Genomic DNA, 69,400 nt, shown 5'->3' with positions numbered 1-69,400 from the left:
TCAGCTGATCTCGAAGTGACGACTATAAAACGCATTTTTCATTATGACAGTCACTTGAGTGTTCAGTGTCACTTGAGAGGCGTCTATAAATACGGAGTCAGACGCATGCAACAATCGCACAAGCGAACCCAGACCTTTAGGTAGGCCCTGCCTTAGACGCCGGAATACGATATCCATATTTGGAAGTGCTATTTGAACCGAAAGGCGTAGATTTTATTGGGTGAGATGTGAGATATATGCTGGCATTTGAGATGGTGCTGTCGTGCCGCCACCGGTGATTCGGTGAATGAAGGCTGTGATCAGTGATATTTGTTCTGTCATCTCGATATCATAGTTGTGATCATAGTATAGTTAACAGCAAACACCTATTTTTTAAATTGATTGATCTGAAGTACTAGTTTGATTTGTGTAAAACCAGAAACTCACAGAAAAATAATTGTACTAGATAAGCACAGAAATCAAATCGCTTAGGGAAATCTGAATTTATGCGATTCTAAAGCGGGTAGATTTGGGCGTGGAACGTTTATTTTGTTGGGCGGTTTATAACATGGAAATTGAATAACTTTGAAGCTCAATCTCAAATTGGTACTCTCACGACGAAGATATATATTTATCAGTTTTATATAAAAACATTATAGTATACAAAATAACTTGCCTATTTACTTATCGGCAAGATAACATTCAATTTTTTTAGTGAAGTAGTCGGCACCTGTTTCAATATACTCGACAACTTTACCTTTGGATATGTCGTCCCGAAAGTCAGCGAGACTTCCATCAAATGCCGCCTTTATCAATGTATTTTTAGAAGGCAAACAGATTGTCTGAAAATAAAGGAAATTAGAAAATCAGTTAATGCAATATCAAATAGAATTTTAATGGCAAGGAAATATTAAACTTGAACTTAGGCTGCTTCCCAGGCAAATGTAAAAAGGATCATTTTACTGATGCGTTTTACACGAGTTTTATCACGTTACTGATCAACTTCACTTTTCTCTGCTCATAAGAATGTTTAGATTGCATGTTCTTCTCGGCTTGATGTTAAGGAAATGGTTTGGTTGAAAAAAATTGATAGAGTGTGAGAAATGTATTGTTTCTTCTTCTTCTTCAAACGTTCAAAATCAAGGAAAATCTGCGATAAACTTTTCAATAGTCTTCCATGTCTTGTGATGATGCTTTTGCTTTTTCCGATCAATCAATTTGCTTAAATACCAGTTTACAGTTTCCTACTTAATATAAAACTCCAGGCCATACTTCAATGCATGGTTTTCCTATGGTTTCTAGCATTTGATAATGATTCTCCCAATCTCCAAGTTGTGTAAAATTCACTGAAATCTCATCTATTCAAAAATTACCTGACAACGTTCCCGAAGGTGGTCAGATATGTCGGTTTCATGTATGAGGCTCTCTACTACACTGGATATTGCGCAGGTTATGCAATCTATTTCAAAATCCCATACAATTATAAATGCGTCAAATGCTATAGTCAACACTTCTGATATAACGGTGCTCAATTCCGAGTTCCTCCAAAATCCAGATAAATCAAACTAAAAGCAAATTATGTTTTCAATTCGGAAGTTCAAGCGATCGGATTGAAATACCGGGTGTCAATTTGAAAACTTCCCACCCTTAATATCTTTCTTATAGTTTAAAATATGAAAAAATTAACTTTTAAGATCATCAATATCAGCAGGTTGTGTTTTATAAACGATAGACTTAAGATGTCCCCAAAGAAAGAAGTCTGAGGCTGTTCAATCCGGTGATCTTGGAGTCCATTCAATTGGTCCCCTACTGCCAATCGATCTCTCCGGGAATATCTTATCAATGTTAGAGAAAGTTCGAAAATATACTTTGTTATTGCTTACAGGAAAATAGACAACATTTTGAACAACTTATAAGATAATGCGTAAGTAGATCCCATGGGTTTTATCGTAAACTAATCAATAAATCTGAAATTAATTGTTTAAACTAGATTTTTTTCCTGTTATTCACCCATTTTAACGGTGTAACATAATATTCTAATCACTTGTATTATAAGGAGATCAAATGACATAATTTTTGTTTAAATACTAATCTTAAAACCAAAATCTCAATGCAGGCAAGTTTAATTGTTTCTACAACTTTGAAACACGATTATTCGGAAACCTCGGGACAAAAAGCAACAAAGCAGCAACTAATGTAAAGAGAATTCAACGCCCTTTAAAACGATGTGCCACTTGACCCCCTTTCCATTTAATATTCTCAGGGTGGCATCCACGCCTCCTAAGGGGTTGAAACAAGCAGGCTAAAAATATTAATTTAAAGTGTCCCTCTTTCAAAAAACAATGACGTGTTTCCGATTCTACATAGTTTTAACTGCAAGAAAGATATTAAGGGTGGGAGGTTTTCAAATTGATACCCGGTATAATAAAAATAACTAATAAATGAAACGAATAAAACCCAACATTCATTGCTACAAGTCCCTAGCAAAACCATTAATTTATTCAAATAATCTGAAGTATTTGCTTATGGTACAGCAAATGCTTTTCCTTCGGGTGTAAAGTAAGTATTCCAAGCTTTTTTTATCATATATTTCCAAGGTTTTTCTGCAACAATTTGAAGTAAAAGCATTTACGAAATTTTATTCATGAGGCCTTTTGACATATTTTGCATTTATATTCGGTTTGATCTTACATCTCCAATAAATGGGTTTTCCTTTCTAAAAAACGAGCCAAAGTTGCATTAGTGCAGTAGTTGTTTGTAAAAACTGTGCGTCCAGTAAGAAGGAGCCCTGTGATTGGACTGCCGTCTTTATTTTAAATCTTACACTACACAAAAACATTCCCGTCTTTCAGATACATACTGTTTTCTAAACCCTTTGGTCGTACTCAACGTGATAATAAGTGCAACTAATTGGTATTATTCCTTGAACCTTACCTTAGTACCGCTCAGAAATGGCCTCAGTTCAAAGTATGTTAAATTCGGCGAACCACTGAAAYTGATTTCTGAGTATATACCAATATTGACGGAATATCCGCCAACCCTAAAAATAAACTTAAACTTCAGATTATTTATTGACAATTTCACATACCTTCGACCGACGTCTTAASAAATCCTTSAAAATGCTTYCCTTAAAATTSCRGCAAAACTRTAACTGCTTTCTGCTATCAAATCAATCAAGAATCTAAGTGTTCAAGAATCTGTACATCTTCAGAAAYAGATCTRGTGCATGCCAKTYTGAATAAACATTCCTGAACATCGAGAGAGCTTAGCAGAATATCTCTTTCTAGTCATTAATAAAGAAAGTTAGACCTTGTGTAGGCTTGAAATATCCGGCTGAATTATAATATCGGGACGAATCCGGAAAAACACAACTCTCTCACACAACACAAAGCGCTAGAACAGCAGCTTTAGGTCAGTTCGATTCAAATACTGTGCACAGTTCAGTATAATGCGAATTCGTTCAGTACAATAGTAATTATGTTCAATTTTTAAGCAATTTGCAGAAATCCGTAAAATGAAAAATTGTCTGGCTGCAACTAAGTGCAATCCGATTTTGGGTTCCTAAAGTATTGGATTGCGCTGTTCGAGATGCTGTATTTAAATCGAGCAAAGAAGCTCAAACTAGGTCCACGTATGTATATACAATTAGATTGAAGCTGAAATTTCACGATACTTTTGTACATTGAGCTTCGGGTGAGAACTACTTTAGACATTAAGTCAGTTGTTTTATTCGGGATTGAAGTCACCTGCCCAAACCGCCGCTTTAAAAAACTGGTACCAGCTGCATTATATTCAACTGCAAATCCGCGCGAAATGTACTCATTTAGCACATCCATCTATGCAGGTAGTCAAAAAATGTAATAAATCACTAATATTTGTTTTGTTGTGATCTGATCGACCAGCAAGGCAGCAAGCCTTGTCAACTATTTCATATTGTTACTTACAAAAAGTTTCCAGCTCCGTAAAGGGGTATAATATTAATTAGTCCCAGATCAATATCATAGTCTTCAATTACAATGCCGACTTCATTGGGAACTGATATGTTTAGGCCAAGTATAAGCGTTTGAGAGCTGGAATTCCATTGAATATTTATGGTTTGAGTGTTTACTACCAAACCATCCAGTCCATATAAATAAATTCTGGTAAAATGGATGTCCCCTTCACTAAAAAAAAGCAAAGTGACCTCTGATAAGTTGTTATAGTTAAGATTATGGCAAACAAACCTACTAAATATTAAAGAGAAGCGAAAAAAAAGCAGAACAAACCGTTGTTGTTGTTATATATGTTGTCGTATGTTGTTCTTGAAAGAAATAATAAGCCAAAAACTAGCAAAAAAAATAAAAAAGCCCTAATATCCAAGAAATATTAAATTTCATTCAAGCTGCATATTCAGGAAATACTTGTGAACTACTAATGAATGTCAGTATTTATATCCCTGGTGTTTTGATAAAATAAAACATATTCTGAAGATACGAACGTTATCTTTCTCCATGCGTTTAAAATTTTTTAAATTAGAAAATTAAAAGTTACAGATTATAAAATAAATAAAAAATAAGAAATAAATTAAACCAGTAATGTGTTAATCAGATACTGATGGTAAAAACCTTGATGAAGAATGAAATGCCGAAGTGATACATCATTGTAATAATAAAGGTAATTAAGAGATTGATTAAATTAGGATAGAGTTGTAGGTATAGAAGAATTCCCGGTTTAAGTGAAAAAACAGAGGTCCACCGTGTTAGTTTTAGCTATATATACTTCCGTAGAAGCGGAAACATTATGGACAGTTCTTCCCTTCTTCCTTACTTAGACCTTCTTCCTTACTAAAACAGATTTTGCAGCAGAATAACATGTGAGAAAAATGCCAATCGAATGATGCAGTGTTTAAAATTACAGTAACTGTCTAATGRTATATGCATATGATTTATGATTAACTGTTAATTTGAATTAAAACAATCATACGAGTAGTACTGTCTTTGACTTGCTCCGAACTAGTACATTTTTGGGATTTCTACCAATATTACCTACTTCTTTTTCTTCACCCTAAAAACGGGGTTTGAAATGAAAAGCGGTTTCTTAAATATTGAAACAGATAACAGAAACAGTACCAGCAAACTAACAGAATCTACCTTAAAGGTTCACTAGGCTCTTTGCTCTATAGAAACTTCTACAGATAAAGTGTTTTAGTGACGTATAAAAGTGCTATTATTCACGAAGTTGGAAACCAGTAAGACCATTTAGGAAATCAGGTGGAAGAAGCTTCATTGTTCGTTAGCAAATTTTGAACTATTTATAAATTAATACATAAATTAAAATTAAAAAATGGTTTAATAAGTCGAGAATTTCTTCATCAAATGTAACGTTACAATGCAATCATAAAGCATTTTTGAAGAGCTTTAAAAACAGCTATCTCATGCAGTGGGCTTTTTAAAAGTTTAGAGTTAAGGCAGTTGGAGGTAAAGCGTTGGTGTGGGTTGTTTAAATGATGCATACATTTGGTTCCACCTACTTAATATAAACTTGCTGATTAGAAACGGTTCATTTGCAACTTTTAAAACTGTGATCCTATATATAAATGCAAGAAGTTAATTCTATATACAATATAATAAGTATTTATTTGCTACATTTAAATGTACGAGTTCGACACAGAAGACCATCATGAAACATTAGGTATGGTACTAAACGACTTTAATTGAAAATTATGACTTGAAACGTTTTGTGAAAGAAACATTTATTACATTGAAAATTTTTTCATTTAAACACGTCCTTCAAATATTTTTCCACCATTTTGAAACACCCCATAGTATATGTAATAATTAAAAAATGAATAATTTATGCTATTAAAATTAATATAATTTACCTTTATTATGAAGCATATTTAAATTTTTTTTATAGGTAGGTACTAATATGTAAAGTTTTAATCTGCACAGCATATGCATGTTTACTCTCAGAATAATGTTGTACAGCTATTGGCTTTTTTAAGTATTTCCAATTCTTACATTATGTTTGAGTAATTCAGACTCGTTCCGTTCGGTTTTCCCACTAGCAGCACGTATTCTTTCCCACCGGCTTTCAGTAGAGTTTCAATGTATGCGACAACGATTGTCGCTATTCCATCTAAAAGAAAACGCCGTAAAAAAACTAAATTTTCTTCAATTCCACATGAAATTAATCGATTATCATTGAATTTGTGAATGTTCATAAATTAATAGTTTTTTCGCATAAACGCATTTAAATATAACTGCTTATTAAAACACTCTACTTACTTATAACTTTATCCCAATCTGCCGTAGCACCAACGACACAAGAGAAACACAACAAAGCAATTATTAACCCGCCTTTCATCACTCAGTGTTTTCTTGTACGAGTAGGATAAATAAATTAAAGTTGTGCAGCAATCAAAATGAATGGACAAACGCATTAAACTGAAATATCCGTCCTTTAAATACAATATAATTTTTATGTTTTCGCAATCAGTTCTAAACTTAAACACATCATCATCTTAATAAGTAAGTAGGTACTTATTAATCAATCGATTCGCTGTCTTATCAGTTGTATTTTCACAATTTTACTCTGTAAAATAAAGGCCTATTTCCTAATCATACAGCAACTGCACAAAGATTAAGCAACCGTAATGCTTGACTCTGTAGTTGTTACTTAAAAACTGATTTCGGTGGATATTTTGCATAAAATAGATTAAGTCGAGAGCGTTCTATTTTCGACACTTTTCTAAAAATGGGTCTTTTTAGGTCAAACTTAAAATGGTAAAATAAAATTTTGAACATTTTTGCTCGCTTAGGAGATAAAGGGGCAAATTAAAACATAGTCAATTTGCAAATGAGCTATTTTTTAGTTACGAGTTACGTTAGTTTAGGATACGATAAATATTTTATGAAAAAGTGTGCTTACACAAAAGTAGAAGAAACAACTGGCACAAGAAAGCAAATAGATTAAGTATCTACTAATCAATATGATAATAGCTTTTTTGTGATAACGGATATAGTGTTAAGAGCTGAGAATATTTTTTGATCTTAAAAAAGTCATAAACTGACTATATTAAATAGGCTGTAACTGTAGCATAACTCCTAACTGAAGAAACTTTTTACTTAAACAAGAATGCCTAGCTCTCATATTTTCAGAATAACGGCAAAAATGAATACAAATTATATTCAAATGATTAAATAGTCATGTTTATTCTGTACTTCGGCGCATTTTTTAAAAAGTTTATGAATATTCAGCGTTTGTTAGCGACAGTGCACGAACTCGGTCAATAATCCTTTGTGTCATGTGAATCACGTTCTATAAATATAAAATCATTGTGGCCTTTATAGCAAGTGCAGTAGTTTGCTAAACTATAATGAACGTTTTGAGCATTTATGGGTAGAAAATGGAGGATGGGGCGCCAGCTTGCAGGCATAAACGATCTCTAATCTATAAATATTTTAGCTTCAACTGAGTTTTTCGATGAGCAACTGCATTTTGATGGATTCTTTATATTTTTCCCTTTTTGCTTTTGCTTTGCTGATTTCAAATAAGTTTGGATTTTAACAGATTTGCAGAATTTTTCGTTTCTATGAAATTTAGTTTGTAATTTGTTTGCTGTGTCCGTTGACTTCGAAATTTTGACGACAATTAGAACGCATTTTTCTTTACTGAACGGACAACTCTGAACTTGTAGAGTATTTTTCGTTCCAGAGTTTTTCGTTATATCGCGCCTCACTGTGCTGCATCTTAAATTACGTTTATAATTTAACCCAGGGGCGGATTAAAGCTTTACGAGCTCCCGGGCTGGCAGTTCAACCCCTAACAAAAAGTTGCACATTGTTTTGGCAAACACATTTTACCAAATGGATGCAACACGCAACTGAACCAGTGAGTTACTGAGCCGGTGTGTTGGGTTCGCGCTACAAGCCATTTGGATACTGTGCCTGCTCCTTAAAATTAACTGAGTTACCCATGCCTAAGACATACTGATCATCCCTGGAATTGTTCCTCAAAAAAGAGCAAGAGGTAGATTGCCAACCAGATAGGTTGATCAAGTTCAACAAAACACAACTGTTCATTTTGTCAAGACTTTCGAGATGCAGAGGGCAGACCGAACAGCTGGTCGAACATTGTTCTTTGAAGTTGAAATCTATAGTGACCGAAAAATTACGTCCTATCCATCTCATGTACGACATTGTTGCTTCCTGTTCTTGTCAGGAATCATCTGCGATTAGTTAATAGTATATCAGATAACCGCTTATGATATAACCATTCTATTAAACCAGTCACTTTCTTTTATTTAAATAAAATTGTTATATCTGGTGATAGCACCATAATCTGAAAATTATAGGAAATATACCTACGAAGCACAAGACTAGATATAGGGTATACCATATAAGCTCAAACTCAACATTCAATAAAAGGATTTGTGTTTAAATTAGAAAAATTATGACTTTGTCGTTCTAAGCATGAATTGCCACATTCCGTAATATTTTAATAGTGAGAAGATTGTTGTTTTAACAGTGGTGGAGCAATCCTGATCTGTGAAATACCACAATAATGAAGTAAAACTACCTGTATATGAACAACGAAAACATAAAGTATAATAAAATTCGTCGCGTTTCTTAATATTTAGTTCTATGTGCTTTCAAATCACTATAAACACCACAAATCTTTTAAATAAAAAGTAACAAAATGTTTAATTGTGTCGTTTTATTAGACGATTTTAACGATAGGCCACTGTAACCAACAATGATATTACGCCATCCTGTGTTTGCAAATCTGAGCGTTTTACAAATTTGCTTAGGGATTACACCAGACATGAGTAGGGTAAACAGTGTATCTCGCTTGAAACAATATCGGCGAGCGACATTCCATTCAGATTTCTGTTAGTGTTTTCGGAAGTGTGGAAGATCGTCTGAAACCATGGATGCCGCATTCAAGCTTAAAAAAGATAATCCGAAGAAGAAAGCTAATTTTCTTTCAAAACTATTTTTTGCGTAAGTTCGTTTTATCATGTATTGTGTGAACAACTTAAGTTTAACAAATGTGTACACTATCACCGAGGAAATTGCTCTAGAACTCTTTTAACGTCTTTTAGATGGACGGTACCGCTATTTCAAATAGGAAACAAAAGAAAAATTCAGCTTACTGATTTATACAAAACCTTACCTGCGGACAAATCAGAGTTTCTTGGAGACAAATTGGAGTACTATTGGAGAGAGCAAGTAGATAAAGCAGCACAGAAACCGAATGGAAAACCGAGTCTATTGATGGCAATGACAAAAGCCTTTTTTTGGGAGTATGCTATTTATGGATTAGTTTTCTTCATACAGTATGTTGTTTTAAGGTAAATCCTCTCTATTTCCCATAACAAACTGAACTTAACTAGCTACATAAGTAAATTGATGGGGATTTTGCTAAATATTGTACGCCCAGGCCGAGAAGATACGAATTTCTGACTTATAAGGGCAACTTCACGCATACACAACGAATATGACTCAAACACATACAAATACTGCCCGGCACAAGCAAAGCAAAAAACGGAAGCAAATAGAAAGCCAATTAGAAAAAATCGGAATGTTTGAAGGCAGACTCGTAGAGCAACAGAGAAAAGTGAAAAAGTGTAATCCGAAGTAGCAGCAATGCAGCCACTTCAAAAACTTTACCCACCTAACGCCGAATGTGATAATCACGTAAAAATGACATGGTATGCACTTAAAATTCACCAACACGTCACGTCATTTAGGCGTAATTATCACAGAAATAAGTAAACGACGTGCATGAACGTTTTAACGTATTTAATTTGTCAATTTTTGTGTTTCATCTTGCTTTCAAATGTATTTAGCAAACCTATATCATACGGAACAAATCATAAAGTTTCGTTCAACGTGAGGTTGCACATATTTGGATTATTTTGAATATTTTCGGTGTAGTTTATGAGTTACCCGTTTATGAAACAATTTCCGTGATCATAATTTGCGTCTGCTTCGTTTCTCTAAATTGGATCATTATATTGGTAAAAGGATGTAGAAAATTTAGTTGCCTTGAAGACATTTTTATTATTTATATATGATTTATTAGACATTATTTGTATTCAAGATCTTGTCGTTAGCTGTCAATTCTAACTTTTTCAAATCGGATAACTACGCTTGACGTTTGAATATATCCAGAGTTCAATATATTCGGGTTTGTGTCTCCATCGACGACTATCACATCTACGAGTATTTTGGGACATCCTGTATATTTAGATTTTGCCGGAACGAATTTAATATTTGTAGCACAAAATTTGATAATTTTTCAATAATTTGAAAATGGTTTTTTTACTTACGTTTAATACCTAAAAAATATAATTTTGCTATAACAAATCAAAATTTCACTGAAGTGAATACGATTATTTCTAGCTTGTTTTAGTTAACTTTTAAGAAGTCTTGAAATGAAGAATACCACTTGGTGGCATTAAAATTAACTAAAAAGTTGATTTCAGGGCGTTCAATGCGGTAGAACTTTTCAAAAGTTTCGTACCTGTAGGTTCATTTTGGAGTACACGAAATCCAGAATCGCTTTTGTTGTAGATCACCCCAACCAATGGTTTTAGCAATACTTGTAAAGCAATTTGAGCCCAGCAACGTAACTATTGACAAAGCAGCGATATACATATCCGCTTCACTCGTGGTTCTAATATCATTATTAATGATATTTTTCATGCATCATGGGAACTTTGGAGTGTCAGCAATTGGAATGAGAATCAGAATAGCAGTTTCTTCATTGATATACAGAAAAGTATGACTTTGCAAGATGCTCTAAAGCTGTGAAAAACTTCAGATTTACAGACGAATGAAAACTCATAACTTTTCATGCTAAACGTATTTTAGATTATGAAACTAAACAGAAGATCACAAGGTCAAACTGCAGCTGGTCAAGTAATCAACATACTTTCAAATGATGTCCAGAGATTTGATCAAGTAACTGTTTTTCTGCACTTCCTCTGGCTTATGCCAATTCAAGTCATTTTTGTGTCATATCTAATGTGGACTTCCATCGGAATATACTGTTTAGTTGGAATTGGAGCGATGATTATTATCACCATACCTTTACAAAGTAAGCAGCAAACTATCACTGGTTTATGTGTTTTATTGCCGATAACTTATTGAAATCGAGATATTTATGGATTATTTCAACCCAGAATTTTGTTTTTATCTTGAGCGATAGCATAAAGGGCGATTCAGAATTATGGAATCAACTTCTAGATTGTTCAGTGCAGCAATGGAATAAATTTGATTAAAAAAGGCATGTCCCGAAATGTTTCTCTAAGACGCTACCAATTTAAACGCCTTAATACCGCTATCTGCAAAAATGTGATTTTGACTTTTGAATACTTGCGTTTCGTAAATCGATTGCTCAGAAAAATAAATCAAAAGTGTTAGATCGGGTGTCATAAGAGACCATGAACTGAATCACCTCTGCATATCCAATACTGTTCAAAGTGGCTGTCCGAATCCTGTCGGATTTCAAAAATAAATTAACTATAAAGGGTGTTCAAATACGGTTTCGAATTTCGCGCGATTTGTAGTGTCATGATTTGAGATGAAAAAAAGGACGTTCATTAGTAGGCAGCAGGAGGCTAAGAAAACTGGAGCGGTTCAATACAATTTAAACAATTCTCATTGTGAAAAATTATCAAGGTGGTGGAAGTTTTGCAGCCACAGTTTGCTAAATGCGTACAATTATGGGCCATCGGAATGCTCCAACTGAAGCCCCTGTGATCAAATTAATGAAGAAATTTCAGCAAACTGAGTCTGTTAATGAAGTGAAAACAGAAACAATCGTTCGTCCTGGCCGCTTGACTGAAAATGTCGCAGCAGTACGTGTAAATGTTGAGGAAATCCCAATCACATCAATTTGGCATAAAGCTCAGGAAATTGGTGTTTCTACAACCAATATCCATCGAATTTTCACAAAAGATTTGAAGCTTCATGCGTACACAGTTGAATTGGCTCAAGAGCTAAAGCCGGAAGACCATGCGCAACGAAGAGCCTTTGTTGATTGGATTTTGGGACAACGACAATTGGGCGGTGATTTTTCCACGAAAATCATCTTTAGTGACGAAGCTCATTTTCATCTTGATGGGTTCGTTAATGAACAAAATTGTTGCATTTGGGGTCCAAAAATCCACGAGAGATCGTTCAGAAACATATGCATCCAAAAATTGTCACTGTTCGGTGTGCATTGTGGGCTGGAGGCATCACCGGACCATTTTTCTTCGAAAATGCAGTTGGTCAAGCATTAACCGTGAGTGGTGTTCGTTATCGTGAAATAATAACTAACTTTTTTGTGCCAAAATTGCAAAATATGGATCCCAACAGCATGTGGCTTCAGCAGGACGGTGCAACATGCCATACAGCCAGAGAAACTGTTGAATTACTGCACGAGTCATTTCCTGGTCGCGTTATTTCTCGTTTCGGAGATGGGCATTGGCCGCCCAGTTCATGAGATTTTACGCCTTTGGACTTTTTTCTTTAGGTTTTTTTAGTCATAAGTTTATGTGAACAAACCAACAACGATTGAAGCCTTAAAAGATAAAATTCAACGCTGTGTCTCTGAAATACGCCAAAATTTATACGCAACAGTGCTTCAAAATTAATTTCATGAAATAAGCACGTATGTGTAAGCAAAGCCGAGGCGGTCATTTCTCCGATATCTTAGTCCATTCATAACTTCATGATGTGTGCTTCATTTTTCAATAACTGTTTCAAACTTATGCCACAAATATATATGTTTTATTTAAAATTTAAATCCGTCGTTATTGGAACACCCTTTATATTTCCGGATTTCTATGGCTGACGTCGTCTCTCCGTCTCCAGTCTCCACATTTTTCTTTCGTGACTCAGCTTCTCGCCCAAGTTCCTTGATTTTACTGCATGATCCATGTCATTCTTCTAGCTTCTTTTTGGTCTTCCTCTCTTTTCTTCCCGCAGAGTCCATTCCAGTATTTTCCTTGGCCATCGATGTTGAGCCATTCGTTGTGTGTCCGAACTATTCTGTTTCCTTTGGACCTCCTCCATAATATCCTTTTCTATGCCGTTATTCTGCCTGATAATTTCGTTCCTGATTCTTTCTGTTCGGGATATCGTACAACTTCTTAAATAATCCATTTCTGTGGCCAACATTTTTATCTATTTGTCCCCAGACACAATTATACTCCATACGATGCTTTTGCGAGCGTAGCTTGGTGCTTTTCTTATATTTTTCCCTCAGTAGCGAACTTAATGCTCCAGTGGAGTTTCCACCTTTATTCATTCTTTCTCTCACTTAATCAGTACTATTTCCCTGCTTATTAAAGATGACCCCAAATACTTGCACAATTGCACTCTCTTAGTCACACCGTTTTCCAGTTCGAGATCCTTACATTCGTCGTGGCCTGCTGCTAAATATTCACATTTGCTTAAATTTATTTTAAGTCTCGCTCGCTTATGCTCTTCCTTTAGCTTTCTTACCATGTAGCTCAGGTCTTGTTCGTCCGCAGCTATCATTACTTGGTTAGCTGCAAAAAGTCTGTAGGGTGTCTCGGCTCCCACTTCTAGACCCATATTTCCGCATTTTCTTATTCACCCTTCTAGGGATTGGTCCAGATATTTTGTAATAAGGGGGGAGACAGGCAACACCCAAGTCTTAATTCGTTCGATGCTAGGATATGTTCTGAATATGTGTTATTACCCGTTTTTATTGTGGCCAAACCTGTCTTAGTAGTATCGTGTAGATTTGATTAGATATTGGTTTATTTCTATCCATAGTTGTGATATGGGGACACTGTCTAGACCTTCTCTAAGTCTATTAGAGCGATATGTGTTTCTCGGTTACGCTGAGTTCGTTCTCCAATGGCTAATATCAGTGTGAAGAGGTTATCGATCGTCGATCTGCCCGCTCTAGATCCTGCCTGCCCTTCCGGTTGTTTGTCCTTTATGTCTTCTTTTATCAAGTTCCTCAGGATTCGCGAATATATTCTTCCTATTGTTAGTATTCTCCATTACTTTCGGTTTTTTTCTCCATTTAGGCATCGCTCATATAGGTTCTTTATATTTTGGGTTAGTTTGGATGGTCCTTATCTCATAAATTCGGGATATATATCGCCAAATCCGAAACATTTTGTTATTTTTGTGGATTTTATCGCCCCTTGCACTTCTTGATCTGCTCTCATGTAATGCGGTAACTGTTCTTCCAGTAAGTGTGTAAAATGTTGGATCCACTGCGAGTTATTACCATTTAGACCAGTTCCCTGTTTATTMATTGCTTTTATGGTTTTGCAGGCTTCTGAACTTCGTGACCAGGAGGGTCTCTGCTAGTCTATATAGTCGCGTCTTTTGATCCAAGATTGGTTCTTCTTTTTTAGTACAACCTCCTGTACCTTTCTGTTTGCTTGCTTATATTCTTCTCTTGTTGTGAATCCGTCTTCTGTATGACTTTTTCGTATATTTGTTTTTTCTCCTTAATTTGTTTCTCTGTATCCTCGTTCCACCAGTATGGTTTACTTTTCGTATTTCGTATTCTGCATTCCAAGATACTCTTGGGCTGCCCCCATTATACAGGATTTAATGTGTTGGTATTCTTCTTCAGTTGTTCTATTCATTTGTGTTAATTTCTCCTCTAATCTCTTGCAGAACAGGTATTTTGTACTATCATGTTGCAGGATTTTCAGATTTTATTTCATACTGTTTRCTTCGTTTTCTTTGTATGYTATTTTCCTYACAATACYAGTTGCGATGTATGACAAAAGAATAACATATATTGAGAATGTATCTTAAATAAGAACGGGAAGACTGTCAAAAACAAAATGCAAAGTGTTAAAAACTGCAATCAAAKACTGTCAAAATCATATCWGTTTAATTTTTTCCATTTTGATACCTTAAAAATAATTAGAAAAGCAATCCGKGATTTTCTTTTYCCACTAAATGCTGCAGAAAATGTAAAMAAAWTGYAGGAACAAWGAGAATTAAAATATTACATTTATCAWAGTTTAAACTTTACAAACAGAAATACMAATKAAGTTGTATATSMATTATTATAARAGCAGTRATTTTATGTTTAYTTTCCACAMACTTTTYCAGGTTTTTTWAAACTTTATAWTAAAGGAAYCTTTAAGAAACATTATTTAAACCCTATATAGAAAGTACATAAAAAATATAAAATATRTAAAAAAACATATAAACTATTTACAATACAGCAATTTWATTCCGTCAAARGAAAGYAAAACTTAAACAAAAAATACATTATAAAAATTAAAGACCACACTTTTCATTGAARGAGCATAGACGTTGSCCAGAATTTCATTTTTTGAYTTCCTAWTTTAAGCTTCAATGAATACAGGCAAATTCTTCACAAARCCAGTTGATCCATAACATTSAACAAACATTACATGAGAAACTGGCTCTASTTTAATYCCTTCTGTAAGGGCTCCAAAATTTGMGCTGATGAATATGCGTATCTGAAAATCTCATTTCAACCAGCAATCACTACAATGTTCATTATTAATATTATAATTCATATAACTAATTAAATGTGAGTTTTTYCTGAAAACTTGACTCAATTAGTCATTTCCTATTTAAAGTTAGTTTATTTACTTTGAWATAAAAGCCTTGGGCAGCCTTTGAAATAAGAGCATAAGGTATTTTTTTGCTTTTTGTTAGCTCAGATAAAATATTTTATTTTATAATTGTGTTAATTATTTTATAATTCATGGCGACTGAAAGTAAAAACACATTAATCCAAGACTAAAATCTGTGAATGSTAAATTTCGCAATAGATTATACCCAAAGAAATTGAAAGAGTWATTAATTAAGTATCATRATTTATCAAATATGCATCAAAAACTAAATCACTTTATATTTAAGCTTATCTTGGAAAACTTTCATCCACTTTACGCTTCAAAGTCGCTAAAAGATGCGATCTAAGGGTGAAGCACATGAGCGAAATAATAAGTGGAATTCAAGTGATCAAAATGTATGCTTGGGAAAAACCATTTGAAAAGCTTATAGAGCAATTGAGGGCAAGAGAAATAGTTGCTCTCACACAGTCTTCGTATCTCAGAGGGGTTTTCACCAGCTGTAATGTATTTGTGGAAAGATTTACTTTATTCTTAACTATAGTGGCGTACTCCCTGGTTGGTTACAGGATTACTGCTGATATCGTTTTTTCCATGGCTCAGTACTTCAATATTTTGCAACGTAAGCAACAATTTTTTCTTTTTGTATCAGACACTATTTTTATTCCGCGTAATTTTCAGTCGCAATGGCCATCGTTTATCCTCTGGCGGTAAGTTTAAGTGCAGAAACTTGGGTAGCTATAAAAAGACTGGAAGAAATATTAGTCTTAGAAGAAAAAGAAGACATTGTTATAGAAAATCTAACGGAGAGAGGCATTTCACTGCACAATATTACGGCTTCATGGGTACCTGACGTGCCAGTACTTAAAAACATTGAGGTCGTCATTCCAGAAGGAAAATTGTGTGCTATCATCGGACCAGTTGGCTCAGGAAAAAGCTCGGTGCTTCAGGTATTTCACAGCTTTAAAACCGAATAAGTTCTATGAAAGAGGAAAAATAAAAAAAATGTTTTGTTACAGTTACTCATTGGAGAATTATCGCCTAGTTCAGGAAAGATCCAAATCGGTGGAAGCCTGTCGTTTTCATCACAAGAACCATGGTTATTTGCAGCATCAGTAAGAAAGAATATTTTATTTGGAAAACCATATGACTCAACCCTTTATAAAAAAGTCGCTGAGGTTTGCGCACTAGAAAAAGATTTTGAGCAATTTCCTTATGGTAAGTAATTTGTATTCCCAAACATAAAATGTTGGAAAAAAGCATAATTACAGACTTTGAGAATATTATTTTTCAGTTTAGGCATTTGTGTGCGACATATAGGTGTCCAAGTTGAAGCAAAATTGTTAAATACTCTGAATTACCACATGTTTTTGTTTTTGGGGGATTTCCGAGTTCAGAAATTTAAATTTTTCGTTATTCGCTTGGCTGCAACACATAGAAGTCGCTAGCTGCAGAGATCCAGATGCGTTTAACACATTGGAGTTTTTTTGGTGCCATACATTGGAGGATTTTCTGCAGTTTTCTTCTGCTGTTTGTGAAATTCGGTATTTTGTAGTGTTTTAGAGACATTTTATTTTGGAGCTACCACTTGGGCGCTTCAAAATAGTAACAAATAACAGTTTATTGAACGTCTCTTAAATAATCAGTTGCTTCGAGTTCTTGGGCGAAAACGATTTTGTATGGATGTAATCCAGGGTCTTTTCGTAAATTTCTTTTTTTTTGTCTTGGAGACGACGAGAAATCGATAAGTTTTGATCTTCGCAAACACTTTCACGTACAGCAGCAATATTTGTTTCACATCATGCAGGTCTTTGTCTCGCTGGCACTGTAACATCATGAAGTGTAAATGTTGATTCAAACTTTGTCACTAAATGTTCGATTGTTTTTTTTTAGCTGGACGGTTGTAACGACCAAAGTCGGGGTTAATGCATTTAAAGTTTGAGTAACAGAACGCGATTTTTGATAATAAATATGGATTATTTGTAAACGTTCTTGAAGCGTGAGCCTTTCCATAATTAAATGGTAGCCACTTTCAAATACAAAGCACATCATCATTGATTTGTATGTTGTTGAGTAGTGTCAATTTAAAAATGGGGCGTTATTATTTGAATCGCATTTCTTACCGTCAACTTAGACAAACTATCGACAACTAATAATTAACTAAAAAAGCACAAAATCATTCACTAAGGATTTCGCAACTAGCATGTATAATGCTAGAGAAGAGTTTCTCATTTGCCAATCCGTACAAAATGGGCCTTTCCAACGCTTTTTAACTATAAACTTCGACTTTACTATAAATTTCGACTTCCTTCAAGCATATCTTAATAAAAAGGATTACTTGACTTCTGTTAACATACGTACAAACATAATACTCTGTATTAATTAATAAGTGATTTTTAATCATCAACGAAATTATTTCGCAATTATTAGGTGACCGAACTCTCGTGGGAGAAAGAGGAGTATCGCTCAGTGGTGGACAAAGAGCTAGAATAAATCTGGCTAGGGCTATTTACAGGTCGGCCGATATATACCTTTTAGATGACCCTCTATCTGCTGTAGATACGCATGTGGGCAAGCATTTGTTCGAGAAATGTATAAAAAATTATTTGAATGGAAAAACACGAATTTTGGTCACTCACCAATTGCAATACCTGAAAAAAGCCGACATTATTATTGTGCTAAATGAGGTATAGTTAAATCACTACGAAGCGGAATTGTGTCTAATGATTTAGTTTTCCTATGCTGCAGGGAAGAATTGAAGCCAAAGGAACGTTTGACGAATTATCGAACAGCAATGTAGATTTTACTAAGTTACTGGCTGCCGCCGATGAAAGCAACGAGGAGAAAGAAAATGAACCACATCACGCCATTGAAGAAGCTAAAATAATACTTAACAGAAAATTGTCCACATTTGTAAGTTTGATGTTGCAAATATTAAAGTAAAACATTTGTTTAAGTTGATTTTAGAGTAATGCTGAATCAGTTATTGAGCAAACGATTAGAGATGACGAAAACGAAGAGTCGGTGAACTACGAAGGAACTACCCCCTTCAAGGACTATTTGAAAGGGGTTGGAAATATTTGCTTCGTTATATTTGTAATATTGTTATTTATTTTGTCGATGCTAGCTTGTACCGCTGCAGATTTTTGGGTCGCATTTTGGTATGTTTCAAGCATTTATACACGGGTACAAATAGTGCAAACTATTGTCATAACATTTTAGGACAACTCAAGAAGACCTTCGTTACGGAGAAGAGTTAACCAGCAACACGTCAACCTTAATTCAACTACAAAATTTAAATACGGGATCCACAATCTCTCGAATTGCTTATGATGACATATTCGACGAAGTCAATTTTAATGGCACAATATATCGTCTTTTTAAGACCGAAGTATCCATATACATTTACATCGCTGTAATAATCTGTGCCATTTTATTTACTGTATCCCGAGCGATGTTCTTTTTCAAGATGGCAATGAAATCATCTACAAATATACACAAAAAAATGTTCCATTGCCTGTTGGAGGCGCCAATGCGATTTTTCGATACAAATCCAAGCGGTCGGGTGCTCAATCGGTTCAGTAAAGACATGGGCGCTATTGATGAGGTACTTCCCAGAGTGCTCATGGATGCAGTGACAGTAAGCTCTATAAATCTAGAAGGTTGAAGCCAAATTCTACTAATCATCAATTGCTAGATTGTTTTAGTGATGACTGGAATTCTCATAAACGTTGCAATTTCCAATTATTACATGATTGCCGCCATGCTGGTTTTGGGATATGCGTTCTTGAAGCTTCGCGGTTGGTATATTGCGAGTGCAAAAGACATTAAACATCTGGAAGGAATAGGTAAGCTATTACACCGATGCCGGGATATCATAAAATTAAACTCATTACTCAATTTTCATTTTAGCAAAATCACCAGTCTTTTCGCATATAACTTCCACACTAAATGGTCTTACTACCATTAGAGCGTCCCAAGCTGAAATCCCGCTAATAAAAGAATTCGATGAACATCAGGTACGATCTTCATTGCCATATTTGCATCTCAAGAAAGTCGCTGAATTAACATTAACAACGTTAACAACAACACTTATTCGTTAATCGCAATAATGCACATTTTTTATTAGAGCTAACACCTAGAGATTGAATGAGGTACCTTTCAACAGGCTTAAACCATCGAAATATACAGGGACTTGAAATTGAATTAAGAATAAAATTTGCATTGAAAATCATTTTTTTAAATATTTGTTGAATTTTCGAATTTTTTGAAAATTGCAACTGTGCAAATTTTCCGCTTAAGATTCGAATTTAGACCAAAACACTACCCGTCATTAACATGGTTTTCGCATATAATTACGGAGAAAATGGAATTTGAAGTTAGAGATACTTGAACTGCCACCCACATCGTTTGTACACTTCTTTGCCCAGAACTCTGCAACTGTTGGCAATATTTCAAAATGAAAAAAATGTGCTGGATTGCCACGGGTATTCGCTAGAGTTCAGCTGTCTATAAAAAAAATCGACATTGTCAACGGTTTGGGAGATAATGAACCCTGAATGTTGGCAATGAATCGTTTAATGTTGCTAAATATCAATATATTTCAAAAGTTCTAAAACCCCCAAAAAGGCCAAAGAAGTAGCTGTAAAAACTATTCCAGCCTCAAATTGGAAAGCGGCGAGAGCAAGGGAGTATAATGAGTTCAAACTCAGTGTGCAACATTTTGAAAAAAATCTTTGAAGAATTAATATTAGAAAGGAAGGAATACAAATATACATCTCTTTCGATTGAAATTAATATAGGTTGAAAAAGTTGATATTTGCGAAGACTTTAATGCCGAATAGACGATTTTCCACCAAAATATTCTCAGTCAAGAAATATCCAGTGCATTTAAGGCCGAGTACCCGAATTTTTGGAAGAATATGTTTTGCCTACTGAGGCTCCTTTTTTAAAATTGCGATTTTGCTCCAAGTGCATTTCTTTGTGTACATGATAAATAAAGTAATATTTAATTGCAGCTAAATGTCGCAAAAGAGGATTATCTCTACATTCAATCGAATAATTTTGCTTGTTAGAATGGGCGGTAAGCTCTAAAGTGATTTTCTTTCCTCACGCAGTCATGCTCTTAGCGTGGTGATAATATACAAATATGTATTTACATATTTAACTGTTGATAACAATCGGTTAGGATTAAGGTCAAAATCCGTATTTAACAGTAGGTATTTCTTGCGTGTATTTTTTCACCGCTGCATCAGAATGATGCGCGTCCTTTTATTTCGCTAAGTCAATAGGAAAACGCTGTTATTGATGAATAAAAGCACTTGAAAAAGGTTACCTGTTTTATCCGAAGAAAATTCTATAGAATACGAACATCTTCAGATCTGTAACTTACATCACAACCTTTTCAACAACAAAACTATTCCCAATTTCCCAGTTAATAGAATGTGTATTTAACTTAAGAAGATTTTTCTTTGTAGGTTTTTCTAATTAATCAATAGCTTATCAAAATCGTTAAAGTGTACCTCATTCTCCTACCTAATAAAATGGCACATTCATTTCAATGCATGAGACACGACATTTGAGAAAACAATTTTATAATAGCGCCGTAAGAAAATAGATATTTCACAATCGCTTACAGGTTTTTTCACACTTTTTCTGACTTTTTATAGAATGTGCATACATCGGCATGGTTTTTCACAATCATGTGTATGGTGTCCTTTGGTCTCTGGCTGGACATCGTGTGCCTTATTTTCATATTTGTTGTCACATTTGGATTTGTAGTGGCTACAGAATGTAAGTACGTCTATGGACATAATGAATGTTGTAGAATTCGAAGAGGTAGAGCGATTAATTTTTAACTCGAAATCATATTAGTAAGCAAAAGTAAATTTTAATTAAAGCAGTTTGATTATTTTAACTGGAAGGAAAAATGTTGTAGATCCATCTTTGACGTAAAAATAAAACACACTTTTGCTTTTCTTTATAACTATTACCGACCGCAACTACAAGAGTGACTTTTATAAAAAAAATGGTTTAAAATTTCATTTTGCGCGCGAAATCCATTACGATTTGCTGCTTCATTAAGTGTAATTTCAATCTGGTGATCTGTAAAAAAATGCGCGTTCTTTGAGCATCAGAAATGCTGAATAAATCCAATAAATGCTTCATAATTTATTCTGATGTCCTAATTCATAAAAAAATGTTTTATTGTCTTAGTTAATCATAATAAATAATGGAGACTGCCTGTAAAAATTATATACAAAATCTGTCTGATCGTTTCGGTTCCCTGATTGCTCACGGAAAACGTTGATTATTCACAAAACAAAATGTTGCTGATAAAATTGGCGTTTTGGTTCAATTTTTACGTGATTACTTCGCAACCTCTATTTTGCTACCAACATCAACTTCACTTACCTAAATCTTGCAGCAGGTGATTTTTATCTGGAAGAAATTTTCTAGACAATACAGAAAATTTACTCACGTAAAAATGTAAAGTCCTTTGGCGTGTCAAATTGAAAAAATGTAGTGGATTCAACAGGAAATTTCAAGCTTTTACGCCCATTTTACTAAAAACCTTAAACGTACTTAAGCAAAATTGTCGATTCCTTCACTTTCAGTTCTTAATAGAGTTTATTAAAACAAACCAGTTATGTGTCGAAATTACTTTTTATCGATCCAGTTTAATTTATTCATTTGTATATCGTAGATTTTTAAAAACGATAAAACTTTCCAGTTGGGCGATTAAAAAACTACATCTATACATCTTCCTTTAAAAAATCGACTGTTTTCATACGTATTAGCTACCCTATATATATATAAAGCCTGGTCGTACATATTTTTATTAAAACTTTATATCCTATTCGCTGTGAGAAATTTTGCTTTAGTTTCTGTAACTTGAATTCTGCGATACCTGATTAAATTAAAGTTTTCTTTGGCTCATATTAAACATTTATAGTTGGATACGTTGAAAATGGAAGTTTGGTAGGACTTGCAATATCGCAATCACTGATCTTGACTGGAATGGTGCAACACGGAATGCGGCAAACTGCCGAAGTAATTAATCAACTCACAAGTGTGGACCGTGTAATGCATTATACAAAGTTGGAGACCGAAGGACCATTTGTTACTCCAAAAGGTAGCAATTTCTACATTAAACGTTCTAATTATTATAACAGTGATATTTTGCCGAATAGACCAGATGCCGAAGGGGATATTTCCAAAGCACGGTGAAATCGAATTTAGACATATGAACCTGATTTATGTACGAGGAGAAGCACCCGTTTTAAAAGACCTCAATTTTACAATCAATGCTGGAGAAAAGGTTTTTATGAGTTCTTCTAATGAATCAATTCCATGTTAAAAATTTGCAGGTTGGTATTGTTGGTCGCACTGGTGCCGGAAAATCGTCTTTAATTTGGGCCCTATTTAATTTGGCACCAATCGAGGGGCAAATATTCATTGATGGAGTGAAGACCAAAACTCTGGGTTTGAATGACTTAAGGAAAAAAATATCCATTATTCCACAAGAACCAGTTCTATTCAGCGCCACATTGCGATATAATCTTGATCCATTCTCGGAATTTGAAGATAAAAAGCTTTGGGAAGTCTTGGAAGAGGTAAATGTATTCACGACTAAATGCTTAGTTCCTTCATTTTGTGCTGCAGAAACTTTTCTTTCTGTATCTTGTAGAAGAATGTACAATTTCCTAAGAATGATTATTTAATAATTTGTATAAGCGCACGAGCTAAGGTACCTACTGTTACTTTGAATTTATGTTTTATAGTTTTCTGCGATTATTATCGACAAAAATGTGGGACGAAGAAAGTATAAATCGCGAGGAAAACAAGCAGTAAAAAGTTGCAAAATCTTATGTTATTTTATGATTTTTAAGCATTTTATTAAAGTTCTGGCAGATGTGACCAATTCATGAACATTTTCACAAATTCAAACCTACTTGGCTCATATTTATCTAATTTATATCAAAACATTTACAATTAACTTATCGAATTGAACATATACATATAAAATGTTTACTTTATTTCTCGAATATATTAATTAACAACTCGAAATCCGATATACATTTTGTTATACATTTTCAATTTCAAAAACAAAATAAAAATTAACTAAACTGCTTAACACAATGAACGTTACAAAGCCAAATTTGCTCTAAATTTGCATCCGTATCAATTCTGATTGCGTAGAGTGATTCGGTTTATGCTTAAAATTCACTATGCTCCTAGTTGGACAAAAAAGGTTTTTTTGATCTCAACACCAAAAGTTTAAAAATAAACCAGAATTTCTAAGCCCTCTGTTTCATTTACAAGGTGGTCTCAAAAAATCAACTTTTTGGTTTCGCAGCTTTAACTTTTCTGCTCTTGATCCGAGTCTCAGGATCTAGAGTTGATTTTGAAGCCTCAATTTCATATACGATTTAAGACGAAAATTCGATATACAGGGTTGCACAAAAGATTGCCCACTTTATTTTTACACCGAAATATGTGATTCTGGAAGAGTTTCAAGTAAGTGAAGTTTACTTTAAAAAAATTCGTTCATTCATGAAACTCGGAATACTGAATTGTTATTTTCTCAAGTTCACTCTGAAATTTCAGCTTCAACATAAACCCTATATTTTCAAATTTGGCTCAGAAGAAATAAATTAACACAGCAAGATCAAAAAGGTCATTTTTTAAGAGGCCCCCTAAATAGACCAAATGAGCGAAAAATCCACAAACGTTTTTAATACTTGCATTGTTGAAGTACAGAAAAAAATTCTCTGTCCAACTGAGAACAAGCGGAACTTTCACCAATTACGCATTGTTTCAGTTGCCTCCTTGTAGAAACTTTATCTCACTCACTTTTTCAAAACCACGCACTAATCGAAACATAATCGCACTAAATAACGCTTCGAACAGAAATCAATTCGTTCTAAGCATTTCCTCTTAAAGTAATTCTTCCAATAGGTTGAACTAAAAGACTTAGCAACCACTTTGGACATGGCAGTTTCAGAAGGAGGTAGTAACTTCAGCCTCGGTCAAAGGCAGTTGCTGTGCCTCGCTCGAGCCTTATTAAGAAATAATAAAATTCTGGTCTTGGATGAAGCAACTGCTAATGTAGACGCTGGGTTAGTATACCTTTCCTTTAGAGCTTAAATTTAATCATACTAGCGTGAATTTATTGCAGAACTGATGGATTAATTCAATCAACAATCAGGAAAAAATTTAAGGAATGTACCGTGCTAACGATAGCTCATAGGCTGAATACAATTATGGACTCTGACAAAGTTCTGGTAATGGCTTCTGGTCAGCTACTTGAATTCGATCATCCCCACAAGCTGCTACAGAATCCTGAGAGTCATTTTCTTAAGATGGTTGAGGAAACCGGAAGTTCAATGACCGAGCAATTGAAAGCCGTATCATTACAAGCGTGGCGGGTAAAACACCCTGAATAATTTAGAAAAATAGTCGTCGCTTTTGCATAATTAGGTACAATTTTCAATTATCTTTTAATGTTCACATTACACTTATCCACATCGCAATGTCCACATTACATTTAATCAAACTTCGGGGTGAATTAAGTAGGATGCAGTAAGTGCATAAAATTGTATGAAACATGAAAAATGTAATAGCACTTACTCATTTGTAAATAAAAAATAATTCTGGCAAATATATATTTTTAAATAAACACCGTTATTAGACTCGAATGTATTGATTAATATCATAAATAGCAGACGCTGAAAATAATCTGCATATATAAAAATTTAAATATAAAGGTGCAAGGTAAATTCAAATATTCTTAGCATTTGCTAGTATGACCTACGTTGACCAATCCCCTAGAGATTTAAAGGTTTTGTCATTTATTATCATTATTCTGAGACCTAATGAATCATCCATGCATTCAAGTAAGATATAATGAGGTGAAAAGATACAAAACACGGTTTTTTATATAAAATAATATTTTGTTCTATCGTGCACTCTCGCCTCCTCCGGAAAACTCTATGATGGGTTCTTTAAGCATGCGGTAACGTAAAAAAATCGGTATCAACGAAACTAATTTTTTGTTGATAAACGTATGACCTTATCTATAAATAAATAAACGTATAAAAATTGGATCAAATTTTCGGTTGATTACAAGAACATAAACAACTTTAAAGGGAGAAACTATGCTAGATGAATGCTGGACCCTGGACCAATTTTTACCTCTATACTTTCCTTGCAGATATTTTTTCTCCTGCCATTTCACTATCTTTGACTTATTGATTAACATTAAAAAAAACTATTCGTGTATACATATATTAATCACATTTTACATGATCAAATTGTTAAATCAAATAACAGTATGTATATTATAAACTAATTGTCTTCGACTGGTATACACTTTTTGAGCATAATTTAATAGACAGTCCAAGTTTTCAGTACGTAATTGCAGTTATATTTCATAACCTTTTATAAATGGTAAACCAGTACTTACGACTTTCTGATAGTTGACATAACTTTGACCAAAAAAGTTTAAAAGCGTTATTTCTTCAATGTAAATTCTACTATTAAAGAATATCCATGAAACAGCTGCATATGCAGGAATACAAAGTGGATTCAAAAGTATAATCTGCAATTAAAAATGAAATAGTCAGTCTTACAGGCAAGAGCGGATCAAGACTGAATTTCTACATGACCCCCCCTGACTTGAAAGCTGGATCCGCTGCTTAATATATGATATTCAAATTTTGCTTTCTGGGTTAAAACTACTCGAATTTTCTCACTCATATTGTTATGACTGAATCGAATTTCAATTCTCTATCCAAATATGCCAAAACGAATTATGTGGCTCAAATGGGGCTTGAGAAGCTTCGAAAAAAGCAGCGTCATGTTTGAGTCGATTTTGTAACTCAAATAAAAAACACGCAAATCTAAAACTTCTTGAAATCAAGACTTTTTTGAGAAAACTGCCAACATTTGCTTACCGATGGTTCACTTTCTAAAAACGCTATTTAGTTCTCTCTGGAATGATTACACATTATATTGTTTCTTTTAAACCTCCTCATGCTTTCTTCCAATTATGAAGTCTAGAAGTACTTAGATTTTCCAATAATTTTTGCTTACCTGAGTACCTATCGCCCAGTAAAACCATCCAACGTAACTCGGGTGGCGGAAAAATGAATATACACCGTCAGTGACAAGTACATGATCACTGGCTTTCTCTGATTGTACCTGTAATATTACAAAAATATAAAGATAAAAGTAAAATAAAACAATATAATATATTGTTCATTATATTATGGCATTCACGTTTTGGTAGGGTGAACAGTTTGCTTCAAAACGAAATAAATATGAAGATAATTTAGTAATAGTGCAAGCGATTCTAATTTGTGATTGATAATGATTTGTACAGGAGTCAATACAAAAATACATTATTTTATCTTAAAATATGGAAAATATATCACCGACACGTCAATCCAACACGATCAAAGCTCTGATCAAATTAAATCTGTAAAAATTACTTTATTTTATCTTATAATCGCATAAAAATTATGATTCCGACACATTGAACACTTCAGAGCTCATTCAATTATTTTTTTTAATAAAAAACAATCTAAATTTTTATCTGATTGGAATTCGGAGCAAATAATCGCAAAAGACGCTCCGTGGCTAAAGTTGCTCCATAATCTAATCGAACAAAAAAGAAATTGCCAGAATGCACCTAATGGTGACCAAACATTGAAACTTTTACGGCTCATACAATTATTGTCAGCTCCAAAATCCTACTAAAGTGAGCTCCTTATCTAGTTGAGTTTCGGAGAAGCTAAACTGCCAAATAATCTTGCAAAATTTCTCTGCAAAATGATCAAAAGAAACCTTGCAAAATCAAGCACACAACCAAGAGACTTTTCGTCTTATAACTGATGGAAAAGTTTCCAACGGGATGAGTTTTGAGCCAATTAATTGCATAAGAAGGGTTTGCAGAGAATTGTCAAAACATGCAATAACCTGGAAAAAACATAGGAATGAGGCCGACACACTGAATCCCTAAGAACTCGTTCGACGGATTTTGAAAAACAAAGTATCTATCTCGGTGGGTTTCGGAACGAAAAATTGTTCAAAAAGGATAAAAAAACGAATCTACGAAAACGGCTCCAAAACGTAATGAAACGCATTTCAGAGCGTGCCTGATAATGTTGACAATCTGAAACTTTCAAATTTCATAAAATACATTTTATATACGAAAAGCAAGTAAAGTAAGATCTTTACGTATTTCGCTTGAGATAAATTAAATATCAATGAAAGCATACAATACGTAATCCAGATCAGAAAAAAAACTTGCGAACAAAACGAATTGCAACTTGCAGTACTGATTTGGACATTGTATCAATATTAAATCAAAAAAGAAAAAAACACCTAATTAAAAAAAGATTAATTATGTAGAAATTGTCAACGAAGTTTTTTTCGAAAGGCGCAGCTTATTTGCGAATTCAAAAGTCCAAACGCACAAGAGAAACAGACATTTACTCGTTTGTCCTTTGGTCATGGTTAGTTTACATTTCACTCGATAACGAGTTTTTGTTTATGTTTGTATGCACCAGTGGAACGTAAAATATTTCGCATTGTTTTCAGAACGTATGCTTTTTTGCACTTACCTACTACTACGTACCTACTTCATTTCGCATGAAAATGGCTAGTGCGCAGGTTGTTTTATATACATATTTTCGTCCAGTAATTTTTTCATATCTTCATATAAAGATGTAATTTTTTCATATATTCATCATCCAAACGCGTTGAAATGTTTGCAATTTCCCTTCAAACATATTAATTGAATTATCATATGAGGGTTGAAATCGAACAGCACGGGAAAACGATGTTATTTTCCAGGGACTATCAAGCAAACAGTTATATCATCATGTTAGTTCTGTTGCTCGATGCGTTCGAAATGTGGCAAATACCTTAATCTGGTATGATTTTTTCGAAAAGATGACTAATAATCAGTTTAAAACGAACTAAATCGATGTCATTTGTCGTTTACCAGTCTGTTGGTGGCTAAAATATAGGCTTTCGAAATGAGCCTTTGGGTACCCAAAAGTGAGAGTGTTGTGATTGTGTGGGTTATTCTAAGGGTTCTCTAAAGTAGTGCAAGTGAGTCGCATTCATCTCAATATCGGAATGACTAAAGATGGGGCGCAAGCTTCCAGAAAGATGGTAAGAAAAAACGTTAATCTATAAGAATTTGATAGTGAGAGCTAATTCCAAATAAATGGATCTTGCAATGATTTTCTGTTAAACTTAAACTTTTTTTTGTTTCCAGGAGCACGATGCAGATTTTGGTAAGTTTGGCATTACTTTGCCCCTGGTTGCCATGTAGATCGCTGTTAGCCTGATATCGTTCATCTGTTTTTTATTATATTGTTGCATGTAATATTTTTAACATTTATTCGACAAGAAACGACGAGTGGCTGGCTTTCAGGGTAGTAAATGGCAACCAGCGTTGTAGTTTATATTTAACAACATTTATGCTGAGCGACGTGCAGCTTTGTGATTTTTGCGCTTCATATATTACGATTTTGGCCACTTTTTCGTTGCAATTCGGGTATTTTAAATTGCAGTGTGCGGCATTTTCTTTTTCCATTCTTTTCAAATTTCGGGTTTTGCGTATTTTTACTTTTTAAATAGCGCTTTAGCATATTTTACATTGAGATTTTACATGCTCTATAGGTTTATTTTAGATATTTGTATAGCCTTTGATGCATATTATACATTGTCGCCCTTGATTGCTTTATATGGTGTGCGTGTAATAAGTGCGCTGATGTTACTACTTAAATTGTAGTTGTAAGTGCGGGTAATACAGGTTTTTGTACATCAACTAAACACTCGTTCAACTAATTTATAGTATAGGTAATTATAGTTATAGGTAATTAGTATTGCTCCCATGTTTCGAATGTGTTTTCGGGCATATTTTTGTTCATCCCGACTCATGCGTTTATTTCTTATCAACTAGAATAAATTTGCATTTAGACACATTCTCTACTCTCTTCCGGTTTGCAATTTTTTTTGTGATTCCTTTTTGAATCCAATACATATGATGACTTGAATTTAAATGAAACTTTGCAAAAATGTAAACTTTAATTTGATCTTACAACAACGAACTTGATAATGGTCTACACTAAGTATGCTGAAAAACTATTTTTTGGCATAATAATCGCGATAATTACAGCGAATTTCGCAAATGTCTATAAAATAATTTTCAGATCTCTACAGTAGTCTAATTTGCCATTAAATTACTTTGCACCAAAATGGGTTGAGACAACATTAACTTTATTTTACTTGAGTATTTTTCCGACATACAGTAGTTGTTTTTTCCTCGAAAACGGAGCTCGTGAAAATAATAAGTTACTAAAGAGTTGTACGTTTAACTGGAGCATTACAAAACCTGTAATCAGTATCATAAAAACCAGACACATATTTATATAAACTTTTAATCTTCAAATTAGTTGATTTCGAAATGCAAATATTTCCAAAACCGTTCCTAAGATTTGGAGCAGATTAAATTTGCAGTAATATACAAGGCGTTCCATTAAAAATAAGCGACTCGATGTGACCTTCACAATCAAAAGCCCACTTTTATTAAATATATTTAATAGGTAGAAAAGAGGAAAGCCTCTAGCAAGAGCTTAAATTTTGAATTCGAATTAATTTATTTCGACCAATGAACTTATTAAACGCACGGAAAATTAAAATACTAAGCATTTGATGATTTGATTGTGCTATTCGTTCTGTTAACAAATTAACTCTACATTATCCGTACAACACAAATTGGTTATAAAGCACTCAAGACAGTCAACTACCAAAGAAGTGCTATTCCACGCAATTTGAAATTATAAAGGTTTTTAACTACAAGAGAAACTAGCATACTTTGTAATGAGACAGCCCATAGTACTTACCAAATGATTAAAGTTTCTTCCCGCCGTTAGCATGGCTAATTTTCTTAAGAACTCTCCAGCAATGCACATGACGAGCCCCAGATAAGAGACATAAAAGTGTTCTTTTAGATCTGAAAAAAATAGCTTATTGTTACGGAAACATTTGTTAAGTAAAATAATGTAAAATATAAATAATAAAACATGAATCCGCCTCAACAATATAGAACTTATCTATATATTCTTAAGACTTAAAGGCCTGTGTATGGCCTGTATGGGTGTGGGTTTTTAAGGTTTTTTAAAAAATAAGTGGAAACAAAATATGGCAAGTGAGCAACATTTTTCAAATTGCGTCGCCGTGGCGTCTGTATGGTAAATAACGTGGATCTCACAGCGTTTTTGCTTTTTTTTTATAAAAAAGTAGTGAAATTAAAAAAGTGAGAAGTGGTGGAGAAAAGCTTTTTTTCTCAAGAAATGCCACTAGGAAATGTTGTTAGTGAGGGGGTATTATATTCAAATTAACCCAATATATTCTCATACACTAGGTTTCAAAATCCTCATACACTAGGTTTACTAGCGTCCAAATGATATAGAGAAACACTTCACCTGGGGCTGCGATATAGTATTAAGTACATTGATCGTAAATAAAAACGAACATAAAAAATAGCCAGATAATTGCACTTACCAGGAAAAAAATAAGCTTCAAGGAAAAATTCTACCCACGATGTAACTGCTGCAATGTTGTATTGGGGGCTGTGATTGAGCACAAAGGAATTGGCTGTGACTTGATTAGGTTGAATCATGGCAATTGCTATAAACTCCGAGAAGTGAAAGAATGCCATTACCGAGAGGTAAATACCAAAAACCCGAAGGTGTGGCGAAGTCGCAAAGTTTATATATATTCCTAAGGCAAAAAGGCCACCAAGCATTGATGCCCTACATGGAATCTAACAAAAAGCCTTCATATAACTTCAGATAAAGTGTGGGGCCGTTAAACTTACACTAATTTTGTCTTCTCCTATATGGGCTCCAATGAATGTAATTATGATCACAAGACTTTGAAGGCATATTAACGTGGTCAAATCAAACGATAGTATAGTATATACATAATTCAAAGCACATGTAATGGAAAATAATATAAAAGACACGACAAAATGAGTAATTGCAATTTGTTTGTGGGAAGTCATCAGGATTTTAAATATGTTTACGCCTCGGTACAACTGATAAAATATAAACGTAAAAGCACTAATCCTCTATGCAATTGAAATATAAATATTCAATCATTATATATAGAATTACACAAACGATCTGTTTTCAAACATTGTTATTAAATTTGTTTGATAAGTAAACAAAACAATACCCTTAACCTCATTTTCTTGGAACGTCATCTAGCAAAACAATGAAGGTGTTAAGCGAAGTAAATCTGAAGATAGCAACGTGTTAGAATAGATAATACATTCAAAAATAAATAAGGTGACTGAAATTTACTGCATTCTACTGGAGGTGTAAAAATTCTACTGTAGATATTTAGAGAGTAAACAAATTTTCGTTTTAAAGCACCATTCATAGATCTCCACAAAAACCAGATTTTTTGGCAAAAATACAAGTTTTAAATCTGGCAACAATAATTATGCCCGGCACCCCCTACCGACGTATTTCTCATTAAAATGGTTCCATTATCATCAATCAGAAAGGTAACAGGTGAAACTAAGAGGCAAATAGACAAAAAACACGTTCATTTCACTAATTGATCCTTTAAAAAAGTACTCATTAATCAATTAATTTGACAACCTCGCTGAAGGTACCAAAACTCAAGCCTCTGTATATATGAATGCATATCTGAGCTTTAAGATCATCGAACTTTTTCCATCATAATTGACCTGAGTAACTTTTATTCGGTTATCTTATCATAGGTTATTAATCGACTTTTAATCTGTTTGCTGCAAGCTAATAAACGAATTAATTCGGTCATTAGCCATGGCAACTAATTTAGTTGCTGTTAGATGTTCGACATTCATCATTGAATTCGCGAGAACCGTTTTTTTAAACTCTATTCTATTGTTACCCAATCATTTAATTTTAAATCGTTTCAAATATCAAACATAACCACAACAAACAAAGTCGAAAAGTCGGAGCCATTGGGCTCAACAGTTTTAAATGTTTTAACCTTGGCTTTGATGGTTTCTCAGTTCAAGGATGTATTTGAATCAGATAGAAGACAACAAACCTGACTTCGTAAATTAATCATCTCGCGTCTTAACAACTAGTCAATTTGCACTGTGTTCCTTGGAGGCCTAAATAATCAGAATTTCGCTTAGATTCCGGATCAACTGAATGTAAGTTCATTGTTCATGTATTTATAGTTATTATATAATAATGCAAATGCGTGCATTGCTTTTGTTTTTGATAATAAATCACAGAAATTGCGTTTTATATACTTTAAACGTTGTGGTTCAGTAGTGATGCTTGTGCTAGATTAGCGATTGTATTTCTTTATTCTAAAGGACACGGTTAGTAGTATGTCTTAATGTAACCAATACTTGATAGATTGGTCAAAATGTTTGTGTTTGTAATATGAAAACATCTCTCTATAACTAGGGAACTTAGTTTCTTCATTTGAATGAGGTAACAGAAGCATTAGCAGTAGTTGACACCTTAGGTTCTAATCTCTAAAAAAATTTATTTACTATTTTACAATAGAGTGACTATAGTCCACACTACCGATCTACTTTATTCTGGCTGCAGTGGCCTCATTTTTTTTCTTACATTTCATTTAGTCATATCAATTGTACAGTCCCACAGTTTTCTCAGGGCGTCTATTAAAGCAGTCCTGCATCGAGCGTGATGTACCTAATAAAAAGCTATGTTTTTGGTTTGTTTTACTTTGATACCAGTTACTTTCTTTCTGTATAGAAATTCGTGCAGTTTTCGGTTGCTTCCTCGGTTTCATACCCTTTGAATGTGAATAGGTATTCATGAAACAGGCACTATCGAACGAAAGTAGAGCAACATATTGAAATACACTGATGTACAAAATTAACACACCATCTATAAATTTAAAAGAAAAACTATTATAAACCCTACATAATTTTATAAAAATTCCCATTTTTTTTTTAAATTAATATAAGAATGTTTTAAAAAGAAAAATTAAAACAAAATATGAATCACTAGTTTATCAAATTTTTGGTAAAAATTTATGAAAAATACATTTTGAAATTCAGGTAAAGTTTCCGTCTAGAGCCTCTACCTCGAGTAACGTGCCTCAAACGTCTTGGAATGCCATAAAAAAGGTTGCACGGCAATTGTGTCTAGCGACCATATTTGAAAATTTAAATTTCATAAAATTTTATTTTATTTCTGAAACAATAATGCCTAATTTTATTTGAATTTTTATAGATTGACTGTTTTATTCAGACATGTACATTAATAATAATATTGTCATCTCATGTCAGCACGGATTATTTGGATAACTGAGCGATTTTTTTCTATTCAGATGGATGCATCACCGCTAAGTCGCAACGATAAGCAAGACCGATTGCTTACTTTTTTCCGAGATGAGAAATTTGTAGACTGTACTTTCACAATTGATGACCAAGAAGTTAAGGCCCATAAACTAATTCTTGCCTGCAGTAGTCCTGTTTTTGAAAAGATGTTTCTTGGAGATCTTGCATCTAATGAAATCAGATTGGCAGACGTGAAAATAGATGAATTTAGTCAGATGCTAGAATTTATTTACACCGAAAGCATTAACTTCTCGTCTATAATGAATGCTTGGTCAATGTTTTACATAGCAAAAAAATACATTCTGGAGGACCTCGTGAATGTATGTTTGGACTACATATCTGAAAACGTAACCATGAGCTCTCTGGTTCTAAGTTATGAATATTCCGAGTTGTACAACTTGGATAAGATTAAAGACCAATGCCTTCGTGATATTATAGATGGAATAAATGGAGTTTTTGTTAGTGGCTATCACATGAAGCCTTCTACCTTGCGGGCAATTTTGAACGAGGATCTCGTGATTACTAAAATAGATTTGCTTTGCAAAATTGTTGAATGGGCTATTAATGAGTGCGAATTTCGAGATTTTAGCCTTTGCCCAGAGAACGCAGTGCAAATTCTTAGAGATGAAGAAATACTGAAACATATTAATAAAAAGTGGTTACTGGACATGACCTGTGAATATTGCAATGATATTTTGGTAATGTGTCCTTGTGTAGACGAACTTACACATAAAACCCTTATGTATCTGAGTAGTGAAGTGACTTGGGAAGAGAAGCCCGAAATTGAAAAGTTTGCCAAGTTAGTCCCATTCATTTGCAAATCGAGGAAAGTATTTAAAATTGCCCGAAGAATAGACCTACAGAATGCGGAAGAATTCGTCTCTAGTGTGTCTGTGAACACCGAAATAGTAGTGTCAGGAATGTTTCTATGTACTGAAATGAATTGCTCATTTGGAACCCCAGAAGAATACAAGGGATGTGTAATAATAAGATTTTGTGAACAAAACTCGGACAACAATATTGTTAAGCCCACTATCATGAACAATGTGTTTCCTTATAACTCTCAAGTGTTTATTCCTTTGCGATATGCTGTGACATTAAACTCAGATAAAATTTACGACATACGAATCTCTTATAAAAATTTGTTTTCAGAGAAACGCTCTAGTATTGTCTGCAGTTATATGAGTGACGAATTAGTTGACCCAAAGCGCGGGTACTCAAAAATGCATTTTTATGATTTCTATGGCACGATAATTAGAGGAGTCGCATACTATCCTGTTTAATTTTTAATAAATATATGAACCACTCTGTCGATATTATTAACTAAGTATTTATTGATTCTGAATTAGTGGATAGTTTAGTGGAATTAATATTAACGTCCAGTGATATGAAAGTATGTACAAAATGTGCTATTTGTATGATAATTAAAGAAAAATATACTTACACTTATTTCACTTGGTTGTTGGATTTACTTCAGACATAGATTTATGTTCTACTAGACCATAAAATCACCCGATCCCCACATTCATAAAGACCATATTTTATCTATTACACAAAGAACTTTTTCACAATTTATTGGCCAATAAATTGAACAAATTATTGGTAAGCCGCAGAAAGCTTGGTCCGCAATATCGTCGATTTTGGTCTCCTCTTTTGTTGCAAGGTGTATATTCCGGCTATGCTATAACTAAATAAAACATCTGCAGGTTCACGTCGGAACCATATCCAAATGACTTAGTCGTCGTACTGACGTAGTTTCTGAAAATCAGTTTCTGCATCACACCAATTTTAATCACCTTATATATTTTTCCCGCATTTCTTGCTTTTTTTCCTCTGCAGCCTTCGACTGCACGATCTGTTTTTGAAGTATGGGGCTTGACAGCCTTTGTATGCGTCCAAATCGCAGTAGTTGTTTGGTTTTTATATCGTTTACTATGTTTCGTTATGTGCTATTGTTTATTAACTCTTTCCGTTCTGGAACTCACCGCCGCTCCTCACCAAAGTGCATCATTCTGAGTCGTACATTAAATGCTTTTCTCCAGGATATTAAATATTCGTCTTCTATTATTTTTTAAAAATGTTTGTATGTTCTTATAGTACGTTATTTAAGGTAGCAGTTGCGTGTCTTCTTGGAGGTTCCTTTCTTTTATTGCTTCGTCTAATAACTGGGTGAGATGCTTAGGTTTAACTAGCTGGAGTGCTTAGTATTCTTGCTCATTTCCACATACATATATATTTTGTTTTGCCTATGTTCAACTCCAATGTCTATTTTCGAAGTCATGCAGCCCAGATCTTCATAGATCTTGTTTGATCTTGTAATTGATATCCCGCGATGCATACCGTTTATATCGGACCTATTCTAGCTCATTAGAAGTTGTAAGAGCTTATTCTATTTTTCTTATTATTCAATTAATTTCGTCATCTTCAATCTGGTTAGTGTGTGCAATATTTTGTATTTAATATTTTTTGTTGATATGTCATCATCATTCCGATTTATTCTCATATTACATAATATTTTTCAAAGCGTTTGGTTATTGGTGTTGATATTTTGCGTCTTGACGCCTAGGAACTTTACATTTTCGATACGTACTCTCTTATTTTAATTTCCTATTATTGTTTTTTGAACTAGCTTCGGTTCAATATTTGTGGCGTTGTTCGTTCGCTCTGTGTGTCTATGTTATACAGTCGATTTTATGCATGGGAAAACGGCGGATTATTTCCTAAGCTAAGAGAGCTAGACCAAAATGATTAATACGAAAATTGAAAGGTTCTTCCAGTCTATTTACATAAAGAAAAAAATATTGTACGTGATCCGTCAAAATCCTGCGGCAATGAGAAGTGTCTTTTTATTAAATCGAACACTGTATGTTAGTCAATAATTGAATTCGTATCGAAATTGAAATCGTATAACACATTACATGCTTAAATTTAATCGTTTTGAAGATATCGAGTTGTGAAAATTGTTTTTGTTGTAATTCGCTAAATCATTATATTTAGGGTTTTAATTTTTAATTAATAATTTAATTGATCCCAGGATTAAATTGAAATTTCATTTTAAAAAGTGATCAAGGTGCGCGCCGCCGTTTACTTCAGGACAGTAATGAAGTCGCTGAACTAAATTTTCTATTTAATTTAGAATTATATTCCGAGGAATACAAACAATTTCGTGCCTTTTTCTATCTTGCAACTCTTCAATATTTTATGGCCTGTTTTTGTAAACGAAATTTTTAATATGACAGGTCTCCACAGTAAAAGTCAAGTGGGGTCAAATTCGGAGACCGAGCTGGCCATTCAATTGTCCCCTGCGACGAATCCATTTCTCAAGAAATGTTTTATGGAGTTTTTATATTTGATTTAATAATTTGGTGAATTAAATCAGATCATAAGTTTGAGAACTCGATATCTCCAAAACGGTTAGATATAAGCATATTATGTGTTATACGATTTTTGTTTAGAACGGGGAAATAATTCAATTATTGAGTGAGGTACGGTGTGCTCCATTACGAAAAAGATAACATTGCGTTGCCGTGTCTTTTTGACTGATTATGTATACAAATTTTTTTCTTTTTTGGAAAAAAAAAAGTGGAAATAACATTACAATTTATGTACCTATTAATCGTTTTATTCTATGTATCTTCGACTAGAAAATAATTCACCCTTTCCATATATAAAAGCGACCCTGTATTAAGTTGCTATTATTATTTACTACGTCTTTTTCAACCTTGCGTACCGCCGAGTTTTAATGCCGTTTTTCGGTTCTGTTATTAATGTCCGTTATTAATGTCAGTCCTTTTCGGAAAAAATATCTTTATCTGTCTTAGGCCGTGTAACCTCGTTGACCGCATATCTTTCCACGGCATTTACTCTGTAGCTGAGAAATTCTGTGCTTACTCTGATGAAGGCTTCTCTGGCTGTTTTAATCCTTTTGTTAAATGCAAAAACTTTTATCTTTTCCTTAAAGCCTTGTGCGTTCTATGATTCATTGTCCATTTCCACATTTCCATAATCAAAAAGAAGTCGTGGAATCTGTAAACGTACTTTGAGTATATTTACTAGATGAAACGAACGTACAGTACTTTTTCTAGATGAAAATGTACTTTTTCTAGATGAAAATGTACTTTTTCTAGATGAATTAGTATTGAAATTGTTTGGCAAATATATAATGTGGAAGAAATCGATTTAACGGTACACTGGTAAATGTTTCAACCAGCGATGTAAAATGAAAATGTTGTTGATGAAGAAGCTGCTAGTTGATAGATATTTCAAAGTTGCTTTTGTAAGAACAGCTAAACAGCTGACCACTCTTTATGAGGGAGGCCAGAAACTAAATGGTTTCTCTTGAAAACACCTTGCGATCGTTCTTTTATACCCATTTCAAACGCCTTGGACGGGGAGAAGCACACTAGATGTGGAAAAAGTGGATTTAGTTCCGCGGTTTAGTGTTCTTGCTGGAGCTGTTACTTTCTGTGTTCGCCTATGGTTACTTTCACAGCTTCCGAATTTTAACCAGAGATATGATTTAACCGGATCCAGACGTAGCTGAATACATTTTCCTAATTCTTAAATAGCCAAACTTTTGCGCTTCAAGTGGTTGCGAAATGGATTACAAAAAAAAATTTAAGAAATATAAATAAGTTTATTAAAGTAAAATAAAATAGATATACACTACTACATCATTGAGATTCGAAATAGAAAAGCAAAAGCAATATTCACATGCAAAGGAAGTTAGCACAAAAAGCGTGCTTTACAGCGGAAATCAAATTTATGAAAAATATGATATGTGTTATGAAGACTTTGCTTATCTTCAAATTTATCTTTCTACGTTTTTACACTATCATCATCGTCAATAAGGTACAAAGAAGGTTGAATACTATTAAGTAATCTGTAAATCTACAAATTGAATTGAATTTGTAAGTCATAGCGACTTTGTACAACACATACAGTACCATCATACAGTCGTTCACGTTTTGCAGTTTACATAAAATTGATTAAGTTGCAAGCTGGTTTTTATAGACGAATTCCAGGGTTCCTTGAGGCGACAAAATTCAACAATTCTTCGCTATCTTCACAGACGAAAGGCTTGAGATGGTGGCAGGCGACGTCATGCCATTTGGTTCCGTCATTGTAAAAGTTGTTCAGAATAGCAAGACAGGATTCATCATTGCCCTGAAACGAAAATTATCTGCTTAAAATAAATGTTGTTGACTAAAATGGAAATGTTTTGTAATCAAACTAGCTTTTGAATAAAAAACAAGATACTGTTTATTTTTTATAAATAGTCAATTTAAAAATTCCTTGGCAGTCATCATTAAAAAAATTATGTACCAAACCTCTTCTAGCTCCAGAAAAATAAACTCTAGAAATCCCTTATTTTTCCTTTCAATATACGCTGAAAATACATTCGTTTTCAAATAGTGCAAAAAATTTAATTGAATTTTATCACAGTCTTATTTAAAATGTGGGTGATTTGTGGCGAATTTTAGATATCGGCAACGTATGGAAAATACCTTAACGAAGATCAAGAAAGCTTTGTGAAAGTTGTAGGATTGCAAACTACGCGAAGAAAAAACATTTTTCAGTGTTTGCTTTACTTGGTTGCGGCGTCGACTAGCATTTACTTAGCAGTTGTCGAATAATTTGTGTAAGTGTCGAAGGAATGCAGCCGTTGCTAACAAAAGATTATTAACCGAGGAACTTATGATGGTCGTATAGGGTAAAAATTTTTCATCCACGAATTCCCAATTAGATTTATTACAAATGTGTCTGGTTAAACATAATGGTGCTTTTGAACCCCCAGGAAGTAACGATTACTCCTTCCATAAGATTACCTTTCCATACAGCTGGTTGGGTGACCGACCTCTTGAAAAAAGTCATTCGGTTTTTTTTGTAAGCTAAAAATGTAATGTAACGTTTTTCTAGCACTGCGGCAAAAATATTTTATTAGATTTGAATAAACCCTAATTTAAAAATAAAATCAAACTACAGTAAACGTTCATCTTGTAAATCTCCATCAGGACTGTTCGAGGAGTAAGTAATCGGCTGTAACTGTAAAAGTGACAAATTTGAAAACAATTCTTTAAAGAAAGTAGTCAATGTTAATCAATTCTTTTGACCATCATTTAGCTTTCCGCTACAGCCATTGAACGTTCTGAAAAATAATAGTTTCTGTAATTGAAACAAAATGTTGATTGCAGCCGACACTTGTTTTAACTATCAGTTATTGATGAGTGCTCACAGATAATATTAATTGGATCTCAAATTCTTATTTAAATGTAGCAACCTGCTTACTCAGGTCATTAAGTTGAAACGCTCAAATATTGATTAAACTAATCAATACATTTCGACATTTTTTTGAAAGGTACTCACATTAACAATTTTTTCGTAAACTCTACACCTTAATTGCGCTTTAAGCGCAAACTTCAAAGTGAGAACAGTAAATGAGAAAAAAATGTATTCGAATTCGTTTCAATAATTGGAACTGTCAAATCTAAGAAACCGCGAACAAAGGAAATATTTGATATCAACGTCTGATAATGTAAATATTTGTGTCTTAATCATTATATTTTTTTTACTAGTGACCTGATAAACTCATAATCATTTATTTACTTCATATCACTGTGCAGATGTAGGTTGGAGCGCACACCTATCAGAATATGAAGAAGTCACACCCGATAATTATTAGGCCACTTATCCCTCTCACTATATAATATAATAAACGCAGTAAAAAATCTTTATTTGGTATACAAAAGGGTTATTAATCAATATCGGTCTCTTTCAGCCCCCAATATAATATCTAAATATTTTGTAGTAAATTGAATGTGTTTTTATGAACATTGGTTAGTAGGTAATACGTAAAGCCACGATATATTTCGTAAGTAAATTTACATAAAAATAACTGAGGAAATCGCATTTAGAAGAAAACAAAGTTGAAGTTAATTGAGCATTATTTTCCAATTTGCTGTTCTTGCACTTGAGGATTTTTAATATTTGTGACTTTATAGAAGGAAGTGTAAATGAACGATATGTTAGGAAAGACTCCAAAGTCTGGGTTTGCGTTTTTTATCGATAATAAGTTCATGTCGTAGTAATACAGAAAATATGACAAACTTTGCTGTAATAGATATTTCAGATTATCTATATCAATAGATTAAGATAAAACAATCAATAAATTTAGACGCATTATGTTTGTTAAAAAAATATATAGATACTGTAATACAAGTTAATTCTATAATTGATAGTACTATTTCATCGTACGATTGATTTATGAATCATAATTCAACTTAACTTTATAGTGGTTATTATCTGAAATACCAGAAAATATATGAAAAGAAATTTGTAATATTAAATTAAAAAAAAGCAGTTTGTTTGTTTTTCTGTTCAGACTTCACTTTGCGGACGATCAAGTGATACTCGCCCCAGACAGAGATATATGACTTGAAAGATTAAAGAAAAATGTGAAACATGGAGTCTATCAATGAATATAACAACGACTAAATATATGATGTAAAAACGTAGACGACTTGGGAATCACGACTCAACAATCATGAAATGGGACATACAAATATCTCTGAATAGAGTTGAACAACGAAGGAAAACATTTCTTAGAAATAAAAGAACGTTAAGATAAAGTACAAAAAACTGTTTAACTGTTTTTGGCGCATACATTTTCAATCGCTGTGGAAATACTCTTTTTCAAGTGTTAAAAATACCTACAATATGAGACAAATTAACTTAAAATCCGTTCATTTGTTTACTCAAAACACAAAAAACCCCTCGATTTTTGCGTTTTTTAAATTGTCTTTAATTAATTTAGTTTTGCTTCTAAAAAATCGTACGATAACCTTTTTGAAGGACTTTGTAAACTTCGAACGTGGTATAAATGTTAGCTTAAAATATTCATAACTTTTTGTCTATTCCTATTTGTTATGTAAAAAGGGCTCCAGATTCTAAATAAGTGTTTTTGTGAGACGTCGGAGAAACTTCTCTGAGGGTCTGTTTTACTTATACGAGCGAGTTATACTACAACGTACAATAAAAGAAAAGTTGATTACTGAAAGGTGAATTATTTAAAAATTATGTAGAAGATCAGGAATTTTTTATGTTAAAAGTTAAAAAATAAATTATTAAATTAAAAAATCCATATCGATTACTTAATTGCTATGATTTTTATAATTAAACTGTAAAAATTAGCATAAAAATTATAACAATAATCGATGTGAAAATGTTATATGAAAATAATTTACCCTTTAACTTAACATTAAAAATTCCTGATTTTCAACTTAATTTTTAAACAATTGATCTCTCAGTAAACAACTTTTCCTTTATTGTGCTTTGTAGTATAATTCTTTACGAGTAAAATAAGCCTTTGAAGAAGTCTAAATATAAATTGAATATGGCAAAAGCCTTTTTATACAACAAATAAAAATGAACATAAAGTTAGGAATATTTTAAGCTAAAATTGGTACCACTTATAAAGTGTACAAAGACTTTCAAACAAGTTATAGTTCAATTTTCTATCAGCAACTGAACGAATTATAGACAATTTACAAAAACGCTTAAAAATGGACTGTTTTTTCGTTTTTTTGGGTAAATTTTTTTGGGATTTTAATTTAGTTTGTCTCACATTTCAGGTATTTTTAATACTAGAAAATAAGTGTCAAACATTTTTCCAATAGCATTAACGGTCCAAAAGTTATCCGCAAAAAGCGGGTTTTCGCACTTTCTTCGACTTTTTAAGCAATTTTTCAGAGCTGAAAATCGCGCGCAAACTATTTTTCCATTATTCTGCCATCCTTTTGAACAATCAATAATCCTTTACCTTTCATCCATTTAGTACCTGGAAAAAATCTAATTCGACTGGACTAATTGTCACAATTGTGCACAATGGAAGACATGTTTAAAGGTCGGACAGCGAAGACAAAGGCTATAAGCCGGCATAAACATAAAAAAATAATAAAAAAGTAGGGAGTATATATAAAAGCAGTTCAAAATGACATTTATGGAAACATAATTTATCCAAAAACGAATTTGCGTAACTCTATAAGTATGCTAAATAATTATTGCGCCAAATAAATAATTATTGAAAATTGAATTGAAGTAACAAACTTATGTATGTATCAAAATATGTATGTTTCAAAGATACTCTCCAAGTAAGCCCTGGTAAGTGATAAAAGATAAAATAAAATGTGTAATTTATCAAATTTTCATTAATAATAGGTCCCATGGGTTTATTTGATTTGGATAGTACACTTTGCATTAAATAGTTCGTTATTTCTGAATTATAAATGTTTTCCATGCATGCTGATTTAGATCTACAACGGATATGAATGTGTTTTCTATTAGATCGCGAAATTTTTGCTACTAGCTGTCTATATTTGTCTATTACACTGGAAACTTTTTTTTAATATCTTTTATCAGCCAGCCCCTGAGTTAATTAGTAATTTATCGATTAGGAAAAGGGGGCTCACTAGTAATCTTGTTAACGATAAGCTAGCACATCTATCAATTTCAGTTAATTCTTAGTACAAAAAGCGTCATCATAAAAAATCAACTCATTGGCGAGAACAATACTTTAAAGTGAATTTAGATGGAATTAACAATTTTCTAAATGTTTGGGCAGGAATTGTGAACAGACCTTGCTGCGCGACTCATTTTACCACACAGTTTCGTAGTTTGACGCTAGAAAATTATTTATATTTTCTCGGATTTAAAAAAGCTGGCGTTTTTGAATAATACTTTTTCAAATACTAAATTGACCGAAATAAATGGATGAATCCTAAATTCGTGCGATTTTAAAACAAACTTTGATTGCAAGTAACCACAATGGAAGCTTTAATTATTTGCAAAGACCAGGCTTCAACAACTATAATAGAAACAACAATATAAACCAATTCTCTTATTACCGGACTTTTATTACCGAATTATTGGGCGGATTTATTTACCATTAATATACTTTGTGATAAATTGATGGGACTTTCTCATTCTTAAAATTCTGTTCGATTCAATTCCTTCTATATACAATTAGAGAAGTGTTAACTTCGGGATCACCCGCTATATATGTGATGATAGTGTCTTTATTTTCTTTAAAGCGTATTTTTATATAGTGAGATGTAAGTTTCAATCCTATGAAATGAGTAGGTCTTTAGAGGCCAATGTTGTTTTGGACACCTTTTTTACTGCTTTTTTTATTTAATGCTAATTTTAAGCTACACTATTTGAAGAGTATGTAAGAGGGTCAAATGATTCTTCAGAGGTACAAACAAAAGAGGCGAAATGTAAGGAAAAACTCCGATTTTTCTTGCCCTAAATAATTTCTAATATGAATAATTGGATAAAAAGGCACCTATGGAAATTGATATTTATTAGAAAAAATAATCCAAAAACGAATTACCTGCGTTTGAAAATATCGCAATGACCTAGAAATAAAAATATAGCTAGAAGCGAGAAATCACTACCTAAGTGGGTGGTAAGATTTCAATATAGACAGCTTACTTTAGTAATTATGTTTACCTGTTCCGGCTATTTAAGGTCAAGTTTATGCTTTGCACCAAAAAACCAAATTAAAAACTTTTATAACTGAACAATTTAGGACACATGGTTGGCAGTATTTTGTGTGAAGTGAAAATTTGCGCTGCTGAAATTAACATATTTTTAATGCCGTTGCACACATTATCTTTTAAGCTGGTTTTTATCCAAGGAGATGTTGGCGATTCAATTTTTTTGAACCATGGCCAAAAGGTGTGTTTTTCAACTGAATTACCGGTCGTGAAAGCGTGAATTATCTGACCGATTAATAATAAGAACAGCACAAAAAGTTTACGGTTTTCCACCTTTTAGGGCGTCTTGGAAAAGAACTTTTTCTGAGGTTTTGCATCGTCAAAGGCGTTTTGCAGGAAGCTTCATCTTCGAAGTCTACTCGAGACCGAGTATTCGATAATTCTGCGTTAAAAGCGTTCTTTTACGACGTGATTCAAAAGTGCTCAAAAACGTTTAATACAAATGTTCTATTAAAAAACTATATGAAAAATCAAGTTTTTCAGATATCAATAGTTTTCGAATGGACATATTTTTATAGAATGTAACATTTTCTTGTTCCACGAGTTGAAAAGTCGGTGCGTACCGACATGACATTCAATATTTTTGAAAAATGATATGGTGCGCCACAATAACAGTAAATCAACAAATTTTATTATTTTCGATCCTGTTTTCCATGCACTAAAATTGAATGTTCCCCCAAGAAACGTTTAATAAAAGCTTTTTAGAGCTTTACTGTTCTGGGTAAAAGCGACATTTTTTGACCACCTGCTTAAATTAATACGCAAAAACAAACAAGTAATGACTAATCCAAATACATTTTATTGATAATAATAGTAATAGTATATGCCGAAATCAAGCTAGAAATTGCAGCAAAGTAGAACTGGTTATCATCCCGTTGGTGAGGCGAGATAATTTATTTAAATTAAGTTTTATTTGTATTAGTCGATCCAATTCAGCTAGAAAGTATTTCATTTACAACTGCAGCGATAACTTACCAGTTTACATTTTTTTAAATTAATCGGTTAATTTTTTAATTAAAATACAACCTACCCATTAAAAAAAAATCGTCAAAAGTTCCAAAGGCTGAATTAAAACAACTGATGGTGTTTGGATTGAGGGCCGTATATGAATACCATTCTTTTTCACTTGAAAATGATGCACTGAACAAAACTCAAAAGAGTTTTTTGTTTGAAATGGAAAGTTTAAAAACAAGCAATGAAACAGTAAAATTTATTTTATGATTAATCAAGTGGCTAATAATGTTTTCCTTCAAAAATATTGAATGTAATGTCGGTACTTGCGACACTGGTTGATCCAAAAAATGTGTCATTCCTAGGAAACCTGCCCATTTAATAACTATTGGAATTTAGAATAGGTATATTAATACATTTTAAGGGGTTTAGGATCCCCAATTTATTAGAAATTTTATCATTAGAAAAAGTGCTAACAATCATTTCCTAAAGTTTCTCAGAGTACTTTTGACAGTAGAATTACAGTAGTTTTGTATAGAAAATTAAACGATTTTGGAGAATTATTTGGAACGGCGTCGAGAATAGTCTAGTATGTAGGTACACTCCAAAACGGGATCTTGTAATTTGTAATAATCTGAATTCGACCAATTTAGAATATTCCTACAAGTATGAGGTGTTTCAATGAAGAATGTAGTTGGTAAACTTCGTATTTTCACTATAAAAATTAAGGCGCCTAAAAATGGTTCTTGATCAACAGAATTGTTCCACATTATTCTTTTATTTTTTAAATTATTCAAGTATATAATTTTACAGAATCCAACTGGTTTGGATAGCGCTAATTAACTAATCAAATTAGTATTTAAAATCAATCAAAGTGAGTATCTTACCTGAGCTGCTTCTCTGTTATCAGGCTGCGGTTGTCCGTAGCCTCCGGTGGCACTCCAGTCTCCGGAGTTTCTTTGTGTGGTTGGACCAATTTTCGCTCCAGATCCAGACCAGAACCAGCCGTTAATATTTGGAGGTTGTAGATCGGGACGGTCACAACCAGCAAAGTTACATTTTCTTCCGGAGGTCCAGATGTATCTAAGCAGGGCGGATATTAACACATTGAAAAATTGTGTGCTTCAGTATGTACCTGACATTTCCTCTGATGATTCTTTGCTTAACAAACTCATTTTCCTGGGGGGTTTCCAAAGAGACTGCGTCCATACAATGTCTCCTGCAAATGTTTCGGGAGTCTAACCAGTCAACTTCCAGATTTCTAGTGGGGGCATGTTCCCAACTGAAGAAATATGAATGTGTGACTCCCCGGGCGTCTCTATAGGTTGAATGACGTACTCCTGCAAGTGTTAGGAAATTAATTAATCAATGGAACACTGGAGTAAAGCGTCTTTGTGACATTTTTTCACATAGTATTGTTGTTTATCCATGAAAATATTTTAGAAAATATAGATGGTTGAGGCAAACGAATACAAAATTTTGTGAAATTCATACTTACTGTTTGCACAACTTCTTGGGTCGGGCAGAGCCAATCTCCTTTGGGCTAGAATAACCGTGACCCCCATCAGGAGGAGAGTTATATGTTTGATCATATTATATTCTGAAAAAAAAAATTAAGTTGAATGCTTGGAAAATACGAATAAAGTGCAGTAAAAAATCAGTTTAAGTCTTCCTTCGAAGAAGGTAGGCATCGATACAGAAAGGCGCGTCAGGTGAAAAAATAGTTAGGTGAACAAAGTTATTTCATAGTAAAATTATGAAAGACTTATTATACAATGTTAATACTATGAGTATAATAAAAATTTTGCAGTTTATTGTGATAAAAACTAGACAAACTAGAATCCCATTTTAAATAAAGATGATTTAATTGGAAAAATTGATAAAACATAGTGTACATTTTAATAGTGTAAGTAGTTTCATATACGAAATTCAAATCTTTTATTTCTGTGTTATTTAGTAATTGGAAACTGATGACCAAGTGATGCAGGTAATATGGTCGTATAGTATATTTTAACCCTTTACATATACTGCAATTTACAAATACAAATTATTAAACGAAAATATAAATTTTGAGACATTCTGTTATTGATAAATGTGAGATAGATTGCAGCTTGCAATGATGCGTCTAATTTATAGGCATTTAATTCTTTAAGCGTTGATAGTGTTGTAAATAAGTAGATTATCCTCAATTAAAAATGAACGATTAAGAATGTCAACACATGATTATCTGACCTTTATTGATTGTTACTACTTTAATTGTGTTACATACACAGAAGAGTGTTGCAAAGACAATTATTGGAATGCGCATCAAGAATATAGCTTATTAATATTAATACATGCCATTACCGGGAAATTAAATTTAAAAAGTTGCTTATTCTTCACGGTAAATCCTACTTAGTCGTATGCAGTAAAGAGCGTAATAAAAAGTGACTGAAGGCTAAAACAAGTTAATAAACATTTTGATCGATTGTGTGTATTCAGAGACTTGAATGCCTTCCTAGTTTGCATAATTTAGTCATTTCATATTTTGATACAGGATGTGAAGTAAACAAACAAAAAGTTTGAGAACAAGAAAAACACTGAATTCCTTTCAAACAAGGAAAAATTATTATTTTCTTAAGATGTGCTCTATGAATTTTTCCTACACAACAGGGTAATTGAAAAATTAACGAATAAATTAAATATGAGCTATACAGGGATATTTTTAAGGACGCAATTACAAATTAATTGAACTTGAGGGGCAATATTTCGAAAATCTTTTGTAATATTATTTCGTTATTGTAGTAATAATAAAAAAATCGCAACTTAATAAGTTGTTCTTCATCATGTCACATTAGTGCATTACCGATTTATTAGCTTCAATTGTTATTGCTTCGAAAGTTATTCCACAAAAATTACGTTTTTTTTTTTAATTGACACTAAGTAACTTTATAGAGCAAAGCTTTACATGAATTTATTCCCAATCTTTATGCTCACTTTGTATAAGCTACATTTTAACTTTAGCCGTAAAAAATAGTTTTAGAAGCGTTTTTGAATTTCTCCGCATGGTGCGTATAACAACGCGGGAACAGAAAATTGCTTCTATGAATTGTGAAATTTCTTCAACCAGATTTATCAACAAATATGTAGTAATGCCATGCACTATTAAATTCCTCTCTCAGAATGTCTATTTTCAATTGAAATGTTTAAGAAAATTTAAAATGCAGAATGTTGCAAAGTTATTTATTCGTTTTAAGTTACCAAAAAATAGGTATGTTTAGTTTGTTTTTCGACATTGTTGCAACTCCACATCTAAGCAGTTGTTTATTGAAAAGCATGTAACGTTACAGAATTTGTGGTTAGTTTTTTAAATATATTCTTAAAATGGTAAAATGTACAACAATGTCAAATGCATCCAGCGTAACCTTTCAGTAATCGGTTTAGCTGCTTCGAGTAGACTCTAAATAATTGTGAAATTGTGTTGTTTATTACATGGAAATTGACTCTACTGAGGTTAGGGAAAGTTTTACAATGAAGCGAAAGTGGCCGCAAATGAACAACTGATTGCCAAAGATACTGAAGGCAGTACTGATAAACAACGATTAAGATATTTTTAGCTTTTATTGAAACAAGCGCTAACACTTGTCAAATTAATTTTATTTATATTAAATATAAATATAATATAAAAAATTATATTAAGTCACTTAATCAGATTAACACGTTGCCCATGATCTCGCACTTTTGAGAACATTTGTCAGTGGTGTTGTGAAGTTTATCAGTTGACTTTGCTATAACTCATGATGTAATGAGTGTACGACTCGAAATACATATATTTATAACATAGCTTTATAAATTGAAGTTTGAATAGTTGAGAAAATTAGAAACTAAATTTCGGCTGATGGATTTTAGTGAAGTCAATTTTAAATCACCGTGAAGCTATAATTTACCGATGCTGGGAGATAGAGGCGCTCGCGGTGAATGTACTAACCACAAATTAAAAAGTATATAATAAAGTGTGGTAAAATATTCTTTAGGAGACTGAGGAAATCCACGGTTTTCGATAATAAGTGAACTATATTTGAGCAGAATGTGAATTAATTTTCGAATATCATGTTTGTGTAAAATTCGGATTGATCTATCTTTAACTGGGACCTGCAAAGTCAAGCAAAATCAGCACCTGCAAAGAGTTTATCGGAAGATTTATAAGAAGATCAGACCGAGAGGATTCACCCAGTTCGGTCGTGAAATACATTGTCGGGTCAGGTGATGACCTAGTTGACGTGATCGGCGTCCGCATTAAAACACTATGGAATGTTGTGTGGCCAGGCCTAGTTGACTGTCCATTCAGTGACTAATGATTGTTATACCGGATGCATCGATGGGCCTGTTGATTGTCGAGAAGAAAACGAACCAATCTTGCCCGAGCTTAGCCCACAAATATGAAACATACTTTGTTGGCTCGAACCTATGAGGCCTCAAAAGTAGGGCTTGATTGAGAAGGCCTCTACAACAGGGCTTCCATGTTTTGGTAATATTGGGGAGACACATTATGCAACCAGAGCATAAATGAAATTTTACGCTGATACATCTACCTAGTAGACATAACGAAAAAGAGCTACTGGTGAATATGGTAAAACGAACGAGTGAATATCGAGTATACTGAGTATGTGCCGGCTGATGCACGCCTTGATTGACCCTTGGATATAACGGATAATAATTAAACTCGCTCACACTATTAGCATCTATAAGTTCTGGTTTTTAGAGTTAGGAAAATACAGCAAATACAATAATTATAGATAACTTCTATACGGTTCAGGACGATTCATGTTTTCGAAACATCTAGAAGCAAAGAGCGTTTTTGATTGCGAAAAAATCGTTCTTTATAGTGAAGAAAGAGCGCTCTGTGCTTGGAAACGTGAAGAAATTCTGCCCTAAAAAAATATGCAAAACCCGCCTAAAAGTATTTGAAGAATAATAATTTTGTAAAATATTGTAAACAAAATGAGCAAAGCCAAGCAACAACAAAATGCGTTCTGGAAGGATTCTGAAGGATTTTTGGTGAAAAATTTATGAGTTTCAGGGCATTTTGCTTAAGTGACAATTTTTCGCGTATTTCTCAATTCTGGCCTCAGGTGGAAATTGAGCAAAAATTCAGCAAAAGCAATATACTATCAATTTTGGCATTATTGACAAAATTCTAAGTTCTGAGTTTCTGTAAAACCGGCTGTTTAGGCTATTCAAATCGGTTAAAAACCCTAAAATTTACTACAATTTGAACGTCGAGCAAAAAGATGTTATATTTTACACTTTAGGCAAACTTGAGATGAATTTAGGTATCAAACAAGCATTTTCAGACACGAAAATCGCACATTCTTTTAACCAAGAAAAACGGTGTTAATATTCCCTAAAAATGACCGTTGAGAAATCTTCTCTGATTGATTCTCTGTTCGAAAACTGAAAAGTAATGAGGGTTTGAAGGCAGGATATCCAATTTTCAGCCAAAAATATTTTAGATTTTCACACTTTATATAAACGACAGATGCATTTAAATGTCGAAAAATATTTAGATTTGTTATAAATTAGGCAAACTTTAGATGCATTTGAAAATCGCACGCAAGTCGTGAACCTGATTTTTTGGAAAACATATTTGCGCTTGCTTACTTAAAAATTCACATTTCCCAGACTGAATCATGCTCGTTTCAGAAAAATCGTTGTGAATTTGTAATATAATGTAACATAACATTGTAAATGTGTCTCACAAAATTGATGTTATCAGTCAATTGCACTCGCTTGCGTAAAAATTTGCACCTCCGAAACTAAAGCACGCAAGAAATTGAGTCTCTTTCTCTCTTCTCTTTAGTGAACACTTGAACCGATAGATGCGGAAAGTTTCATAAAAATCCACCTGGAACCTGAATTTTGTCGGCTTTGTAAATGTGACTCACAAAATGTTCAATTGCCTCACAAGCCTCACAGACAGGCATTTGGGTGTTTCATTTAATATAAGTAAGTTTGGGTTAACTTCTGATATAACCGGAAGTAGCACAATGCTGCTGTTACTTCATCTGAAAAGGGCGTCCCAGAAAATTCTATTCCCCAAAATTGGCGGGATTCAAATTGCATTACTTTTCGAAATATTCTAATTGACCGTGAGACACCAAGTATATTGTTCTGAGCCTCGTACATCTAATATTTTAGTTCACAAAAGCCTTATAGATAAATGAGGAAATTAATAAACAGAAAACTTTTACTATACATCGGAAGACACAAGTTTTAAATAAAGAAATAGGAACAATGAAGTAGAAGGAATTCGATCTAATATTATACAGTGTGTCTAGATAAGTTCGTACCATTTGGAAAACCCTTTTCTTATTCATGTTTCCAAAAAAGTCATTCTTCATAAAAAGTTCTGCTTAGTCCAACACCTAAAATGCAAAATTCATATTTTCCGATATACCTCGAATACGATTGAGAAAAATTTATGTCTACTGACTGCATTTTTCCCTCATTTGCAAATTGAAGAACTGTTAATATATAATTTGGGTCTTGTAAGTAATTTAAACTTCTAAATTTTTTTATAAGTTGTAATAATTTACTTCGCTTTGGCTATCGTGAAGAACAGCACTACAATCGAAGTAATATAAATTCAAAAAATGTGTCCTTTTAAAATTTCAACAGGAAATTTGTTTTATTTTCAATTAAACATTGCTAATTTTCTGTTTTGAAAATATTAATTTTATTTAAACTAGACTGTCAAAAAATATATGCGATGTATGAGAAGAAACGTTAGTCTCAGTACAAATAATTTCAAAGTGCCCAAATAAAATGGTGAGACAATCTGGTAATTTTATTTCTCATTCGCATAATATAAAATGCTTAGGGATAAACCCGAATCCTACTTTAAATGGAAACATTTATATTTCCACTTTCTAGTCTAAATTAAGTAGCTAGTGTGATCTTAGTTCTCTCTTTAGAAGCACTGAAAATTTTCTAATTTGAATAATTGCAGTTTGGCATGTAGGTACTATAGGATTTTGTTTTGGGGTTCTTTCGCAAAAGCTTTGAGCATTTTCAGATCACAAAAACGAACTATTCGATTTATGCTTGAAGTATGTCCAATAACATCTTCCAATACTGGTAGTCTCATACCTGTATTTTACTATCTTCGTTTTGTTGCTTACATTGTGTCCTGATGCTTGATAGTTTTTTTGCGAAAAAGAGCCCTATTAGAGTTGTGTGAAAGCATTTACACCAGTGTCTCTTACATAATCTCAACATGTAAATAAATTTAGAAATTTTGTTAATTAGGGTTTGTACATCAAATGCTAGTACTTTTTTCAGGTCTTTTGAGTCAAGTGACTAACTTAGGAGGTATTTTCTACATTTATTTCTGTAAATAAATAATAATGCATTCTATCGTATATATTATATACGATACTTATATATATATAAGAAGCCCATATAACGTCGATATTATAACTCTTTCCAAAGACATTTAGTTTTATATGATATTCACTTTATATATCTAACATCAGATTTTAATTGAAAAACCTGGAAAACATTTGACAATTTTTTAGATTAAATGCTATATTCCCATAACTTTATTTCGGGGTTTTGTACAACGTTGGCTTATGGATAAGTAGTTTATTGTAGTTATTTGAAGTCACATGTCGTCTCTAAAATGCAACTTATAGCTAGGTACGTATTCTGCATAATAATTTTTATCCTATTTTATCTCGACGCACCGTCTATTAATATTCGCTGGGTTGTCTGAACAAATTAGAAGACAATGCGTCGCACTCATTAAAATATTCATAAAAACGGGTTTCTCTTCGTTCAATAAAAAATAACTTTCACGTAGCGCAAATAAAATTGCGGTATTTAAATGTCGTTAAGACAAAGCAGAACTAAAGTAGGGAGTGGAGAAAACTTTCTGAACATCGTTCGACAAGTGCTTCTTTCGGAAAAATATAATTTGCGATTCCTCAGAGTATTTCACTCGTTCGAAATTTCACAATAAGGAAATGCTAAATTGTATGCAGGCGATGTTCGAAAACTCTCGATTATATGTAATATGAATGCAAATAGCTATGCACATTGGTAACATCCAAGTATCCAAGCAAATATTCTTTTACACTGGGAAGAGAGAGCACTGAAAGCAGATATATTAAGTTTAATGACAGAAATAAAAATAACAGTGTTAAACCAAAGGTGTGACTGTTGTTTAGTAACAAAATATTTTCTATAATACAACGGGCACACAATAAGTGTGTATTTATTTCATGGTTAAAATTTTAAATTACAAATAAGAAACAAACATAGCTGTTGAAACAATTGTTGTTTATCTACATGCATCCTTATGTTGGAACAATGGAAGTAATTGCTAAGAACTAAAAGAAAACGCCCGTTTTGAACAATTTGCTTAGAAAAAAATGATTAAGGAATGTGAATTAATATAGAATAAATAATGGGGGACCCGTTTAAGTTCTATGAGGTTGAATATCGAATATGTTGAAAAGAAAAGTGCAGAACGTTCAGGAATTTTCATTCTGATAAAGATCTGTCGTTTGCACACTTAAAACTTGCAGATGAAGCAAAAGTTAGAACTTTGAACGTTCTTATCAAACCAAAAAACAGAAAAAAAGTGGATGTTTTAAATTAACTGCGTGCCACTTACTTAACTAACAGTTAGACGAAGCGTTTGCCATGACGTTATACTTTTAATTCGATATTTATCTTAGTATGCTGCATTTTTGTGGATAATCTCCAAGCTTCAACTGGAAATATTTTAAAGTATCTGCAGTTGATGAAAAAACCTGCCATGTAGCACTAATGCAGCTTAAAAAAGAATCTTATTGACTTTCAAAATAACGTTTCCGCCTCTTAAACAGTCAAATTAGAGAATGAACATTTGCCCAGCTAATATTAATGATTCTGCAAAAATAACTTTACAAAACAATAGGAGAAGCGCGTTGGTCGGCCAAGGAAGGCAACGTTATATAATTGAGAATAGTGCAAAATACAAATCTTCCCTTTACATATTGAAGTCTAACACTCTGAAAGTACAATTAAAGACAGCTAAATATGAACTGTTAAATGGGTCTAACTGTAAATAAATTGAAAGTGTGTCTACGAAAATGTGAGATAGAAATTAAAAATGAACATTAAAATGAACATAACTGGACTGGATGTAGGCAGGATATGCAAGCTCAAGGATTGAATTTGATAAATCCAATTGCAAAACTTGAAAAATGAGCGACTCTTTGAGGAGGCAAAATGTGCAACAAAGTTTCTAAGAAATATATGCCACATTCAAGCAGACGAAAAACAACGCAGATGAGCGGCGAAAATATTTCATTTTGCAATCAAAACTGAGACATTCTGTTATGATCCTATACCACAGTCAATAAAGAACGATTTTTGAAAATTCACGATTATGCAAAAATCGGATTTCTGGATCCCAAAAAAATCAGTGGAATTCGGAACAATATTCTACAAAACAGTTTCTAAGCTTTATTGAAGTATTTGGTTATTTACAATCGAGAGATAGGCTATAGACAATTGGAAAAATGCATTGGATCGTTTTGTGTTCATTTAAGCCTCGCTAGAAAAATCATAGCTGATTTTCACGATCCTTCTGATCTGATCTGATCCTGATCCGATCAAAATCCCACGATTTTGCCAATATTGGATGTTGCTAATTAATACTATTTAAGTTAGTATTAATTACTAAGTTAGTATTTAATTATATAATTATTAAGTTAGTATTAATACCTACTGCAAGTTGGGCTTGCAAGTAGGTGCCTCGTAAAATTTGTCTAACCGTGTTCGAATTTCCGTGGGCAATCGATTCAATTTGAAAATGAAATAGGGATAAATTAAAGATAAAGAAATTAAAATTGTTGCTTCTGGAAACAGATTAACGTTTACTTAAGCATTTTTATTTAAGTTCACTAAGCATTTCTGATGTAATCTGCAGGTAAAAGTAGAAAGCAACATTTTATTCCATTTCGTTGGTTTGTATCTTACCATTTTAGTGCTGCAATATAAATCTTCAATTGGAAATTCGATTTCTATCGACTTGCCTTTTATTCCGTATGTAAGCTATTATGGTGCATATGTTTTAAAGGCATTGAATTAAATGTATGATATTGCCTTTAATTTTTTACAAGTGTGATTCCAAAAAGCTTAACAAGTCTTTAAATATTGAATAGTCCAATAATAATGAAGTTAATTGAAATTTCAAAAACAAGCAAATTGTAAACGTGAAGATAATAATCAAGTTTATTATCCCTTGTGGTCTTGTGCAACAAAACGATGCGACTTCAGTAATAGTTTGATCTTTAACCCTTCTTTTACTTTCTTTGACCTCGGCATAAAACGTTGGCCCTGCGGCACATTAAAAATTTTAAACCTGTACATCTTAACTTTCTTTCTCTTATAGTTTATCGATCAGTGAAATTTGCAGGTACATTTTTAATAGAGGTCGAAACTTTCCTTTGAATTTAACGCTTACAGCATTTACTATAAATCCATTCACATAGTCGTTTATAATCCGTCTGGAAAAACCAATAAACAATTTTGTACGTAATTCGAATTTCTAGAGCAGAATCATGTACAATTTTTCAAATTTAATTTCCAACTGCAGAAACAAAACTGATTTTAAAATCGGTAATGTGGAGCCATGTAAAGCTGAGCAACTGATTATAAGCCACATTAAGTGAACTAGTCAGCTATAAAGGGTCCACCAATGATTCGGATGAACAATCAAATTAATAATAGAATGTTAAATTAACCTTCCAAATAAAAACATAAAAGCGGTTTTATGTATAACCCATAGCCCGGAACAACGTAAATAGAAGCAATGAACTGGGAACGAACACTTTCATCAGTTCTCATGATTTCAGCTCTTTCAATCGACAAAGCGTAATGTATGTGAATGTTTGAGTATTTAACATTAAGTAATTCATTTGTGGAGATGACATTTATTATTTAATTACAGTGCATATTTAGTCATGAGGTAACCATATTATACATGGTTTTTCATCAAAAAATCTTTCTTTCAAGCTTTTCGTTTTGTCACCAGATATAGCAAATACTTAATTAAATTGAGACATAAAAAACGAATTTCGGTTATTTTGGTTAAACTAAATCCAGGTATATGGTACATGAACAGGTTTTTCGATGCGTCATAAATAGTTTTCTATTTTTTATTACTTCAATATATTTTTTCAAGTATTTTAATTGTTTTTGGCATTGAGAAAGAAATGAAATATATACATTTTTGACACAGCAGAAAACCTGTTTTTGTTTCACGCATTTATGACTGAGCAATTAGTCAACGAAACTTTTTGAAGACCACGTAGTTCGCAAACATATCGAATTTTCGATTTTTTTCATTTTTCATTGAAAATCACTACAACTTCATAGTACTAAAGAAAACTACTTATTAAAACATGTAAGGATACTCTATCACGAAAAGTCGTGTTATACTGATTAGTTACTGTTGTCATTGACCTCCACCTAGTCTCTCAGATCATGCAAGTCTTCGCAGTAATAAGTTATGCAATTTTTTTAAGAGTTCCAATTACAAAGTAATTTCTTGAAATAACGTGGCGTAGCGCAATCCTTCAGCAATTATAATAGATTATTACAACACGTATATATATTTTTATTCTTCAATTAAGTATTGTGTGTTTTTTACTGGTAACATACTTTTTTCTCATTAAAATGAAAATTAATTTGGTTCTGTATCACGCGCACTTATAAATATTATATTACATTAACTCCGTATGGACGGACCTGTGAAGAGCGCATAAATTCGCTCACTTTCTAGATTAGCAGGTCAGTGCCAAGGTTGATATCTGTTAAATGTAAGAATGAGGATGATCGAAACTTTTACCAGTAGGCGATCATATTAATTACGACCAATTTGGTGGACTTAAGATTGAAATCCATTCCAAAGACACGAATACGAAGGTGCCTTCATAAATGCCTTTAAAAAACATTATTTATTTATGTCGGGAGCTTCAAATACGCACTGTTTTAAATAGGCTTTGATATCATTTTATAGAAAATTGTACATTGCAACTGTAACTGTCTATTAAAATTAGAACAACATACAGCTGAAGCAACAACAACAATTAAAGCATTGGGATTATTACATTCACAATAAATCAATTTTCAAATGGTGTATATTTGTCTTTTAGAATGAAGAACGGTAGCGGTTAAGAAAGAAGACAATCGTAAATTCTGCTGTTAGGAAATAATGTAGTGTTGTTGCAATAAAAATTTGCGCCACAAAAGCGATTCCTAAGTTCTTAATGGCTTTGGCTATAAGACATTTAAATTAATGTTGAACGGTGGTAGAGACATTATTCTGGTAAATTGGTGCATAAATATGCCGGTTGGACGAATCTCAATCTCGTATATGTAAAATGTCCTTTATCAAGAACAATTGTTGACATTTAGAATATTATCGAAAATCGAATATTATCGAAAAATTAAATTTTGTTTTAGTTAAATAAAGACACAATTTATTTTTCGAGATGCTTAGTTTACCTACGTCAATATGTTTAATAAAAATGCCTGTCTCGAGTTGATATTTTGGTATGTCGTGATTATGGAGCATCAGTATTAATTCGCTTCATCTGAAAACCTCGACGAATTCGGATCTCAAATCATCTCGTGCAACGTTTAACCTACTTAAAAACAAACTTGTGCAACCATGTAGTTCTGTTGAATAGAAACGAATCTTGCAATTTACCAAACAATGATTAACTAAATGTACTGTTCAATTTTCTCTCATGCAATTTTGGAAAAATTAACACCAATTTAAAATTCGCAAGTAAAGTTTCAACCATTAATCCACCAAATTACTATTGTTTATTGAAACAATGTATATTTAGTGTTGCAACAATTTAAGTAAAATCTAAAAAGTGAACTAACGTTGTTTTCGATGTGTGAAATGCGAAATACTACTTATTTTGATTGATTATTTGCAAATTGAAGCACACTTAAATTACGTCGATTACTATCATTGCATCAGCGTTACTTCACAGCAGGCTTAATAAGTACATCTCGTATAGATTACCTGAAAAAATTACTAATAATAATGAGCAAGCGCTTTCGCTTCTTAATTTACTTGATGTTTTCCAGACAAGGATCTTTTTGGACGATGTATGCGATGCTCTTGGATCTGAAGAGAAAAATCTGAACTTAATAGTTTAATTGTGAAGTACGTGTGAATTGGTCATGCCTATTAATTTAATAGGACGGACATAATCACTCGTTGCAGAAGCGAATTTCGTAATCACTTGAGAAAATAGCAAATCCTTGTAAGAAGAAGGTTCCACAGACCAAATTATTTGTTTTAAGTGTGTTAAGAATACTGTAAAATAAATCACAGCTTCACGCCAATCACACTGCACAATAAATATCTTACTTGCCATCTAGAAGTGTTTATTGTTTTATGGCAAATAATATAGTTCATTTTTATGTTGCCTGCAGTGTACTGTTCACTGATCGCTAATCTTCAATGTGAATTATTGCAAGCTGAAGGTGCCCACATATTATGAAAGACTCATTTAAACATTTGCTCCCATAGCCGTATTCTGACAAAGATTATGAAATTTTCACTAACCGACATAATAATACACATTTGTTGTGCATTGAGTAAACGCTGTTTTCGACGCAGATTCACGATAATTAAGTAGCAGGCGATAGTTTCATTTTATTACTGCATACAAGAGTTTGGTTGCAGCATTTCACTGCTTTATTTAATAAAAATTGCTAGGTATCTAAATTTCCGTCTGATGGCCAACATTTGCTTAACTCTAAACATATAGTATTTCTTCTATGGCAAGTTTTTTAAGCTTCGTCAAAGAAGGAAGAATATCTGATCAGTGTGACACATTTTTGGCAAAATAACCGATTTTTAGCTGGGTCACCGACAGAAACTCTTTAGATCGGTTTTAAACCGGTTAGCATATCTCATCAGATGAACTCAGCTTGTAAATGATGTACACGATGAGTTGGGGGTAAAAGTGCCAATTGAAAACCATGGAGAGATTATTTTATTTTAAGCAAAACAGTTCTTGTAACTGAAAGTCAGGAAGCGTTTCGTGTAGAATCTGCAAAGTTATTTAATATATAAAAAAAACAATATTGAATACGTTTTTTTTGCACCAAATAATATAAAATTAATCAAACCAGTAGAGTGCAGATCCAAATACTGTTTCAGGTAAATTTGGAATTTAGTTGCAAAAATTAAACTTTCTTTTCATGCTACAGCGTTCGTTAGGCTTTGCCATAAATTGAGGTCTAGATCCTAAGCGAACCTTTCCAGACATGCAGAAACAGAAGCCTTTTCCCTTGAAATTAAATTTCCTATGCATGGGTTTCATATGGCTTTTTACTATCAAGTCCATTTATTTATGTCATAAATTTTATATGCGGAAAATAAACTGCGCAACAAAATGAATGTTGCACAGTCAATTTTGTCCTAACTCTAAAATAAAACTCTTTTTGGGGTGTCTTGGTTTTGAGGATAAGAAACAAGAATGACTAAGTAAGTCATAAACTTAAGATAGCGAAAAAACATACAATTTGCCTGGATGCGACAGGGTACAAGTTGATTAAAAGTTCTCCAACTGAAACAAAAAACCGCAGGAAAAAGTAAAAAACGATCTAATGAACTGCTAAGACTGCTAAACAACAAATATTCAGTGATATAATAAGTCAAAAGTAAACTATTCATAACTATAAGACAAGTACAGATTTGTTAAATTTGGCCATATTGCTTTTATATGAATATTTCCAGTCCTCATTCTTTCTGCATTTGTTGACTTCTTGCATTGCGATGCATCTTCATGCGTCTCAGCCAGATCAGAGTTAAAACGTCGGCGATTTCTAATTAATATATTTCGCAACATTGATAACAGTATTTCTGTGTTTGTTCGTGCGATTTCACATACCTTTCATAAGCATATTTTCTAGAATCGGACTTATAAACGGACGTGTATGTAATAAATTCATTTTACTACAATATGGCTATTTCATATTTTCACATTTTAATTCATTTTTTTTGTATTTTGTATGTGTAATTTCTTTTTGATTGATTTCATGGATATTCTGTTTGCATACCATTTTACTGAAATATTAAAAGAAGTGGAAAAGATCTGACTTAAATAAGTGCGCTAAAATTTGGTACTTAAATATGTGTTACAAAAAAGTTATGTATGTGTTAGATAAGCTTTTAAGAATCACATCACACCAAAAATAGAACATTATCATAACAAAGTTGAATTTTTTTACGATTATAATAATTTTATTATTACAAGTTTTCTATCTACATCACCGCCAGTTAAGTAGAATTAGAATAGTACAAAATTTGTAGCAAACATTTTTGTTTACATGTAAAATATTCTTTCGATTTCACATAAGTGGAGGCTTTCATAAATGATTTAAAAAGTGGTATTTTCAATTTTTTCATTATCAGTAAGTTAATGTTTATATGCACTAATAATTAAATGTTACATGTTAAAATTACATGTTTTGCCACAAAAAGTTTATTAATTTATCATGCCCACAGCAATGTATTACATTTTATAGGAATTATTTTATCATACTGATTTTTTGCCTTTTGACCAACGCACTTTGATTTGATAAACTTATTTGGAAAAATGTACTTGAACACGTCGTATATTAATACACTATGACCTGCAACAGTTTTCGATTATAAAAACTTAAAACTTAAAAAAATAAGAAGACAATCAAATCAAGACAGTACGCGAAAAGCTCAAAGTTATTCGAATAAGATCTTGCTTTTTCCATGTATTTTCTAAAATAGATGTTTTTTGTAAAACCGTCGCACAGCGGTTTAAAAATATATTTGTTGTCGCTAATTATTTGAAATCGTATTGTTGTAAATACTAATTACGCCACTTTCTACGAAAGTGAGAATAATGTGGTTAGTGCCATCAATCAGGTATCACGGGCGCCTTTCTATTGTCATTTGAACGTCTTCAACACTGAATTGAAGTCGACACCATCTGATTCATTTACTGCTAATATTTTCAGCACTAGTTTTGGCATAATTGTATGTTTTTTATCAGGTTTTTTATTAACTGCTCAGACCTTGTCATGTGTTCAGGAGTTCAAAATGATTAAATCAACATGGACGTCTTTCGAGCCAACAACATGTTCTTAAATCAGTTACATGCCATTAATGACCATCTTTGCTTGATAATTCCTATTGATATTGATAAAAATAGAAAACTCCTGTAATTTAAAAATAGTAATGAAGTTGAATCTGTATTACTTTCCGACCTTGACATTCGTAAGCACTACGTAGGAAGTTTGCAGTTCCTTAATAATTCAATTCAACAACGATCGAGAAATAATAAATTGAAGTCTAAAGAGAACAGTTCGATATTGCTTTATAATAATATACGAGATACCGAAAATTTCAATATTATCCGTCTAGACAACTTTTTGGCTTTTTACAAAAAAAATCTCGTAAACCATGCAAAAAAAAATAAGAAGACACAATTGTGATGTTTAATAAAAATTTGAATACATGGAAAGAGACTGAAAGCCTTGAAAAAATCTAGGGAGAAAATTAGGCTGGAAGAGTATTATTTGATAGACCAATACAAAGGAAGTTTCAAGCGTTCAAACTTTAAATTAATTTTTTTCAGTTAAAGATGCGTTAGTCTTCTTCAAGAGAGTTCAACTCCTTCAATTTTAAAAGCTTAATTAACATTAAAATCGGTTGAACCTCAACGAATTTTATTAAAAGTGCAGTATTGCATATTTAATATACTCATTTTTTCAACACGGCCATAGTAGAAAAAATGTACACCTAACTGGATTAAGTGCTTTTAGACATAAGCAAATCCTTAACCTCTGTACGCTTATGATGATATAAAACTTAATTCTTCGACACTGTAATGCGTTTGTTCTTCGTTTAAAGGTTACTACCTAGCCATATTAACAAGTAATTATAAGTAATAGCTTTATTTATAACCAATTTATTTATTTCTTAGAAAGTAACTGTCGTGAAAATATAATCTATCATGTGTAGGAAAAGATAGTTAAAGACTATAAGACATAAATACCGCTATCAGTAACGTCTTTTTTAGTCAAATGTTTGTGTATCCAGATGTGTTCCAAGATTCGTTAGTTTTTGGTATTGGAAATTTACAAAGGCAAACCTTGTAGAAATAAGTAATTGACATGGAGCGAAATCCGTCTAAACTGGAGAAAGCAGAAAAGCATTGCAGTATGTACCAAAATGTACCGTTCTGTTTTTTCATGAAATATTCCATTTCTATATTCAAATATCTTATCTAAGTTGGTATTGTTCAGAATCTCTATTATATTACTTATTTATTATTAAATTATGTATTATTAGTATATAAGAAGCTGAAGATGTGTTTTTTATTTAGATATCTGTAGCTACTGGTTTTTAATAATCGTTGTCTACTTCTTAATTAATCTTATATAATTTATTTTTTTGTTCAATTGGTGATCTTTATTAACTAAAGAATTGTCAAGTAAATTTTTGATTTCAACTGCTTCATTTAGCGTTGAAATTACAAGATCAGTGTTATTATGCATTTGACGAGACTTACCGGTGACCCACAAGTAATCCTCACTGCAAAGAGAGCACACTAATACATAATGATACGGAAATTTGATAGAAGAACCTCTTTGCGTTTAGAGCGAAGTGGATGGACAAAATTTCCCAAAATGAACAACAATCGACTCTGAAGAAGCAACTTACCTTGGGTTAACTCACAAAACACTATCGATGATACACCTGAAAAAACTGCGGGCTCGCAATTCTCTCTGTGGTATATAGCCGGCCTACATCCCCACAATCGGAATTGGCCTAGATCGGGCACCTGTGTGTTCGTAGGACGCCCCCCATTTGTTCTTCTTTGGCTTCGATGCTTGCTTGCTCGTCAGTATTTTTCTCTTCGGAGGAAGACGCAGCATGGCGAACTGTTGTTTTAATTGCCGACTAGTTGCGGATTGATTTTATACCAAGTGCTTCAAACCAAGTGAGCACTAGCTGGCTTATTTATTATTATAGTTGCGATGTCTGCTAAATATGTAAACTAGTAGGATTACAGGAAAGTCTATAAATGTTACGTCGTACGACCTAAAAATTAAAGTAACCCGGAAAGTTTCACAGGTTGACTGTTCTTAAAAAAAAACAACATCTTTGTCGTGCCAGTAAAGTGGAAAAGGGCATTTTTCAAATTTATGAATACCACATAATTGAAAATGACTTTAAAACCCAGTTTAAAGCAAGTATTAACTGAAAAATAATTTATCCTTTACAAATAATAAAGTGATGATCGTGATTAACATAATTCACAGTAAATGTTCAAATGTTCTTTTGTGTCTTCTTGGATTTCTGTATGCTAGCTTTTCTTGGTCTTATTAGTTGAGATCTTTGATATCATCCACTGTTTAGTTGTTTCCTCATAATTAATTTTATATTTTACATTTCATATTTCAATAAGTTCATTATTATTATTTATGTTTTTGTCACAAATGATTATTTTCTTTGGACATGAACGTTGAAACACGAGTTAAGTCACCATTACTGACCCTGGCTGATTTTTTTTGAGAAACTCACTTTTACAGGAAATTTTCAGGAGTCGACTAACCGTTGGTAAACACGAGTTTTTCAAAAATTCGTCAAGGAAAAACCAAAAATTCCTGGACGCTGCCGACAACATCACCCGAAAGAGAAAATCGTCTGATTTAAGTCAGGAAAAACTCACTTGAATAGGAAATTTCTGGGAATTTCCAGGATGTTTTCAGTTACTAAAGAGAAGCGATTGGCGTTGGTATAGATAGACGGATTTTAAAAAATTGTTAAGAAAAAACCAAAAATATATCAAGCCTGCCCAGCATATCACCCGACAGAGAAAATCTGCAGCTTCAAATGAGGAAAAATTTATTTGATTAGGAAATTGCAGGGAATTTGTCAGGATTTTTTCAGATACTAAATCGAAGCTACTGGTCGTCGGACAACACGGTCTTTTTATACTGCACCAAAGAAGAACCAAAAATTCCTGAATGAGGCTTATGACATCAGTCGAAAGAAAAAAAATCGGCTGCTATAAGTGAGGAAAAACTCATTTGAATAGGAAATTTCTGGGAATTTTCAGGATGTTTTCAGTTACAAGGGGAAGCGATTGGCGTTGGTATAGATAGACGAATTTTAAAAAATTGTTAAGAAAAAACCAAAAATATATCAAGCCTGCCCAGCATATCACCCGACAGAGAAAATCTGCGGCTTCAAATGAGGAAAAACTCACTTGTTTAGTAAATTTCAGGCAGTTTTTAGGACTTTCAAATACTAAATAGCGATTGGTCGTTGACCAACACGGATTTTTCAAAAATTGGACGAGCAAAAGCCAAAATCCAACAATTTGGCTCATAAAATCACTCGAAAGAAAAAATGCGCTGCTTTAAATGCATTTTAATAAGATCTTTCTGGGAGTTTCCACTTTTTGAGTTTTGAAGGTGAGGCGATTGGCCGATGGAAAACATGAGTATTCCAAAAATGCGTCAGGGAAAAACCAAAAATGCCTGAATCCAGCCCATAACATCAATCGATAGCGGAAATCCGCTGTTTTAAATGAGAAAAAAAGCTTGCCTAAATGGGAAATTTCTGGGAGTTTCCAGGATTTTTTCAGTTATTAAGGTGAGGCGATTGGCCGTTGAAAAACACACATTTTTCGAAAACTTTACTAGAAAAAGGCGTATAATATAACTCCAAAGCAAAAATCCGCTGCTTAAAGTGACAAAAAACTCACTTTAATAGGAAATTTCTGGGAGGTTCCAGGATTTTTCAGTTACGACGAGCTAGATTAATCTCATGTGACCATGTTTTCCTTTAGACTTTTTCCACTATTCTAATTACTGGTGTCTCCAATAACAGCATGACCATTAGAAAATTCATGGAAAATACGACCTTTAACTGATCAAACCAAGCTTTAACAACGCAATTGTTGCAATCTACGATAAGATTTTCAAAGGTACCTAATATTTAGCATAATTTCAATTTCAGAGTAAATTTTTCTCCTGAATTGAACTTTCTTGGTCTGTTGTTAGATTGCTTGTTGTGTGTGTATTGTTTTACATTGTCCATAGGATTTGTGTTTGTCTTCTTGCAGGATTCTTCCGGGGTGGTTGAGTTGGATTTTTTTGGTTATCAGCTAGTTTTCGAAAACCGTCGTCCACCGAATATTTTTGTGACGCTGCGTTCTGCGAGTACGCAGAGCTTATAGTGGGCGTACTCGCATCGCGTATGCGTTCTTTAGAACTGTATTGGTYTGCTGATATTTGAGTATCTGAATATTTAATGGCGATGGAAAAGAACGTCTCCACGTCAAAATATTCACCGCAAACGACCGTTCGCCATGGCAGATTTACTTGCTGTCGCCATCAACAGTGACTTGGTTTCTAATTTATAATTCCATTTATTAGTGGCTTCTAGTTTTCGGGATTCAGGTACTGTCTGCAAAAATGGTTCACTCCTTATCGACGTTGCGCCCAATTACATAAACCATAATATTGGAACCCGATAAATGCGAGCTTATTTGAGTAGACTAGTGCTGAAACTAAAAGTGTTTCGTTTTAAACAAGTTCGAAGTGTGGGCGTCAATAAATATAGACAATAAGAATGGACGTCAGATAAAAATAGCATTTATTCAATGTTTTCTGTTATTAAATGATTCCAGTGGCCATCACCTTAATTATCCTAATCGCAGCTAAACACATTTTTGTAAATAAAATATGTGAAAGTAATATTGCATTTCAGAAGTTGAATATGCAAAGTTTAGCAAGGATTTCATCAGTTCCATAATTTTTGTATTTCGGTTTTGGCTTTATTTATACGAATCACTTAATAATGATGCATATTTATCGCAACTGATTGTCACCACCGAAGGACTTTAATGACGAGCCAATTAGCTATAACGAGAACATAGAGAACCTTTTCTAGTGGTCGATCTAGTACGGATATCAACAGACGTTTAACTGCAATAATTTTAAAATTTAACTGTTTGTTCATATTTCATACTAAGCTAAATACTAATTGTCTTGGTTCCATTGTAGTATTATTTTTCTTTCTTAGGTGAAATTTAAATCACAGGTAATGCGTTTAATGCATAAGTTTTTGCATAATTTAGTTACAGTGTGTAATTTTTAGTGATGCTTTCTTCATGTCAATAAGGCGGAATTTAAATACCAGAAACACATGATAAGATCTGAATCCACGTAATAAACGTAACACTTTAAATAGAAACCTTAAATTGGGACATTGTGCAGCAGTTGTCCACTATAATTACACTTTAAATTGTGCTTGCTAACATTTTCTGGGGTTTCAGGCAATTAATTCGCAAATTGAACAGCGATTCACTTATTAAGAACATCTCAATTTTTATTCAATCATGGAATAAAAGAGAGTGAGTCAGGAGGATCGTGCTACATTGAAAAAATGAGTAATGTACATATTTTTTGCCACACAGCCCAACGGCTGTAATCCGATTTTTATTTGCCTACAATTTATGGCATCAATATAATTAAAACTTAAAAAACATTTTACAAAAGGTTTCATAAATGTGCATTTTGGTTGTTACAGTGTGAATAAATGTTTCAAAATATCGTCATTTACTTCAAAACATTTTCTAAAAGTTCTTGAAATTTATTTCATATATATTTAGTGCTCTCTTTCAAGTTAAAATCAAACAACTAATTAACCACACTAATATATGTAAAGTATATTCTAAATTTGAACTAATTTTAATATAAACTTACGCGAACAATAAGCATTTTGTAACATTCTTATTGAACCTGAAATTAATGTCAGCATCACCAATAGCCAAAAACTTTGATCGTAAATAGAACGTTAGAATTATGTAGCCCTTTCTTCTGAATCGTAAATAAAATTAACACTCAGTTAAAAGAGATAAACATTTCTGCAAAGACCAGCCAGTTTTGTCTATAGATACTATACATAGCAGATTTAGTTTTAAGTCATTCTTAGTAAACGTTAGCCAGTAAGCGCTTAATTTTTCATAATGTTTTCTTTCCTGCCGTTTCATCCGGTCTTTCATGTTTGTTATTGTGGATTTTTTTTCGTAAGCGGGCTTCATGACGTATGTATAATAAAAGTGCAGCAGTTGCAGCTCTTTCTAAGAGGAAATTCTATAGACTCAAAATAATCGTAAGACAATTTTTGCCATTATTTATTAGGACTGTCTAACAATTGAAGAAAATATATAAAGTCGACTGAACAAAATCATCATTGAATTCAAGAAGAAACTCCATTCGGTTTGAGAAATCCGATTTTTGATGCCATTTGATGAACAACTTGAAATATAAATTCAAACCTGAAAGAGTTCCGTGGGATATTACTTATCCACAGATAAAAGTAATCGAAAATATTTCTTCAAACACAGGCATAGAAATTAGGCAGTTATTTACCCGATAAATCTATTCCTAATTTTAAATGTAATTTTTGGATTTATACACCTTTAAAGTTATAATATTTTGCAAATTAAACTTCACATTATTAAATCATAACCAAAACAAACCTGCAATTAATTTTGTTGTATAAAAAGAATTAATTTACACAAAGTTAAATACAAAAGGTTAAATACGAACTGTTGCAGTTGCAAAGTTAATTTCGAAATAACGTTTTAAGTATACACAATCAGTGCTGCAGCAACATTTTATTAATTTGGAACAGTTTTTTAGACAATTAAAATAAATTTCCAAATAATTAAAACATTACAAACGACAAAAATTAAAAATGTAAGAAAATTCTATTTAGAAAATCCAATATCTGGTATTGGCACGAGAAAAGGCAGACTCCTCTCAAATAGAAAATATTATACTTTACATTCAAAATAACTTATTATTCAAAGAACTGATACCTCTAAAAAATTATGTTTTTCTAAAGGATTTCAAGGATTACTGTCTCAAAAATCTAAATAAAAGTGACTAATCTTCTACATATCAAAACGACTACAAAATATTTTCTCCCTAAAGCACTTTTCAAGAAACACCATAACATTTTCGCATAGAAGCCTCGAACAAAACAGTCATGGTTAAATTAAATAGTTCGAATTAATCAATTATCATATATGAAAATTTTGAAGTGCAAATTCGACTATTAATAAACACCGGATCTGATGTGTCTCTTCTAAAACCTTCAATTGAACATACATTCTTTCCTGAATCAGTCAAACTTTATGCTAGTACCCTTCAAACTTGTGCTGGGTCAAGAAAATCCACAATCCAAGCAACTATTCCTTCATTATTATGTTTTGGCACACTGTCAACAGAATTTATTAATTATTGTTTTCATGAATATGTTATTGGAATTGCAATTTTTATATTGCATAAAAATTTACGCAATATAAATTTACATATTGACGTAGAGAGAGAGAAAAGGGAAGATAAGCTCACTAAAACTATTATTTTAAAAATGCCTTTATTTTTTTACCTAAACGACCCTGTTTAGTAACGGCTAGAAATTAATTTAATATGGTTGATATTCCGAATCATTCTCACTACATTCATATCATTATATTTTATATCATGATTTCGAAACAAAAATTAATGTTGAATTACAAAGACTCTAAGATGAAAATACGTCGACCTAGATTCGACAAAGCTTTCTATAAAACTGGAAATTTGTCAACATTTTCTAATCAAGTTAATAATTGCATTTATAGCGTAATAAATACAACTGACGAAATTCGAATTCATATAAAAAGTTATGGATTTTTATATGTTCATAAAGAAGCAATAAACAGATAAATTCACCAAATGTTACTAATGAAAATAGTTCATCATCATAATAATTGTAAAACCTCAATATTGTGGTATTATACCGTTATTATATGAAAAAAG

At 32.8% G+C, this 69,400-nt stretch overlaps 5 protein-coding genes across 8 annotated transcripts; 2 read left to right on the top strand and 3 right to left on the bottom strand.

The window, feature by feature from the left end:
* Nucleotides 1-577: 577 nt before the first annotated feature.
* Nucleotides 578-6,499, bottom strand: LOC109539962. The gene is made up of 6 exons (XM_019908047.2): nucleotides 6,246-6,499; nucleotides 5,979-6,096; nucleotides 3,924-4,142; nucleotides 2,914-3,019; nucleotides 1,353-1,544; nucleotides 578-821 (listed from the first exon to the last, which is right to left on the bottom strand). The coding sequence occupies exons 1-6, from the start codon at nucleotides 6,322-6,324 to the stop codon at nucleotides 660-662; spliced, it is 876 nt and encodes a 291-aa protein (XP_019763606.2). The 5' UTR covers nucleotides 6,325-6,499; the 3' UTR covers nucleotides 578-659.
* Nucleotides 6,500-8,783: 2,284 nt separating this feature from the next.
* Nucleotides 8,784-26,047, top strand: LOC109539961 (ATP-binding cassette subfamily C member 4). The gene is made up of 19 exons (XM_019908046.2): nucleotides 8,784-8,963; nucleotides 9,065-9,313; nucleotides 10,539-10,746; nucleotides 10,839-11,064; nucleotides 15,852-16,184; nucleotides 16,244-16,512; nucleotides 16,582-16,780; nucleotides 17,993-18,249; nucleotides 18,311-18,475; nucleotides 18,530-18,723; nucleotides 18,785-19,202; nucleotides 19,260-19,410; nucleotides 19,475-19,581; nucleotides 21,232-21,355; nucleotides 22,518-22,697; nucleotides 22,756-22,883; nucleotides 22,933-23,178; nucleotides 24,524-24,684; nucleotides 24,744-26,047. The coding sequence occupies exons 1-19, from the start codon at nucleotides 8,890-8,892 to the stop codon at nucleotides 25,009-25,011; spliced, it is 3,957 nt and encodes a 1,318-aa protein (XP_019763605.2). The 5' UTR covers nucleotides 8,784-8,889; the 3' UTR covers nucleotides 25,012-26,047.
* On the bottom strand, nucleotides 25,837-31,926 carry LOC109539963 (protein-S-isoprenylcysteine O-methyltransferase). 2 transcript variants are annotated; one of them, XM_019908048.2, is made up of 5 exons: nucleotides 31,464-31,926; nucleotides 31,148-31,409; nucleotides 30,487-30,596; nucleotides 26,660-26,767; nucleotides 25,837-26,165 (listed from the first exon to the last, which is right to left on the bottom strand). In XM_019908048.2, the coding sequence occupies exons 1-5, from the start codon at nucleotides 31,647-31,649 to the stop codon at nucleotides 25,989-25,991; spliced, it is 843 nt and encodes a 280-aa protein (XP_019763607.2). In that variant the 5' UTR covers nucleotides 31,650-31,926; the 3' UTR covers nucleotides 25,837-25,988. The 2 variants fall into 2 exon arrangements, with proteins under 2 accessions (XP_019763607.2, XP_048520490.1); XM_048664533.1 differs by having other exon boundaries at nucleotides 31,148-31,273; nucleotides 31,464-31,773.
* Nucleotides 31,927-32,399: 473 nt separating this feature from the next.
* Nucleotides 32,400-35,419, top strand: LOC109539974. Of its 2 annotated transcripts, none has more exons than XM_019908061.2 (2): nucleotides 32,400-32,798; nucleotides 33,956-35,419. In XM_019908061.2, the coding sequence occupies exon 2, from the start codon at nucleotides 33,956-33,958 to the stop codon at nucleotides 35,246-35,248; it is 1,293 nt and encodes a 430-aa protein (XP_019763620.2). In that variant the 5' UTR covers nucleotides 32,400-32,798; the 3' UTR covers nucleotides 35,249-35,419. The 2 variants fall into 2 exon arrangements, with proteins under 2 accessions (XP_019763620.2, XP_019763621.2); XM_019908062.2 differs by lacking the exon at nucleotides 32,400-32,798 and adding an exon at nucleotides 32,873-32,972.
* Nucleotides 35,420-38,587: 3,168 nt separating this feature from the next.
* Nucleotides 38,588-63,352, bottom strand: LOC109539977. Of its 2 annotated transcripts, XM_048664928.1 has the most exons (6): nucleotides 63,240-63,351; nucleotides 63,088-63,110; nucleotides 46,971-47,072; nucleotides 46,608-46,812; nucleotides 46,360-46,555; nucleotides 38,588-39,131 (listed from the first exon to the last, which is right to left on the bottom strand). In XM_048664928.1, exons 3-6 carry the CDS (start codon nucleotides 47,062-47,064, stop codon nucleotides 38,973-38,975), a joined length of 654 nt encoding a protein of 217 aa, XP_048520885.1. In that variant the 5' UTR covers nucleotides 47,065-47,072; nucleotides 63,088-63,110; nucleotides 63,240-63,351; the 3' UTR covers nucleotides 38,588-38,972. The 2 variants fall into 2 exon arrangements, with proteins under 2 accessions (XP_048520885.1, XP_019763626.1); XM_019908067.2 differs by lacking the exon at nucleotides 63,088-63,110 and having other exon boundaries at nucleotides 63,240-63,352.
* Between the last annotated feature and the right edge of the window lie 6,048 nt (nucleotides 63,353-69,400).

This window comes from Dendroctonus ponderosae, unplaced genomic scaffold (assembly GCF_020466585.1).
Source record: "Dendroctonus ponderosae isolate FM_Combo_2020 unplaced genomic scaffold, Dpon_F_20191213v2 Dpon_F_20191213_3, whole genome shotgun sequence".
NCBI classification, from domain to species: Eukaryota; Metazoa; Arthropoda; class Insecta; order Coleoptera; family Curculionidae; genus Dendroctonus; species Dendroctonus ponderosae.
The sequence above is the reverse complement of the archived record's forward strand: the minus strand, read 5'-3'. Positions and strand labels throughout refer to the sequence as shown.

Coding starts and splice junctions, on each gene's coding strand:
- LOC109539961 (XM_019908046.2), top strand. CDS start 8,890: ATGGATGCCGCATTCAAGCTTAAAAAAGATAATCCGAAGAAGAAAGCT. Junction 16,185..16,243: donor GTACTTCAATATTTTGCAAC/GTAAGCAACAAT, acceptor CGTAATTTTCAG/TCGCAATGGCCATCGTTTAT. Junction 16,781..17,992: donor TTTTGAGCAATTTCCTTATG/GTAAGTAATTTG, acceptor CGCAATTATTAG/GTGACCGAACTCTCGTGGGA.
- LOC109539963 (XM_019908048.2), bottom strand. CDS start 31,649: ATGACTTCCCACAAACAAATTGCAATTACTCATTTTGTCGTGTCTTTT. Junction 26,768..30,486: donor GAAGAAACTTTAATCATTTG/GTAAGTACTATG, acceptor GTAATATTACAG/GTACAATCAGAGAAAGCCAG. Junction 26,166..26,659: donor ACTGGGCGATAGGTACTCAG/GTAAGCAAAAAT, acceptor TTTTAATTGCAG/ATTATACTTTTGAATCCACT.
- LOC109539974 (XM_019908061.2), top strand. CDS start 33,956: ATGGATGCATCACCGCTAAGTCGCAACGATAAGCAAGACCGATTGCTT.
- LOC109539977 (XM_019908067.2), bottom strand. CDS start 47,064: ATGATCAAACATATAACTCTCCTCCTGATGGGGGTCACGGTTATTCTA. Junction 46,556..46,607: donor ATCATCAGAGGAAATGTCAG/GTACATACTGAA, acceptor CGCCCTGCTTAG/ATACATCTGGACCTCCGGAA. Junction 39,132..46,359: donor ATAACAGAGAAGCAGCTCAG/GTAAGATACTCA, acceptor TTTTCGTTTCAG/GGCAATGATGAATCCTGTCT.